General features: G+C 46.0%; 2 protein-coding genes and 1 long non-coding RNA gene across 7 annotated transcripts in view; 1 reads left to right on the top strand and 2 right to left on the bottom strand.

Annotated features, from left to right (window-relative positions):
* Positions 1-321, bottom strand: part of SLC15A5 (solute carrier family 15 member 5) — a 29098-nt gene extending 28777 nt beyond the window's left edge. The window contains exon 1 of the mRNA XM_064156006.1: positions 1-321. This exon is cut by the window's left edge and continues 155 nt beyond it. Within this exon, the coding sequence (XP_064012076.1) occupies positions 1-215 (215 nt within the window). The 5' untranslated portion in view covers positions 216-321.
* Positions 322-15468: 15147 nt separating this feature from the next.
* On the bottom strand, positions 15469-17008 carry LOC135181992 (uncharacterized). The gene is made up of 3 exons (XR_010305036.1): positions 16969-17008; positions 16721-16809; positions 15469-15827 (listed from the first exon to the last, which is right to left on the bottom strand). It is a non-coding gene; the product is annotated as an uncharacterized LOC135181992 (long non-coding RNA).
* A 15623-nt stretch (positions 17009-32631) lies between these two features.
* On the top strand, positions 32632-41541 carry MGST1 (microsomal glutathione S-transferase 1). 5 transcript variants are annotated; one of them, XM_064155599.1, is made up of 5 exons: positions 32643-32739; positions 34385-34442; positions 35278-35425; positions 37635-37729; positions 40690-41541. In XM_064155599.1, exons 3-5 carry the CDS (start codon positions 35300-35302, stop codon positions 40934-40936), a joined length of 468 nt encoding a protein of 155 aa, XP_064011669.1. In that variant the 5' UTR covers positions 32643-32739; positions 34385-34442; positions 35278-35299; the 3' UTR covers positions 40937-41541. The 5 variants fall into 5 exon arrangements, with proteins under 5 accessions (XP_064011665.1, XP_064011669.1, XP_064011667.1 ...); XM_064155597.1 differs by lacking the exon at positions 32643-32739 and adding an exon at positions 32858-33099; XM_064155595.1 differs by lacking the exon at positions 34385-34442 and having other exon boundaries at positions 32632-32739.
* Positions 41542-70587: the final 29046 nt, after the last annotated feature.

Below are 70587 nucleotides of genomic sequence, written 5' to 3'. Positions count from 1 at the left end.
GTGCAGAACAGGATCATGTTGCAGACGATGCCAAAAAACGTGAATCTCTCACACAGCTCCACCAGCAGCACACAAACAGCCTCCCGGAGCTTCTTCTCAGGTTGAGACACATGTTCAGCATGGTGGTTTCTCCCAGATATCAGCCCTTGCTCCTTGTCAGCCATGTGGTTCAGAAGCTGCTTCTCTTGCAGCTCTCTTCTGTCCACATCAGGCATGCTTGTCTTTTCCTGAGGACTACCCAGCAGAGAAGCTTAAGTTACAGGTACACCTCTGTTCTCCTCCACTGCAATTAGCACCCTGTTAAGACAGGTGCTTTGAATTCCACACCCCGCTACTACAATTTCTCAGGGCACCTGTCACTTCTGTGACCTTACATATAGGATCAAAGAGCATTAAAAAAAGCAAAGAAATAAACCAAAGGGCTACATCAACAGTTCAGCTTCTGAATATAGCAACACTCAGGAACTCCATCAGTTTACTTAATTAGTCCATTTGAGGCAAACAAGAGTTTTCCTTAGAAATGTATTACCTAATAAATGATGTGAATCCAATAGAGTCTGTGCAGCTCCAGCTGCATGTTAAAGATAAAGGTTTGAACACAGGTGAAAGAGAGCATTTTCAGCCAGATTCAAGTAATAGATCAAGAAAATGATTTGGTTAAAATGATCTGATACCTTAATTAGGCAACAAGTAAGAAACAGCAAGCAATGATAAAGACAGAAATCCCCTCCCCCCCAAAGGTTAACAATATCCAACCTTTATTACATTTCTTGCTATTTTTGGTTGGAACTCAGATAAAGGTGACTATGACAATAAATAATGCTACATCTTTCAAGATAGATCAGTAAATTTTAAAAGAAAGTTAAGTTGAAGGTATTAGCCAAGAGGAAAAAGAAAAAAGGCAATCTAAAGCAGAAATTTCTCTAGCCAGACATCTAGATGTGACCATCATAAGGAGTAGGGGCATGGCTGATGCTGTCTTCTCTCATATCAACCAAAAGCAGTCACAAGCTGGAAAGGAAATCAGGAAGAGTCAAACTCACAGTACTTTATAATCATCCTGCTGCCTTACCCATAGAGAAGTCTGCTGATTTCCCAGCCCAGTTTCTCCCTTTTGTGGAGTTCATTAAGGTCACTAACACCTGCCTGAAGTCCTCCCAACTAAGAAGGAGAAGCATCCTGCATTTCATTTTGTGTCAATAGAAATGCACACATGCTGAGGGCTGCTTCTGCCATGTATTTAGACATAGGCATTCATGCATCCTAATGCTGAGCCTTCTTTCTGCTTCTCTGGCACAGTGAGACTGTGAAAAGGACTAGTGGCCACCCTCATCATCTGGCTGTTCGAGGAACATTAGTCTGCAAACACAGCTGTACACTAGTTTGGTTTTCAATCAGCTCTTCAGAGCTCCACATTCCAGTGACAACTCTGAGCACTTCCACGCACAACTTCTGAAAGCAGAAGCATGCCAGACAAACTGCTTTGTTTAGTTTCCAAGGGAGTCAGCTGCCAATGACTGGTCCCTCTCCTCCCTCCCTCCCTCCCTCCTTCCTTCCTTCCTTCCTTCCTTCCTTCCTTCCTTCCTTCCTTCCTTCCTTCCTTCCTTCCTTCCTTCCTTCCTTCCTTCCTTCCTTCCTTCCTTCCTTCCTTCCTTCCCTCTCTCCTTTCCTTCTCTTTCTTCCTTCCTTCCCTTCCTTCCTTCTCTTCCTTCCTTCCTTCCTTCCTCCTCCTTCCTTCCTTCCTTCCTTCCTTCCTTCCTTCCTTCCTTCCTTCCTTCCTTCCTTCCTTCCTTCCCTCTCTCCTTTCCTTCTCTTTCTTCCTTCCCTTCCTTCGTTCCTTCTTCCTTCCGCCGCTCTTCCTTCGTTCCTTCTTCCTTCGGCTTCTTCCTTCGTTCCTTCTTCCTTCGGCTTCTTCCTTCGTTCCTTCTTCCTTCCTTGCCTTCTTTGCCTTCCTTCCTTCCTTCCTTCCTTCCTTCCTTCCTTCCTTCCTTCCTTCCTTCCTTCCTTCCTTCCTTCCTTCCTTCCCCTTCCTCTCTCCTTTCTTCCTTCTCTTCTTCCTTCCCTCCTTCATTCTTCCTTCCTTCCCTCCCTCCCTTCCTTCCTTCCTTCCTTCCTTCCTTCCTTCCTTCCTTCCTTCCTTCCTTCCTTCCTTCCTTCCTTCCTTCCTTCCTTCCTTCCTTCCTTCCTTCTTTGCATTCTTTGCCTTCCTTCCTTCTCTTTCTTCTGTCCCTCCCTCCCCTTCCTTCCTTCCTTCCTTCCTTCCTTCCTTCCTTCCTTCCTTCCTTCCTTCCTTCCTTCCTTCCTTCCTTCCTTCCTTCCTTCCTTCCTTCCTTCCCTTTCTTCCTTGCCTTCTTTGCCTGCCTTCCTTCCTTCTCTTTCTTCCCTCCCTTCCTTCCCTCCCTCCCCCTCCCTTCCTTCCTTCCTTCCTTCCTTCCTTCCTTCCTTCCTTCCTTCCTTCCTTCCTTCCTTCCTTCCTTCCTTCCTTCCTTCCTTCCTTCCTTCCTTCCTTCCTTCCTTCCTTCCTTCCTTCCCTCTTTCTTTCCTCTCTCTCTCCCCCTCTCTCTTTCCTCTCTCTCTCCCCCTCTCTCTTTCCTCTCTCTCTCCCCCTCTCTCTTTCCTCTCTCTCTCTTTCCCCCAGAGTTCCAGCAGCTTGCTGGAGTAAGACGCAGTATCCAAGCACGGTGCAGACTATAATCTAGTGGCTGAGTTGTGTTTAAGCATCACAGGCACCATATGTGCTACCGATTTATTAGTGGACACAAGGCAGACTAGTGTCTGCTACACCTCTTAAGTGATTTGGGTATCATTTCCAACAAAGCATGGCAGTTCAGGTCCTTGTTTTAAAACCACAAATAGGTAGGGAAAGGAGAGGGACACAGATACCAGCTGAGCAGAGAGTGAGTTCAGTACGGTGCGGTAAAGGCTTCTGAGAAGGCAGCTGAGGCAACGTCAGTGAAAGGCATGATTTTAAAGACCCACTGACACTCTCAGGAGAGGATGCTTAGCTCTGCCAGGAAGGTGCTTTTGAAAATCAGTAGCCATTATGAGACTCAGAGGGTGTTCAGTGGTTTGCACTGATGACATATGAAAGTAAGGAAGTCTGTTTTGTTAATGTGTAAGTGTGGACAGCATCTGTAGCTAATTCCTCTGCATGCCTTGCAGCTGAACGTGGCAAGTGACCAAAAAATGGCCATGGTCACTAACTTCAACTTAAACACAGTGAATTAACCTTTCTTTAACCTTTAGTTACTGTTTAACCTGGCTGATTTTGGCTTAAACAGGTTAAAGCAGACCTGTGCAATCCTTTCTGCCGATGGAACTGATGGGTGCTGAGATGTCTGTCCCAGGGTAATGATCTTTTCAGCTGCAAAGCTTTGTGAAAGGAATGTCTGCCCACACCTCAAATGCTGGGGTCAATACCATGTAACTTTATGGCCAGCTGTACTTCTGGGCCTTTGCTGTTTGATGTCTTGGACACACTGTTCCCTGACTACGTATGGCCACTTAAAAGACATCACTGAATTTCCAAAAGTTACTCCCACCTAAATTCCACTCTATGAGTTCTGAACTTGTATTGGGGAGCATTGCTTTGAAAACATTCTACAGCCATCCCTGGCTGACACAGCTGCTCTGCAGTCCTCATGCAGAATGCCCCCCTACATGCAACACAAGAACCAGGGAATCACAGGATCATAGAATCAGCCAAACTGGAAGAGACTTCCAAGATCATCCAATCCAGCCTATCACCCAGCCCTATCCAATCAACCAGACCAGGGCACAAGTGCCTCATCTATAGAATCAGAGAATCAGCCAGCTTGGAAGAGACTTCCAAGCTTAGCCAGTCCAACCTAGCACCCAGCCCTGTCCAGTCAACCAGACCATGGCACTAAGTGCCTCACACAGTCTTTTCTTGAACACCTTAAGAGGTGGTGACTCCACAACTGTGTCCAGTTCTGGGCTCCTCGTTTCAAGAGAGATTTGAGGTGCTGGAAGGTGTTGAGAGAAGGGCAGCAAGGCTGGGGAGGGGCCTGGAGCACAGCCCTGTGAGGAAAGGCTGAGGGAGCTGGGGGTGTGCAGCCTGCAGAAGAGCAGACAAAAGATTAATATTGTCTTTGTTTATATCTGGTACATCTTTGAGATTAGGGGTTGTTGATTTCTAAATACTGGGCTTTAAGGTTCACTCTTAATCATAGAAACATAGAATTATGGTATCATAGAATCATAAAATCACAGAATCATGGAATGGTCTGGGTTGGAAGGGACCTCCAAAGCCCATCCAGTCCAATCCCCCCTGCAGTCAGCAGGGACATCCTCAACTCGATCAGGTTGCTCAGAGCTCTGCCAAGCCTCACCTTGAATATCTCTGTGATGGTTTGGGAGTTACCCACACTTAGGAAAATCCCCCAGACTAGGCTCAGTCTATCTGGAAATTGAATAAAGCTTTATATTTACAGCTTAGCACAAGATACAAGCAGAGAGTTACAATATAGACAGAAACATACAAGCTAAAAAGTAATACAGAAGCACAACAGCCCTCCCAGCAACCAGAGTTCCCAGAAGGAGCTCCCAACCACCCTTCCACCTTCTTCTCACCCCTCTACCTTACCCCAGACCTTGGCTTATGTTCAAGGTGAGTTTGGAGGGTTGGCCAGGGGGGGTTAGGAAGCAGACAGATTAGTCAGGCTGCAAGTTAGGTTAGAGAGGGAAGTTCATGCAGCCCCAGAGACAGAGAGCAACTCCCTTATCTATGTTCATGTTCTTGTTCTTATACACCTCAGCAAGCCTCTGAGTGCAGCAGCTATCACCATTGTTTCCTTTTCACAGCCTAGCATCTAATTCTCCTCACCAAAATATCCCAGCTAGGCTCAAACTAGTACAGTCTCCAAGCATGGGGCCCCAGCCACCTCTCTGGGCAACCTGTTCCAGTACTCCACCAGACTCGTGGTAAAGAATCTGCTCCTTAGGTGTGGATTTCAGGATAGACACACAACTGCTTGCATGAACTGCAGAGGATTAAAACCCAATCCTCTCCCATTTTGAGAGGTGCCACATCCTGCCTTTTGCAAAATTCATTCTTTCAAGGAGCTGTGCTTGAATGTGTGATTCCAAAACAATATAATCAGACCAAATAGCTTTATCAAAGATAGCAATTCAAAGCTTTTAGTACAAATGCATCACAAATGCTTACACTCAGAAATTCTCTTTGTAAGACTGTGTTTACAGACTCTGCCACAATAGGTAAAAGAACAAAAATATCTTTGATGATTTAGCAGAGAAAAGGGTAGTGCTGGAAAAAAAAGGAGATGAGAAAGAGTGGGATTCAAGACACTATTAAAAATAATTGATAGTGTTACAGGAAGAAAGGCTAAACTCAGAAAGGAGGGCAGAGAGGGAATAATAATGAAAGAGATTTGGCATTAGGTGTTCCCATTTTACAGTTAGACACACGAGTGTCTGAACAACAGCAGAGTTTTGTCCCATTCATGCTGCACATTGACCTAAAACCACATCTGAGTTTCTCAACTTGCCTCCCTATTGTTTTCTCCTTGACAGACACTTTGAAGATCTTAGATATGAAATCTCCCAGCAAGATGTACATCACATAATTATATTTGTGGCAGAGAAATGAAGGTGGAGGATTGCAAAGACAGGAAAAGGAAAGCAAAAGAATAACCTCTGAGATGGTCTGGGAGTTACCTGCCACCCACACACAATCAATTCACCCAGACTAGACCCAGCTGGCTGGAGGTTAAGGAATGAAGCTTTATATTCACACCTTAGCACCATTTACAAGCAGATGGTTACAGTACATGACAAATATTGTAATGACAGGGCAAGGGGTAATGGGTTTAAATTGGCAGAGATTCAAACTAGATGTTAGAAAAGGTTCTTTGCAGTGAGGGTAGTGAGACACTGATACAGGTTGCCCAGGGAGGTTGTGGAGCACAGAATGACCAAACTTGGAGCAGTCCAACAGACTACTTGCAGCTCCTGTTTGTTCACACCCTTCAGAGGAATGTCTTCTGACCACCCAAGAAGGTTTACAGCATTGTGTTGAGTTGACACCAGTTGAAGCTGGGTCAGCAAGCAAGAGATTCATCACCAAAGCAGCTGTACAGTGCTTGTGAGTGCTGAGCAAATGCTGCTGCCTTCAGTGCTGTGATGAAATCATGAAAGATACCTGTCACAGTGAAATATGTTGGCAGCTCAACAAGTGTGCTTTCATGGGGATGTAAAACGCTGCACAGATCTCAACTTGAATCTTTAAAAAACTTTCTTCTCATAGTTTCAAAACTTGCTTCTCATAGCCTGCATCAGGAGCAGTGTGGGCAGCAGGACAAGGGAGGTTCTTCTGCCCCTGTGCTCAGCACTGCTCAGGCCACACCTTGAGTGCTGAGTCCAGTTCTGGGCTCCTCCGTTCAAGAGAGTATGTTGTGGTGCTGGAAGGTGTCCAGAGAAGGGCAGCAAGGCTGGGGAGGGGCCTGGAGCACAGCCCTGTGAGGAGAGGCTGAGGGAGCTGGGGGTGTGCAGCCTGCAGAAGAGGAGGCTCAGGGCACAGCTCATTGCTGTCTACAACTACCTTAAGGGAGGCTGTAGCCAGGTGGGGGTTGGGCTCTGCTGCCAGGCAAGCAGCAACAGAAGAAGGGAACACAGTGTCAAGCTGTGCCAGGGCAGGTCTAGCTGGATGTTAGGAGGAAGTTGTTGTCAGAGAGAGTGATTGGCATTGGAATGGGCTGCCCAGGGAGGTGGTGGAGTGGCCGTGGCTGGAGTGTTGAAGCCAAGCTGGCTCGGGGCACCTCAGTGCCATGGTCCTGGTTGATTGGCCAGGGCTGGGTGCTAGGTTGGGCTGGCTGAGCTTAAGAAGTCTCCTTCCAACCTGGCTGATTCTATGACTCTACAGAGTGTTTCACTTTTGGTATTTTGCAGATAAACCTCAAGAGGTCTGCAGACTTCACCCTTCTTTGTGAGGAGAAACAGAACAATCAGCTAAGCACAATTAGAGCAGCATTGAATAGAGAAAGTCTTTGCCACTGCATAAGGGAAGGAGTTAGGTTTACAGCATATGTGCATGAAAGTAGCCTTTAATCTATTTGCTGTGGTACACAGGAGCATGTTTAAAATGCAGCTTCTCAGAGCATCAACCTGTTTCTCAACAACCTATTTGTGAATTGTAGGTGTGAATGCATATCCAGAGGCTCAGTCTGATAGTCCTTGAGAGCCTCGATTTTCACAGGATGTCTCTTACTAGTCACTTTCGAAAACATTAGCTGCTGCTAATTAAGTCTGGCACGTTTCTGTCAGATAGGCAGGGAATGTTGTTTGCCACACAAGGCATGGGTCAATTATGATACTGAGCACATCCAAAATCGACAGGGAGGCCAAATACAGAAATGAAGACTCTTAAATATGATCAGAGGAGAAACTAAGATCCTAAATGATAGAATCATAGAACCAGACTATAATAATGTAATAATAAAATAATGACTCTGCTTACATCAGGATTAAATCAAAGCCACTCCAAATCTAATGTGGCAAGGAAAAACAAGGAGCCTTTTCAAAACAGCTAACAGTGAGACACTTGGCTGTGGGGCACACCTCTAAAGCCCTTCTGTCACTGGTACTGAGCATTATTATAGACTCACAGAATCAAGCAGGTAGTAGGAAACCTCCAAGCTCAGTCAGCCCAACCTAGCACCCAGCCCTAGACAATCCAACCAGACCATGGCACTAAGATGCCCCAGCCAGGCATTGCTTGCACCGCCCCAGGGAGAGTGACTTTCCAATTGGCCTATTCCAATACCCAATCACTCTGTGTTAGGAGGGAGTTGTTGGCAGAGTGAGTGATTGGCATTGGAATGGCTGCCCAGGAGGTGGTGGAGTTGTCCATCTCTGGAGGTGTTGAAGCCAAGCCTAGCTGGGGCACCTCAGTGCCACGTCTGGTTGGTTGGCCAGGCTGGGTGCTAGATTGGGCTGGCTGAGCTTGGAGGGTCTCTTCCAACCCTGTCTTGATTCTGTGACTCTATGAATCAGTGAAATGTTATTGCTGCACTCTTGTTATCATCAGCGACACTTAATACAGCTCATACTTTGATACCACTATCCTTGGCCACAGGTAAAAGTGCTTTGTACCTGAGCTGCTCAGACTTTTGATTTGGCCTTATCTGTGCTGAAGACTTCTCCAGCATAACATTTTGTTTGCCTTTTTTCATCTTAGCTATTACTGCAACGCTAATAAAAGCTTCAGAGTGCAATGCAGTAGAAAATCACCACAGATAGCTCCCCTTGCTATACAGGGACCATTACATGACTGAATGATGTTTTACAGGGCTGTAACAACAACCAATGTGGTGTATTACTTTAACTGCAGTGGTATATTTAAAGTGGCACAATTCAGGAGCGCAGACATAGCCTTATTTACCGCTTGAGGTGTAACAGCTGCATAAAAAATTATATTCCATAGATAAATCATCCCATGGTGGTGGCAAAATACTGCACTTAGCATCAGTCTGTGCCAGTAAGAGACCCAATAAGGCTTCAGACATGTGGTGTTGGAGAAGAGAGAGGCTTGCTTGCTTTTATTATCTTCAAAGTTGTTTTAATAGTAAGCTTGGTATTTATCGGGAATTAGTGACTTGATTTCTCTTGTGGAAATTCAAACTTGGCTAACAAAAAGCAAAGCGAAAGAATTCTCAGTGCTCTCCTGCTTTTTCAGCTAGCTGTGATACTGAGCTTTTGTATTCAGACAGGCTGGAGGGAAGGGATGCCACCCAGAGGGATCTGGACAGGCTGGAAAGGTGGGCACAAGCCAATCTCACGAGGTTCAACAAGACCAAGCACAGTGCCCTGGGTCGGGACAAGTCCAAGCACAATCCAGGCTGGGCAGTGAGTGGCTGGAGAGAAGCCCTGAGGAGAGGGACTTGGGGGTGCTGCTGGACAAGAAGCTCAACATGAGCCAGCAGTGTCCACTTGCAGACTAGAGGGCCAACATGATCCTGGGCTGCAGCAGGAGAAATGTGGCTAGCAGGGACAGAGAGATGATTCACCCCCTCTACTCTAAGACCCTCCCAGGAGCACTGTATCCAGTTCTGGACCCCATTACAAGAAGGATGTAGATGTTGCTGGAGAGTGTCTAGAGCAGGGCCAGGAGGATGCTCAGAGGCTGCAGCAGCTCTGCTGTGAGCACAGACTGGAAGAGTTGGGGCTGTGCAGGCTGGAGAAGAGGAGGCTCCCAGGTGACCTTCTTGTGGCCTTCCAGCATCTGAAGGGGGCTACAAAAGAGCTGGGGAGGGACTTCTCAGGGAGTGCCAGGACAGGAGGGGGGATGGAGCAAAGCTGGAGATGGTGTAGTTCAGGCTGGACATGAGGAAGTTCCGCACATGAGAGTGGTGAGAGGCTGGAATGGGTTGCCCAGGGAGGTGGTTGAGGCCCAATGGGCTGGAGGTTGTATCAGGCCAGGCTGGCAGAGCTGTGTGCAGCCTGCCTCTAGGGTAGGGTGTCCCTGGGCATGCAGGGGTTTGGAACTGGCTGCTCTTGTGGTCCCTTCCAACCCTGACTGATTCCCATGATTCTATTCCCTAGTCCTGACGTGTGCTGACCATGCACAGGAGACTTACTGTGGCAAGAAATTACAGAGCAACACACCAACCCCACTCAGCAGGCACTTTGTGCCCACTGAGGGACAGAGTACCTGTCACCTGGAGGCTGCTGCCACCTGATGTGATGAATGAGGGCAAAACAAATGATCTGTATTAATTTGATACCCAGGCAAAGATGGTTAATAACTATGACAAACTGTTTATTAACATTAAATCACTCCAAAAAAACTTATTTATACAAGGTTCAAAAGGTACCTTTTGGGAACTTATACACAGAGAGAACAGGCAAAACCAGAGCACTTATTTCTTAAAGTGGCAAATGCAAACATGACAGTGGAAGAGAAGATTCTTGCAGTTAATTATACAGCTTATCCACTAGATGGACATAGGAAGCTCCCTTCTGCTTATGGCAGAAAGCAACTGGTTGAAATACAAGATGCTTTAAGTATTAACTCACAAAACAGCATCAGACAGTACTCAAAGCACTGGAGGGGTTACTGTTGATGGTCTCAAAGCTGCTAGAGGCTTTGTAGTTTTCCCAGCCTCCTCTTCTCAGGAAGATGTGAAGTCTGTAGCATAGTCTCTGACCTGGTTCCTCTTCACTCCTGATTCAGCAGGCAGGCTTGCAGCAGGGGCAGGCAGGATGCAATTGTGATGTGCAGTCTGGACCCACAACGTCAGGCTGTTTTGAGCAGGCATTTAGAGCCTGCTCCTGGTAAGCTCGAGGCAGTGGAGTCTCCTGGCAGTTCAGGATGCCAAGAGGCAGCAGCAGCAGCACACCATGCTACCTACTCATCTCTTTATATCAATACAGCCCGAGACCATGGGCCTTTGGACACAGATTAGCACTCAGAATGGCACTTGCCAGGCCCTGACCTTCTTAGGTGAAGCCAGGGTTTCATTTTTCTTTCCTGCAGCTGCTTCTCCCAGCACAGAAGGAGGGGAAGCAGGGGGAACATGTCTGGACAAGCCAGAGGCCTCAGGAATCCGTGGCTCCAGGTTCTTTGTCCTCTTGCCCACCATTGCTTCTCCCCTACTGCAGAGGGATGGAGAGCAGAAACCACACCTGGCAAGCCAGGACAGTGTAAGCCTATTTTTTTGGCCTACCAAGACACTAATGTCCATGGAGGTTCCCATATTCAGCCAAGTTCCCAGAGTAAATTGCAAACCTCCCAATGCTGCTACATGGGCCACCATCTGGGAACAGCCAGACTGTGACAGGATCTGTTGGCTCTCCATTTCCAAAGAGGATGGTGGGGGTTTTCTGGAGACCAAACTGGTTTTTCAGATCTACCCTCTGACCCACCAGTTAGTTACTTCCAGCAGGTAAGTGCTGAGAAAGTACTGCCCAAGAATGGGTTTGGTTTTCTGAAAGCAGGTCCTGGGTTGTGTTCTCTTTGCACAACACAGTGAAGTGACTTGCAAGCATATGCCACACTGGAGCACACAGTTCAGCTCTACACTGCCTCCTCCCCAACTCTTTATGTCATTAAGCTATCCAGTACCTTTTTGTAAGGACATAGCTCTTGTGTGAGGAGGAGAAATAAGTGGGATCAAATGAATATTGCTGCTCTTTCTAGAGCTTTACCATGGCAGGACTCTGCAGCAAACAGGTGAATGGCAGTGGCACTGCTGGCTGTGATCAGCCTCTGCACAACCCCTACCAAACCAGCAGAAGGATTTCTGACACATTTGATATGCACCAGAACATTCCAGGTCATAAGCATTCACTGAGGTCCCATGGAAAAGCTCTGTGCTACCGTCAGGCACATGCAGCTTGTCCCCTTCTGTATCTGGCTGAGCCACTGAGAAAGAGAGCAACACAGAATTCTTGAACCCCACTGCCACACCACTCCCAAACCAAGCAGTGCACCCAGAAGCCAGTGCAACATCTGATGGGAGCTTCCTACTAACACAAGTCCTCAGAGTGAGAATTACAGGCAGTGTTTTGACAGCTTTGTTACAGTTTCAGCTCACCATCCTTTCCTATTCAACTGACTTTCTCCTTCAGCTGATACCAAGGAATCAGTGCAACTCCAGCCTTGAGATAGAAAATTTTTGACCAAACAGAGAAAAGCTACCAGCCTCAGCAATCCTGAGGTAATATGGTTCACTGAGTATCTAAATTGCACTCATAAAACTATCCCAGTAAGAAAGATGCTGAGTAAGTTCAGGAGGAGGTGGAACTTGCCATTGATCCAAAAGTGTTGAATTGGGTTTGGTTTGCTTTTAACAGTTCCTAGAAAGAAAGGTTCTGCTTTCATTTTTAAAGCATAGAATCACAGAATCAAGCAGGTTGGGAGAGACCTCCAAGCTCAGCCAGTCCAACCTAGCACCCAGCCCTGGCCAACCAACCAGACCATGGCACTAAGTGCCCCAGGCCAGGCTTGGCTTCAACAGTCTCCAGGGAAGGCAACTCACCACCTCCCTGGGCAGCCCATTCCAATGCCAAATACCCTCTGGCAACAGCTTTCCTCCTAACACCCAGCCTAGACCTGCCCTGGCACAGCTTCATGCTGTGTCCCCTTCTCCAGCCCCCGGCTGTCTGGCAGCAGAGCACACCCCACCTGGCTACAGCCTCCCTGCAGGCAGCTGCAGACAGCAATGAGCTGTGCCCTGAGCCTCCTCTTTTGCATGCTGCACACCCCCAGCTCCCTCAGCCTCTCCTCACAGGGCTGTGCTCCAGGCCCCTCCCCAGCCTTGCTGCCATTTCTCTGGACACCTTCCAGAACCATCTCTTGAATTGAGGAGTCCAGAACTGAGACACAAGCAGTTCTGAAGGTAGATATCACAAAAGCTATCAGATACCCAGTCATGGATTGCTCTCTCTTCTTTTCCTTATCTTTTTTAGGGAGAATGGTAGGAAGTCAATTCCCCAGCAGATCCTCATCTATCTTTTTGGAGTCATTTCCCCAGGTAGATCCTCATCTACCTTTTTCTAAATGCTGGTGAGGATAAGCCTCCTCCAGGAGTTTAAATTCCTTAGTCCATTCAGCCTTCATGCCTCTTGGCTGCAGCTCCCAGCAAAGGCTGCTTTACTGAGTGCCAGTGGTGACAGTGCATTTTTGCACTGCTGAAGGGGCAAGGGCTGCACAACTTGTATCTGTGCCTTGTCTCAGTCGGGCAGAGCGCGAAGCAAGCAAAACACATCAACCACACATTAAATAGCCAAACAAAACAATCCCACCACAAAAATCCAACCAGTACTGAGGAACTGCTGCCTGAGAAGTACTGGGGAAAAAAAGACCTAGATATATTCTAAAGCTGATTAGAAAAAGGAAGTTTGCCTGTTTCTCTTGCAGGAGACTCTTGCCAAGCACCGATCACAGATGCTGTCACATTTGTACTTTATGGCTTCTTTTTCTAACTCCCCTCCCCCCCCCCCCCCCCCCCCCCCCCCCCCCCCCCCCCCCCCCACCTTCCAAGACCTTGGTAGCTCAGATTTTGAAACTTTAAACTTGTGACAGTGTTATGTTCATTAGAATAAGAATCCCTTGCTATTTCCATTGCAAAGCTTCCCCCCCCCCAGAGGTTATCTTAGCTGTTCTATAAATCCTATCAGGAGAAGAGCTGGCATAAAGGTTGACAGCTCACTCTGGATAATCATTTCCCCTTTTCTTAAGTGACTTTAAGGAGAAAAGAGCATGTAGCTTGCCAGTTCAGTTTTCAGTGGTCAGGAAGCCACATTTAACCACCACCAACACACTGACTAAATTGGCTTCTAAGTATTTTACTGAAATGCAGGAAAATCACAGCCCTGCTTAGGAGGAGAAAGGATCTCCAACATTCATCAGCTATCAAGCTGTATTCTCTCCGTCCTCCCCGGGCAGAGCTCATTACACAAATGAACTCCAAAGTCCTTTGACATCGGCTGGTGCTTGAAGGGAGGCTGGGGGTTAGATTACAGTCGATTCATCAGCTTGCTCAAGAGTTGGACTGATTAGACTAACTGCTTATCTGGGGTGTGATTTCAGCAGAGAAATCCTGTGTCATGGGGGAGGACAAAGGAAGAAAGTTGGTTCTTGTAGGAAACAAACTGTCACTCGGGGCAACAGCCTGGCAAGATGAAACTGAAAGGGAACAAACAGGCACCAAAAGAAGCCCAGATTTAGGAGGAAAAGGTCACTTCCTGTACTGTACTTTTTCTACATACACTGAGAAAATTAAACCCTGGGCAGAGAGTGTGAAGCAGCCTGGAAACGGTGCCAAGACTGCCCAGGCTGAGTTTAGAAAGGGGAACAAAAGAGGACTGTCCCTTTAGCGCTGCACTTCACCATGACCCCACTGCAGGCTTTTTGCAATCGACAGGAATCTGCCACTCTTTCCGTGGGACTTTGGAGCCAAGGCGGTTAGGAAAGGAGGTAAAGTGGCAGGGAAGGCTGGGGAGTCACAGACAGCAAACAGAAAAGTTTCTCGTGGAAGTCAGTTATGGGAGAAGTAAATATGAAGGAAGAAAAAACCTCTGAGAATGTTAACTGGCAATGCAAATGTGCTTTATCTGCTAATCACTGCTTCTGTCCCAGAAGCTGTGCTTTCTTCTTCTAATGAAGGTAATAAACTCTCCTGTCTAAAATTGAGAATCCTGAAAGTGTGCATCAGTACATGGGGAACTTATTTTCTCCCTGTCTCAGAGTCAGAAGACAAATCCAATTCGATGCTATCATAGGAAGAACAAAATCCAACCCTGAAAAAAAACCTGCAACATTTTTACCCAGCATATAACTGAGCTTTGAAATGAATTTCTCTTGGAAGCCAAACACTTGACAAGATGCAAAGAAGGACTAGAGAGTTACACAAAGAATTACACAGACAATTAGCAATTCTGATGAGCAGATGATTGGAAAATATTGTTAAATTTTATATTTCAGACACTTAGCAACTGGAACTGACCAGGCCAAAGTGGCAAAGGCTGGAGAGCAGCCCTGAGGAGAGGGACTTTGGGATGCTGCTGGATGAGAAGCTCAGCATGAGCCAGCAGTGTGCACTTGCAGCCCAAAAACCCAACCAGAGCCTGGGCTGCAGCAGGGGAAGTGTGGCCAGCAGGGCCAGGGAGGTGATTCTCCCCCTCTACTCTGCTGAGACTCCACTTGGAGTACTGCAGCCAGTTCTGGAGCCCCTGGGACAAGAGGGATGTGGAGATGCTGGAGTGTGTCCAGAGCAAGGCCAGGAGGATGCTGCAGCAGCTCTGCTGTGAGCACAGCCTGAAAGAGTTGGGGCTGTGCAGGCTGGAGCAGAGGAGGCTCCCAGGTGACCTTCTTGTGGCCTTCCAGAATCTGAAGGGGGCTACAAAAAAGCTGGGGAGGGACTTTTGAGGCTGTGAGGGAGTGACAGGACGGGGGGAATGGAGCAAAGCTGGAGGTGGGGAGAATGAGGCTGGAGGTAAGGAGGAAGTTGTTGAGCATGAGCGTGGTGAGAGGCTGGCATGGGGTGCCCAGGGAGGTGGTTGAGGCCCCATGACTGGAGGTGTTTGAGGCCAGGCTGGCTGAGGCTGTGGGCAGCCTGCTCTAGGGTAGGGTGTCCCTGGGCATGGCAGGGGGGTTGGAACTGGCTGCTCCTTGTGGTCCCTTCCAACCCTGCCTGATTCTATGAGTAGTTCAATTTGATTAGCTGCAAATAAATAGTTAACTCCAGTGATGTGGAAATAAAGGAACTTCTGAAAGTAGACTCTTAGGCAATAACTTGAACAACTGCCAGTTAAAAAGATATTATACTAAGCACTACACATTGCAGCTGCAGCCAATTCTCAGCCTTCCTGTGCTTTTATTCACCTGATCTTAGCTTATAGGGCATCTTCAGGAACCAGATGAATCTTGTATCTAGTACACCTGGGTAGTTTCAGACCCTGGCAGCCTATTTACATCAACAGAAAAGATTGTATGTAAGTTTTACACAGTCATTTACACACAGAAACCTCCAAAAGACAAAGAACTACCTGAGGTACCACCCAGTAAAGTAGGTCAGAATTGAAGGCACATTTATAGATAGGCAAGAGGACACAAAAGCTTTCACAACCAACTCCTTGCTACATGGTGCTGGGTCTTTATTTCCCAGGACTGTCAGGCTCTCAGAAGAAAAATGCAGATTCTTAATCTAGTGCAAAGACACTGAGTAATGTTGACTTGACTTTTTAGCTTGCTTTTTCATTAGCAGTAGCAGAGTTGGGTGTTGTACTTCCTCTTAAGCAGGTTCAGTGCTGAGAATTAGATCCGGGAGGCAAATATAAAACCAAGACTGTGTTTAAGGAAGCAAGAAGGCAGAAAAATTCTGAACCAAAGTCACTGCATTGTGTCTTTGACCTAAATTGTTTTCAGTGTTGCTACATGGAGAGGCTGAGGGAGTTGGGGTTGTTTAGGCTGGAAAAGACAAGGTTCAGGACAGACCGCATTGCTGTCTACAACTGCCTGAAGGGAGGCTGTAGCCAGGTGGGGATGTGCTCTTCTCCCAGGCAACCACCAATAGAACAAGAGGACAGCCTCAAGTTGCAGCAGGGCAGGTCTAGGCTGGATGTTGTTAGGAGGAAGTTGTTGGCAGAGAGTGATTGGCATTGGAATGGGCTGCCCACGGAGGTGGTGGAGTGGCCATGCCTGGAGGTGTTGAAGCCAAGCTTGGCTGAGGCACTTAGTGCCATGGTCTGGTTGATTGGCCAGGACTGGGTGCTAGGTTGGGCTGGCTGAGCTTGGAGGTCTCTTCCAGCCTGGTTGATTCGATGATTCTATTTATTACACTAACTGGCAAACTACACAAAACCTGCATTTACTGAATGGAAAGAAAACAAGAGGACTACTATGAAAACATGAAGTGATTTGGGAGAAGACAACTATAGCTAATATCTGGTGAAGCCACTTTAAGATAAAGAGAAGTGGTTTAGTTTTTCTGTGTAGCCATTAACTTTTTAAATGAGAATCTGCTGGAACAAAGATGGAGCTAATTCAGAGCTTGGTTAAAATATCACCTAGAGAAGCTCAGCTCCAATAAAGACACACATCCAGCATCCATGCATGCTATTTCAATGGTCATCAATGCTAACTCTAAATCATCTCTCAAGGTCCCTTCCAGTCCCTAACAGTCTGATTCTCCACCACATCTCACCTTCCTAAAGCTCCCCCCTGCCCTTACCTGCTTACCTCTCACTCTGCCTGAAGAGCTCATCTTCACCACCATTTCTGCAGTCATCTTGGAGCCTGAGGCAAGAGCCTTAAACAGCTAAAACACCCTACAAAAGAAATCAGCTCCAGCAAAGACACACACCCAGCACCAGTGGATGATGTTGGAATGGTCATTGAGCCTAACCCTAACAGCCGGGGGGCCCACCAGGCCCCCCGGCCTTTGAAATCCTCCACCAATGCACCCGGTGAACACCCTGGGGACTCACCAGCGATGCCAGGCAGAGGATCCCTTGGCCCACAATGGGCCGAACTTGGGGCTTCCAGCCCTCCTGGGGCAGAATATAAAGGGGAGTGGGCAGGGAGGGCAAAGTGGCCACACCTGGGGTGGGAGGAGACTCCAATAGCCAGCTAATAGAAAACAGCATCACAAGGTGGCAACACAGCTGATGTGCTACAATGGGAAATGAATTAAATGGTGATTAATTAATTACAAGCAGAACAGATGATAGCAATATCTGTAATCAAACCTGATTACATTAGAATCAAATAGCACAACAAAGATAGGTATTTGAACAAATAATGCTGGCTAAAGCCCATCCTTTAATTTATCTGCTGAAGGGGGCAATGCAGTGACTGACAAAATATCCTCTGTGCTAAAAGAAGTGTTCAAAGGTCTAGGCTGGATGTTAGGAGAAAGTTGTTGCCAGAGAAAGTGATTGGCATTGGAATGGGCTGCCCAGGGAGGTGGTGGAGTCGCCATCCCTGGAGGTGTTGAAGCCAAGCCTGTCTGGGGCACTTAATGCCATGGTCTGGTTGATTGGACAGGGCTGGGTGCTAGGTTGGACTGGATGAGCTTGGAGGTCTCTTCCAACCTGGTTGATTCTATGATTCTATGTTGCTGGTTGCCTGGGAGAAGAGACCAACCCCATCTGGCTACAACCTCCCTTCAAGTAGTTGTAGGCAATGCCTGATACTTCAAAGCTTTCTGAGAGCATCCAGAGTGTGCTCTGGGAAGAAAACACCACCCTGTTTTCTCTAGGTTCACCCTAACTTTCCCTCCTCCTTGCCCACCCCATTTCACACAGCCTTCTTTCCATGTTGCTGTTATAGATGCCAAGCCACTAGTAGCTACCTACCTTCTTGTGCTAACCTGACATGGTTAAGTTAAATGTTTCAGATGCTGGTTGTATTTCAGTGCTTCTTGAACGTGGACAGTTCCACCCCCTGCTTCCCGCCTGGGGGGCTGTGAGCCATGTTTGTTTTAAAGGAAGCAGCACTCACAGACTGTCACTCACCTGGGTTATTAGACACTGAGCACTTTAAGAATTACTCTGCCACCTCCTCGCCTCTAAATATAGCTACTGTGCGTGGGTCTGAAACGATTTAGCTACTCTGAGAAAAGGTCTCATTCCAAATAATCAATTAAAAATCCATCATTTTCAGAACTAGGTGGGCCTCAGGCCAAATGCATCTTGGATGGAATGCCTTTGACTGCTTAATGCTGATATTAATTAGTTGCATTACAGCTCCAGATCCTAAATCAGAATGAGGATTCTTTGCTCGAGCAAGTAACAAGACCTGTTCCAAAGAGCAAACTATTTAAGTGGGTATGATGGACACGGAGCAGCAGCAGGAAATCATCCTTATTCCCTGCTTCACGGATGGGAAACCAAAGACAGATTCAATGACCTGCCAAGGGTCACACAGGAAAAAAAGGGAATTCATAAATCCCAGCACAAGGTCTTAAGCCATGAGATTTCTTCTCATTCCTTAATCAATAATAAGACACTGCAGATGTCGGAGAATCTAATGTCTGCGAAACCGCTCCAAGGTCTGCAGACATGACACAAGCAAATCCTTTCAGAGCAATGCAGTGTGAGGGCACTCTGCACTGACCACAAAAAAAGGCCTTGCACAAGTTGCAGCTTTTTGATGTGTAAAAAATCAGGCATAGAGTAAGTAAAGCTGGGGAGAGGCCTGGAGCACAGCCCTGTGAGGAGAGGCTGAGGGAGCTGGGGATGTGCAGCCTGCAGAAGAGGAGGCTCAGGGCAGAGCTCATTGCTGTCTACAACTACCTGAAGGGAGGCTGTAGCCAGGTGGGGTTGGGCTCTTCTGCCAGGCAAGCAGCAACAGAACAAGGGAACACAGTGCCAAGCTGTGCCAGAAGAGGTCTAGGCTGGGTGTGAGGAGGAAGTTTTTGTCAGAGAGAGTGATTGGCATTGGAATGGGCTGCCCAGGGAGGTGGTGGAGTGGCCGTGGCTGGAGGTGTTGAAGCCAAGCCTGGCTGGGGCACTTAGTGCCATGGTCTGGTTGGTTGGGCAGGGCTGGGTGCTAGGTTGGACTGGATGAGCTTGGAGGTCTCTTCCCACCTTGTTGACAGGCCTGACTTTTACCCTTTCAAAGCACAGAACTAAAGCTGAACACAGAGCTACTGCTGCTGTTAAGGTATCAAATACCAGCAATCACTTTTCCTAAAGCCTGCTACATTTAGAGCACTGATGCCACAACACAAGTGGAGAAAATAAGCCACATCTTATTACAACCTGCCCTAATCCTCCACCATTGTTGATGCATAAATCAAACCAATGAAAGACTCCAAAAAAAGCCCTTGCTGGTACATTTTAATCACTGCTCAGTATTGTTCTTTCAGAAAGCCATGACACGATGCAATACTATTTTGCTTCCTCCCAATGTAATACAATGAACTTTGATTCTCTAAGAAGTTTATGCAGGGAGCTGACCTTCCTTGTTAAACTACTGCACAAAAGTGCAGAAGTGAATAATTAAATTCACTGCTTTCTAAGTGATGTTGTCATCAACTAAGCCAGTCCAGGCTGGCATGGGCTTACTAGAAGGAAACTTTGTTCCATCAGTGTTTATTCTGATAAGCTATCTCTAGGCATTGTAGGGTATTAGGAAATATATAACTTTGCTACTACTCTCTGCACCTGTGAGAGTTAAACTGCAGAAGGGCCTCAGTCATTCAACATCCACTTTAAGGTAATCTTCTTTATCATCAGTAAAATTCTTATTTAAAGGAGGTGCTGCTACTTGTGACTGAGCTTATTTTTCAAAAGCATCACAATTCTTGAACTCCTTAGGAGCCACTGAAGCTGAGTGTGAGTCACAGCCCACCAGCTAGAAAAGAAAATCTCCTGTCTTCAGTAGGATCCCAGGCTCACAGGGTGTCAGGGGGTGGAAGGGACACAAAAAGATCATCGAGTCCAACCCCACTGCCAGAGCAGGACCATACAATCTAGCTCAGGGCACACAGGAACACATCCAGACAGGCCTGGAAAGGCTCCAGAGAAGTGACTCCACAGCCTCTGTGGGCAGCCTGTGCCAGTACACTGGGACCCTTACAGTCAAGAAGTTCCCCCTTGTGTTGAGCTGGAATCTCCTGTGCTCCAGCTTCCATCCATTGCTCCTTGTCCTATCCCAGGGAGCAGTGAGCTGACCCCTCCTGACCCCCAGCCCTCAGATATTTATAGGCATTGATTAAATCCCCTCTCAGTCTTCTCTTTTACTAAACAGCCCCAGCTCCCTCAGCCTCTCCACATCAGGCAGTTCTCCAGTCCCCTCATCATCCTCCTAGCCCTCCATTGGACCTTCTCCAGCAGATCCCTGTCCCTTTTAAACTGGAGAGCCCAAAACTGAAGGCAGTACTCAAGGTGAGGTCTCACCACAGGGCAGAGTGGAGGGGGAGTAGAACCTCCCTTGATCTGCTGGACACACTCTTCTTAATACACCTCAGGATTTGGATTAGGTCAATTACAGTGGAAGAAACAAGTAACCTTGGTTTTGCAAGAAGGCTTGCAAGGGCTTGACTCCAAGAAAGTATCAGCCCATTAAGCAACAGAAGTGTTTTATGTGTTTCTGAACATGTTGTAAAAGGTGGCAAAACTTTCTAAGTAACTTCTTCATTCACTAAACTTTAGCAAAGGAAGGAAACTTGCACTGATGCTCATGAAATCAACGGAATATCCACAAAGGTTAACAAAAAGTCTGCATTCAGGCAAATTAGGTGCCCTTGAGCTCCCTTATATAGGACTAGTATCAATTTATCTGCCCTGTCACAGGAAGAGGAGAGGGACTACTGAATGGTAAGAAGGAGTGATGAGAGTGACTGAATTGGCATCAAAAGCAGAGTGGGCACAACTTCAGGGAGGCTTTTCAGAGCCTAAAAATGAAACTGCGTCTGAAAAATTGACAATTAAATGACTGAAGTAACTTCAAGAAAGCTTTAAAGAGAGCATGAACTAAGAGCAATGGGAAACAAACACGTTTTCAGTATCTGGGGCTAGAATATACCCTCAGGTTACAAGGTCATGCAGGGCAGATAAAGGGGTTCATTTGTGCTGCTGAATAGCCGTCAGCTAGGGATGGTCACTTAACTGTTACAAGCTAATTAACAGTTAGGAAGTTAGGATGCACATCCTGCAGCCTTCCCTAGGAAGAACAGTCGGTGCCACTGCAAAGGAGGGCAGAGCTTGGCTCTCATCCTAGAGTAAGCACAGTACCTGAAGCTTCCTCTTCAAAATGCTGCCTATTGATAAGGATGGATTAAGTGTTTTAACAAATGCTTGTGATAAAAAGCACTCTGTGAACGCCTGGGTGTGGACACTGTACTTAGCCAAAGGTTACAACAGAGCTCCCAAGGTGTGACAGTTTTGGTTTCTAGGTCGGTAAAGGCCAGAAAGTGTAGAGCTAGAAGGACCAGGTGTGATACCTGGACTTGAACTTCATTGTAGATACAGAGTTTCTGGAATATCTCCTTTCTGGAGTTCAAGCCCCACCTGGATGCATTCCTGTGTGATCTGCTATAGCTGCTCCTGCTCTGGCAAGGGGGTTGGACTGGATGAGTTTCTGAGGTCCCTTCCAGCCCCTGGCATTCTGTGATTCTGTGAAAAGTGTATTTAACATCTACTTATCACAAGGGTCTAAAGGTAGCTTGGTCTTTTTCATTGACCTTGAGTGGACTTTCAGATCACAATCTGAGACCAAAAGCGTCTGCACAGAGGAGACTTTTATGCAGGCCATAAGGTAGTAGAAGTGGAGCAATCATGTCTTCAGCCCTTGCTCTCATAATGTCCAGGACGGCTAGTGGCCAAGGAGTCATGATGATGAAAATTAAATTGTTCAGCTGGCTGCTGAAACAAGGCTCAGGACCTTAGTTCACTTCCCAGTAAAATGACACTGTGACTGTCACAGCAACTTTTTGTTCCAGCATACAGGAGAGCCACGAGCTGAGTGTCATCATAGACTAGGTTAGTCCTCTAACCTTTTTCTTGTATTTCATATCAGGACGGCTGTTGAGGCTTCTCTATGGCTGTCCTTGGAAATAAGGAAGGGGCTAGCACATACTAAGTATATCTGCCCTCTTAAGGAAGATTAGCCATTTGCCTGCTCCACCTCAGAATCAGTTGTCTGATTAATCAGGTAAGTCTCTACTCAGTACAAAGCATTACAGGCTGAACTAGCCAATACAGACATATTGTTATTAATATTGTTATTGTTGTTATTGTTCTTGTTGCTATTAATGAACCAACTTTTATTTGTTTGCATGTTGAGAACTCTTGCATAGCTAACCTCAGGGTGACTGCTTGTACACTGCTCCTACTGTGCACAGCTGAGCAAGAACATTATTCTTCACGATTCCTTGCTGAGTCTCAATAGTACAGCACAAAGCACTAATATATATACACATAAAGCCTCATAAAAGAGTTAAAGAAGGCTTTGGAAAAGTACTCGCTTCCTACATGACTTCTCTGAGCTGAAATGGGCTATAAAGTTTCATCTGAAAAGCCTGGATGAGGCACTTAGTGCCATGGTCTAGTTGACTGGATGGGACTGAGTGCTAGGTTGGAATGGATGAGCTTGGAGGTCTCTTCCAAGCTGGTTGATTCTATGATTTTAGTAGGCATGACTATGGTTGCTGTTCAGTAACTGTTGACAAGTCTTGTAAGATTATCTGATGAAACACAAATAAATACATTTCTAAGACAAGGCAGCAAATTATTGATGGCTATTTTTGTTAGTGGTGCTGGTTTAAGGCTAGCTGGAATATTTTAATGAGAGGAATTAGATCATTGGTGTAAAAAAAAAATGTGGGAATGGAAAGTGAAGAAGGATAATAATAGGAGGATGATGGACCTTGGCTCCACCAGCTGCTGGCAACCTTATCTCAGAAAGGATAGATATGGACACCCTCGTTAATGAGGAAAACAAGGTGTGGTTATGCAGATGGAGTGGGCTGTCCTTGCCTAATTATGCTAATGTGTAGGTGTGTGCTCTATGCAATGAGGCTATATAATAGAGAGCCAAAAATGATCAATAAAGGTTTCTGGCATAATTCACGTTGATCGTCTGGAGTCCATGTGGCATTGGCCTTGATCACCCTCATCTGTGGGGACCCTGATCTGTGGGGGCCCTGACCACATCCCATGGCAAGATAGCCAGGTTTGCTGCAACAACTAATAATGATAAAGGCTAGACTCATAGAATGTCCAGACTCATAGCATGTTGAGGGCTGAAGGGACCTCAAAAGCTTATCTGGTCCAGCCACCTGCCAGAGCAGGATCACCCAGAGCAGATCACACAGAAATCTGTCCAGACAGTTCTGAATATCTCCAGTCAGGGAGACTGCACAACCCCCCCTGAGCAGCTGGTTCCAGTGCTCTGTCACCCTTGCAGTCTAGTTCATTAGTTTGCTAAAAGGGGAAAAAAGCCAAAATGTAAACAATTCTGTTGTTTTTTGCCTCAATAATCTCTGCTCCTTTCACTTCTCCTTCACTCCACTTTAGTAGCTTCCACTAACAGGTAACAAGTAAATTTTGCTGATTGTCTGTCTGGGAGGGAGGGAGAGAGAGGCTTTGAACACCTTCTGGGCAGTTTCTTTGTCTGGGAGGGAGTTTGGATTTCTGTATTATTTCTTATTTGTATATAATTACAAATACTTGTAAATATAATGTATATAGTGCCTGTAAATTTAGCTTAGCTGTAAAGAGAGCTTTATCTTACTTTCAGTGCATCTGAGCTCGTCTGGTAAATTCAGTAGTGGGGGAGGGAGGAGTTCCTGAACCCATCACAGTTACATTACACAGTAGTAAAAGCATAGCCTCAGTAACACTAACACACAGTGAATATGCACTAACACACATGCAGAATAATGAGGCATTCAAATTAAGGGCATCAGAAAACAAGCACTCCTCTTAAAAGAAGTAGTGAGTTTGGTAGTAGTCATCTTGTTTGCTTACACTGCAAAGGAACTGATTTGCAGTACGACCACTAAGATGTGATGTTCCCAGAGCACTGATTTCACACCAGGGCTCCAGGCTTGCAGTCAAGGAACAGGTAGAAACACATGGAGGAGCAATCCAGTATGAGGTTACAACACACTGCTACCACAGCAGTCACTTCAATATACACTACTGACATGGGTTGGGAACCTTCCCCCCACCACTAACTGAAATTTACCAGGCTAGCTCAGGCGGTTTGGAATTAAGATGATGCTACATTTACAGCATGGCAACATTTACAAGCATCTATACACAATATGTTTACAAGTATGCACAAGTATTTACAATTCCATACAAATGAGGAATAATACAGAAATCCAAACTCCCTCCCAGACAAAGAAACTGCCCAGAAGGCTTCAAAGCTACCCCCCTTCTTTCTCCCTCCCTGTCTCAAACAAAACAAGAAGCCAGCAAAGCTTAGATGTTAGCTCTTAGCTGAGATTAGGTCAGATCAAAGGGCAACATCACAGGACAAAGTGAGGGAGAATTGTTTATATTTTGGCTTTTCATCCCTCTCAGCAAACTAGTGAATGATGAAGATTTCATCATTACTTTCTTTTCACAACCAATGACCAAATTTCTCTCATTAAAAGATGCAATATGGCATGGCCTAGGAGGAGGACATATGTCAGGCACCTTTGCTTTGTTACCTTCTTAGGACACAATCACTCACGTTTCTCCATCTCTCTTCAACATGTAAGTCCATTAAAATACTCTGCTCAGCTTCCCCCAAAAAAGTATTTTTTCTTATGCCAAGGCAGTTCATGCTTCCATTACAGGCCAATGTTGCCCACTGCAAATATGCACGGTGTGAATTGCATGGAGAGCTCAGTTTTCAATACTTTTGATAGAACTATCAGGCTGGGAAGCCAGTCGCCCATGGAAGGAGGCAAAACTCTGCTGTCCTCACAGTGGGAAGCTGATTACATTTTGCTTTTGGAAACACTTTCTCATCCTCTCTTGCTGCAGAGCTCCCACACTCACTTCACACATCTACAACCATCGATGATTCACTCTAGTTGCTGTCAAGGATGTATTTTTTTCTTCATGTTAACATACCCAAATATATAGTAAAATGCCTTAGCCAATAGGAGAGTGGCTCATTCCTGCTGAAAGAAGGCAATGTTATTGCTTTGCAATCCTTTGCTTATAAGGAGACACATTTTCACAGCTTAGAAAAGCAGTAGGAAGAAACTTGGTTTTGTTCCACAAGGGAATGACCTGCCCTAGGTCTGTACCACCTCACAATAAGACGCCTTCTCTTCTGCTCTGAGTTCAGAACTCTGTTCAGAGTGCTGGAGATGGGAGAAGGAAAGAGGTGAATTCAAGGTCTTTCCCTGATGCATGGCAGAAAGAGGCTCTGCTCCTCCTGCTTACTTCCACCCCAGGCAAGGCTTATGGATACCTTCTCTGCAGGAGGGCACAAGGGAGTATTTCAGCGCTCCTGCGTGCAGCACACACAGGTAATAAAAATCTGCCCTAGATGTGAGAAGCTGGATTACAGCAGGAAAAAAACCAAACCAAAACCTCACACAGCTACCAGAACCACATTACTGAGGATGCTATTCATCATTTGCTGTATAACAGAGCATACACTTTGAAACAGGCTGGCAATTCCATTCTCTTCACTTCTCTTTCCTACTCCACAAGTGTCATTGAAAGTAAGCTAAAAAGTCACCCTCTTCATGAATTCCTCAAACTGAAATGCTCTCCTGAGAATTGCTATTCTGCTGCTCTGTGATCTGGTCTGGAAGTCTGCACATACAAATTAAAGGGAAGTCTATGAATCAAAGCTTTGAGACTTGATACTGAGGTTATATAATGAGCAAAAGAGCACATAAAGCCCAGTCCTACTCTCACAGAAATGAGCAACAAGGGTCTGGTTCTGATTTTGCTTATCCAGCTTATAAATCAGGAGTAACTTCACTGAAGCACACATCAGTAAAAAGGGAACAAGCAGTCTCTTAGCCACTACATTTCCAACATATCATGCACTGTATTTAGTACAAAATGTTGTTCCATCCTGACTTTGCCTGCAGGGTCATCCTGGGACAAAATGCTGAGGAAATGTTCAAAGTGTGTCTAAAAAGAAAGGTGCTTACTACAGAGTGGAGGAGCAGTGAGTTAGCAGAGCCTGCTGAGCTCCCACCAAAAGAAGCAGGGATCCTTTTCAGAGACCAAATTAAACAAGACTGCTTCTCTCCTTCTGTTATACTGCCAGATCCTCCTGAATCCAGAGCTGGAGGCAGGATTTGATGACCACATAGCTATGAAGAGATGTGTTTATGAGCACTCTTTATCCAAGCTAAACAGACAGTGCTGCTGAATAGCCACTCATATGATGTGACTTAAAACAACACAGAGCATCAAGCTAAACCACAGTTTGTCATATCAGCCAAAAGATTTTTACCAGGATTAGTTAGAACTGCACTGGCAGGGGCATTAATTAGTTGCAACAGAGGGTATGAGAGAAACACTGGTTTATAGTGGCTTGAGGGGAAAAAAAGAAATGGTGTTTTTGTTAAGGCATAGTACTCATCAGAATGGCAAGGTTGCAGCTATGAGAAAGAAAATTGCCCATTTCTACCAGAGGAATGTATGATTTTGTGATGTTCTTTGTAAATGGGATTGCACCAAAGAACATCATCATCGCTACTGGAGAGAATAATTGCATCCCTGCCTTATCACCTCTTTATCTTTTCAATGAGAATTGCTTGGCAAAGCACCATACACTGGGTCACAACTCTTCCAAAAGAGGGCTTGTGTTAGGGTTGTGATTGAATATGAATTTGTAGCCTATTATTATTAGGTATTATATGGACCACTACATGAAAAACGGTCCCTGGCCCAATTAACCTTTAAATCTCTTGCACAACTGTTTTTTCTTCTTTCCTTCCCCTCACGCCCCCAAGCTATAAGACAGAGTAAGACATAGAATCTTGCCTTGCTGCTGTGGTTGGCTTTTCTTTTCTATACCAGGGCTTTAGGGAGTGCATCTCTGCTAAGTATTTCTGCAGCTGCTCAAAAGCAATCTCACTGCACAATACAGTATCTGAATAATTGTCTCAGGTGACTATTAAAGTATACTGCTGCACCATAAAACCACAAGGAGTAATCTTACACCACAGCAGAAAATACCCAACAGCCAACCCTGCAGAGTGTTGTTCCTGTTAACAGAGAGCTATCACAACCAAGTGAAGATTCAGGAAGACAGAAAGAGCACAGGGAAAGACACGAACCTTAAATTGTTTCTTTTCTTGCTGACTAAGCAAAAGTTGCTGATTGTTAAATATTGAATTGTCTGTATTCATCCCTAGCCAACTGAAGTCAATGGACTTACACTGGATGACTTTAACCCATCACATGTGAAATGTTTGCCTCCTCCTTCCCCTCTCTGTTGCTCCTTACAGCCTTTTATATACTGCAGTACAGGAATCCCTTTAAAGCCTAATGTATGGTAATATAGTTTAATTGTGGTTGGTTGGTCTGCTGGGGATAAAATGTGCTGGTTCCAGGTAATTCTGCTGACTCTAAATTTGGCTCTGTACAGAGAGCTGGGGGAGGGGGATTGCTAATAAAAATAGCAGTGCTACCTGGGAAGGCTCTGCACACTGCAACGGTCCTGTTAAAGCAGGCCCAGTAGTTGCATGTAATTGATGTTTAAAAAGAGTGGTGTTTGTCTCACACTGCTTACACTGTTTGTCTCTTAACCCTTACCTAGGAACAACTCATTTGCAAACTCTCAGACAAGCACACTTCGGACACTCACTGAGCAGAATGTACTCACTCTGCAGTCACTACACAACTTCTTTCAATCTGTGAGCTGCAGACAGAATGGCTGAAGGCAGGATTTTCCAGTGTTCACTTCCTGCAGATGCTCAAAACTCAAAATCTAGGGGGGCTGTTTCCCTCCTCGCATCCTCTGATCTGGTATTTTTACAGTCCTACCACCAAATCAGTGATAAATGCCTGTTGTCAGGACAGGTGATTACTAATCAATATCTTGCTTCCATGGAACATTCAAGTTCTTTCTTTCAGGTGGTTGCTCCTCAGAAATAACCACCTGTGCAGGAGTACACATCTCCTTGCCTGACTTCAGCTCTTAGAAGCATCTCCAAACTGCCAGGCAGAAGCTGCTCTACCAGCTAAACATGGTTCACATCCTAATAGTGATAGATATACCAATGAAACATTAAGAAACTTTAGTTTTAGATGATTAATAATGAATGACAGGACCATTTAGCCTATTAATATTCAACTATGATATGCATCCAGTTAAGATTAACAGCAACAAAGGTTCAGGTTAGCACAGAGCTATTCAGTACCCTCATGGAAAAAATGAGTTTGCTGCAATCCATAGGGCTTAGCTTTTTCACTGCTTTACATGAACACTTACATCTACACAAGTATGTAATGCACAGTGCATTTGGGAGCACTTTACAAGTTAACTTTGTAACTTTGATTGTCTATAGAGATACCAGGCCTGTGTATCTACAGCCATTGCAAATACCTGTAAAGCTTTTGCTTGCTTACTTCCAGGATTCTTGTCTGTAGAGAGACAGATTTCTGTCAGACAACCCTGGCAACCTCTTTCTAGATACTTCTTACCATTTCTGTCTTCTAAGCAGCTCACTGTAAGTCTTCTCTGTGCATTTGGAGTGGCACTGTGGCAAGAAATCTACCTGTTTGGTCTCCAGTCATAGAATTTTCTTGTAACTCAATAGCAGAGCAGTAAAAAACCTACTGGAGTCTTCTACTAACAATAAAAATCTCAATGTCTTAAAAATCATTTTGCTCTCTGTACTCTGTTCAATTTGTGAAGTGAGACTTGATAATCTTTCTGCTTTTGCAATGAATATTTTTCACTTTCTGCTACTTCAGTGTTATTTTAAAGGATCAGATTTGGTTCTGTAATCTGTACATAATAATGTTTAACAAATACCTTTTCTCTCTGGATTAGCGTAAAAGTAACTTACCATAATGTCTGCAAAGCCTGTTCTGTTGGCACATCTGAGCATCACAATAATATTCACTGTCTCATGGCCTCTAATGACATATTTCTTGTTGACCTAATATAAAAATTGTGCAGATTAGGTGGCATCACAAAAGCTGAGGTTAATACCCTTTTCCCTTCAGTACAGCATGAGATTTTAAATACCTTGCTACATATCATTCCTGTCAGCTGCAAAGGTGGTTCTGTGCTGGCTGCAGACTTATTTTCACAAGGGAGACCATGGCTGTGGTATTCCTGTGCAGTGAAAGAAGAATCAAGGCAAACAATGGTTCATGGTCATAGAATCATAGAATCAACCAGATTGGAAGAGACCTCCAAGCTCAGCCAGCCCAACCTAGCACCCAGCCCTGGCCAATCAACCAGATCATGGCACTAAGTGCCCCAGCCAGGCTTGGCTTCAACACCTCCAGCTACAGTGACTCCACCACCTCCCTGGGCAGCCCATTCCAATGCCAACCACTCTCTCTGACAAAAACTTCCTCCTAACATCCAGCCTAGACTTCCCCTGGCACAACTTCACACTGTGTCCCTTTCTTCTGTTGCTGCTTGCCTGGCAGAAGAGCCCAACCCCACCTGGCTACAGCCTCCCTTCAGGTAGTTGTAGATAGCAATGAGCTGTGCCCTGAGCCTCCTCTTCTGCAGGCTGCACATCCCCAGCTCCCTCAGCCTCTCCTCACAGGGCTGTGCTCCAGGCCCCTCACCAGCTTCGTTGCCCTTCTCTGGACACATTCCAGCATCTCAACATCTCTCTCAAATGTGCTTACACACAGATCTGCTGAAAAAGTTTTGCCTGTATGCCCACCAATCCATTTTTTATTTGTTCCTCAACTCTGTAGGGGAACAATCTACAGCCAATTTTCATGTGCTGGAGTATTTCTTACAATATGTCCACACAGGGACTTTTAATCCTTGTCTGGCACAGTCCTTGTAGCAATGGTGCTACTGGATGGAAGACAACAAGCAGCTTTAGAGGATAACCTTATTCATTGCCTCTTTAAATGACCAGTAAATGAGGTTAGCAGGGGAGTTGAATGATATATTAATGATGTATAACTGAGCAGACCATCAGCAGATGTGACCACTCCTGTGCTTTGTGAAGACTCTATCTTTTCACTCTGACTGCCTGGTCACCACCCATTGTGACTGATCACTTAAGCCACATGCTGTCACTTTCCTCTCTTAAGAAGGCACATGGAACTCTGAACAGAAAATTCCACTATTGAGAACTGATGTCCTCCAAACAGTGCCACGAGTAAAAGAGATGGACACAGCTGTTTAGGAACCAGGAGCTCAACAAAAAGGAAGCTTGTTCCAGAGAAGCCTTCGCTGAGCTATGCTCAGCAGGAAGCATTCCCAACCAAAGAGAGATCCTCTCTTGCTGTTTTTGAAGCAGTTCCCCAGGGAAACTAGACAGCAGTTTGAGATCTTCTGAAGCAGAAGCATGTGAATCACAGTGAAATTACATAGGTGTCAACGTTTGATATAGCAAAAAGTGCTTTCTAACCAGAGGGTGTAGGTTTTAATGGAGTAGCACAAAAACTGCCTGGACTGCTACACTAAACATTTTTCTAGCACTTTTCTTTTGGCATTTAAACAGCATTTCAGATCTTAAGTTAAAAAGCAGACTGAATCTTAGTCCTCATTATTTGTTCTATTCTGTGAACTGTTAGTTTACTTAATGCAGGAGGCAAAATCTGCTGAGAGCTATTCGAGGAAACAACTAATTTATATGAGCAAGGAGGTGCTGAAAGAAAAGCTTCAGGTGTGGTGAAAGGGTACTGTTGGAACCTTCTCTAGCCTTTTATGATAGTGCATAAGGGGAGCCAGAGGAGACAGGATGGAACCAGGCTGATCAATACATGCCTCTCCATTGCCTTCCCTGCTGTCAAAAGGGAGTGATTGCACATATCTGGCCTTCTTGGGGAGTATCTATTCCTTAATGAAAGTCAAGTGAAAAACTCTTGTCTTCCTACTTTTACGCTGACCCCAAATTCGTGTCCTGACTCTACTCTCTGTGGCTGTATGCATAGTTCTTCAAGCCAATGGGAAAATGGTCATGAAAAAGTGCTGCTCTCGTGAATGAGGTTTGCAAGATCAAGCCCTTCATGATCAGTGTAACCCTGGGCTCCAGGCAGGTATAGCATCCCTGATTTAGAAGAGTAATCCTATTAGCATCAAAGGGACAATTCACATGAGTAAGGACTGTCAGAATGGGCCCCTCAGGAGCAACTATCACCACAGTTATGTATCTAACCTCACTTAGATCACAGCGGTTTTCAAGTGTTCTACAGGCACTTTATGCTGCTACTAAACTTCCAGGAGAAAACAGACCTTGAGCACAAGTTAATTTCTGCTATACAGATTGTGGTTCTAGTTTTGATCTCTGCTTGGGCTCCTCTTTTCACATTTAAGTGGCTCAAAGCTTCTTATTTTTCTTTTTCCTCTTTCTCTTTCTCTAATTTATTTCTATATTTTATTTTTTTTCCTGTTATTTTTTTCTATTTTTTTAACATTTATTAATGGCTGAGAGCAGCCCTCGGGAAAAGGACCTGGGGGTCTAGAGTGATGAAAAGCTCAACATGAACCTGCAGTGTGAGTGCAGCCCAGACAGCAACCCTGTGCTGGGCTGGAGCAAGAGCAGTGTGGGCAGCAGGGCAAGGGAGGGGATTCTGCCCCTTGGCTCTGCTCTCCTCAGACCCCACCTGCAGTCCTGTGTGCAGCTCTGGAGCCCCCAGCACAAGAAGGACATGGAACTGTTGGAGTCAGTCCAGAGGAGGCCACCAAGATGCTCCAAGGGCTGCAGCAGCTCTGCTCTAGGGACAGGCTGAGAGAGTTGGGGGTCTGCAGCCTGGAGAAGGCTTGAAGGAGACCTTGGAGTGGCCTTCCAGTGTCTGAAGGGGACCTACAGGAAGGCTGTGGAGGGACTATTGACAAGGTCTTGTAATGACAGGCTGAGGAGGAATGGGTTTGAAGTGGCAGAGGGGAGATTGAAACTGGATGTTAGGAAAGGGTTGTTTGCAGTGAGGGTGGTGAGACACTGGCACAGGTTGCCCAGGGACTTGTGGAGCACAAAATCACCCAATGTGATCTTTGATCACATTGGGTGATTTTGTGCTCCACAACCTCCCTGGAGGTGTTCAAGGCCAGGTCGGACGAGGCCTTGAGCGACCTGTTCTAGTGGGAGGTGTCCCTGCCTATGGCAGAGGGTCGGACCTGGATGATCTCTGAGGTCCCTTCCAACCTAACCCATTCTATGACTCTACGAAAACAGCACCAGGGCCCAAAGCACCGAGGCTCCATGTGCTGTACATGGGTTTTCAGACGCACTCAGCACCCAGCTTGTGCAGTTGCTGGACACAAAGCCTGGCCGAGGCAGGGTCTATCGGTTCCCCCCCGGTCTCAAAGCTCAAGGGTGTTCAGAGAGGAAGACTCTTCCTTTCTCATTTGTTTTTACCAGTTTTCCTGCGTTTCCTCCCAGGTAACGTCTGCTGGGCCGCGGGCCTGAGCGCAGTCTTCCCTGAGCAAGCCAGCCCGGCCGCACCCGCCCTGCGTGCGCGGGCATCAGCGGCTGCAGCCCAGCCGCGGCGGTGCCCGGGACCGCGACCGCCTCCGCGCCGAGGGGGCGAGGCGAGGCAGAGCGAGGCGGGGCCGGGCCAAGGCAGTGGCCGCCCGGGAGCAGCAGGGTTAGCCGTGGTCTGGGCGCTCGCCGGGAGGACGCCAGTGAGGTGGGTGGGCGCTGCGTGATGGCCTTTCCCGTCGCCGAGCTGGACAGGAAGGTCCTCTGCTACCTTTCCCACCATCCTCCCCTTCCCGCCCCGCGCTTCCTGGGCGCAAAGCTCTCCGCGGGTGCGGGAGGGGGCCGCGGGCGGCCCGCTGGACCGCAGGCGTTTATAATTCGGGGCGCTGTTGCCCCTCGCAGTTCAGGGCCGAGTGTGGTGGTGGGGAGGAGGCGCAGGGGGTGGCCCGGTGCCCGCGTCGGTCGGCGGGGGTCAGCTTCCCGAACTTCCCCGCGGGGCCGGGGCTTTCTCGTCCCCGATCCGCTTGCGGAAGCTGAAGTGAAATCGTGGCCCCCCAAGGCTGCGTTGGTGAGCAGCGCCGGGGGCAGCGCGGGCGAGCGGCGCGGGCGGCAGCGGGCGCTGCGCGTTCCGGAGCGGGGCTCGCCCCCTGCGCATGGCGTCGCCGGGCGCTTCACGGCGCTTTGAACGTGCTTGGAAGGCACTCGGAAAAGCCGCGTTCCGTGAAACGAGCCGCAGAAGGCCGCCCGGGGGCCAGTGTCGCTGGTCGCGGCCGCACTGTCAGCCGGCGTTGGGGCAGCGTGCGTGCGGCTGGGGCCGCAGCAGCCGTGCGCCTTGCCGAGGGCACAGGAGCAGACCTTGTCCCTACCATTGCTCTTTAAGACCCTTTACGTGGAGTCTGCACTTGTGCGCTTAACCAGGCCCGGGCCTCGCATTCACTGCACCGGACAGCCGTGCTGCGCCCCAGGCTGTTTCACTGAGCGCAGCGCTTTAAGCCTTGCGTTGTTTATCGTGTGTGGGGGAGTTATTTTTACGTTTCTGCTGGTGTTGAAACTGAATTCTTCAGTAAACTTCGCTTTTGCCGTGAGGGCAGGGCCTGGGCCTTGTGAGACTTTGGGGAGGCCACCCATGGCAGTAGGGAAAAGGGCTAACTGAGGTGGGTTTGCAGGGGAAGGGACACAGAGATGCGGATGAACAGTTTCCCATGGCTTTGTATAGTCCTTGGATGTCTTTTCAGCGTAGCTTGAAAAATGCAGGAGGGCAAAGCGCTCTCGATGCCGCTGTGGTTTTGTTAGGTGACACTTGAGGCTTTCTGCTGTGCTGCAAAGTTTAAAAAGCTGCAGTTTCTGTTAACTGCTGAGAAAAAGTCTTTACTGAATTGCAGACTGAGAGCTGCTGTACTGTAACGTGAGAGGTGGGAGAGTTGCACTGAATCTGTTACAGTTCCTGCACCCAGTGCTTGGCCTGGTGACCCAAGCGCTGTCTTGGGAAGAACAAAAGAGGAAGCAAAATGCTGTTACCACAGCCAGATGTGCCCAGGCAAGGCTAGGTTTGTTCCACTGAGCAAAAAGCTGCTGGCTTGCATCCTGCCCCACTCTTCACCAAGGATGTGCCTTCAGAGCAAGAGTCTGCTGCTGCTTGCAGCTCACCCAGTTTGCCTTATTTGGCCATAACTGGCAGTGATTCGACGCTGAAAGCAAGAGGAGAGATTATTAGAGCTGTAATAAAGGTGATAATGACTTTTTTATTACCATTAGTGTTAAAATTATAGGAAATAAGGAAGTTAACTGTGTCCAAAAGTACATTTGCTTTTGTCTTGAGTGAAGCTAAGGCATACTACTTTTATTGATTCCAGCTCCACATGGACCAAGTGCACGACTGAAGCACTTGGTGAGGTAAACGCCTTGCTCTGGGTAAGGGAATGTGCAGGGGGACATAACTTTCATTTTATATGCCTTCAGTCCTCATGACATTCTTCACTTTGGGATGCTGATAAAAGGTACCACCTCCATAGCGTTGTGGGTTTGGTATTGTTTCACTGGAAAGACAGTTCATTAGCTTAAACCTCCCATGATAAAAGCATAAATAGTTCTCTGCTCTTTGTCATTACAACTTAATCTTTGCCCGTGAATCGTGTTAAAAGCAGTTTTAAAGAAGAAAGGTCTCAGAGGAGAGAAGTGCCTGTTTGATCACCAGTTATTGCTGGGTGGGAAGACGGTGGTTAGTTTGAAAGCTGAAGTGCAGTTCTAATCTTGACATTTTGCCAAGGGAAAGAAAAAAGCAGAGCAGGCAATACTTAGTTTTTCCTCTTTACACACTACAGTATGTATGGTATGTCATCACACTCCTTCTATCCTGCCAACTGCACAGGGAAATTCACTGTAGTGCTCAGATGAATTGGTCTCAGACTAAGTCTTTCTGTTATTTCAAAAGTGTACTAAAGTTATACGACTGAATTTTGCTTCTGCAATTAGATGAAATATTTTTGGTAGTTTACCTGTTGACAGTTTAATAAGGGCTATAAAAGTGAAGTGAAATATTAAATGATAATATAATATCTCATCTTAAGGTATTATGCCATTGTGAAAATGAACTGAGGAAAACCAAATTTGTTTGAAAATAGACTTTTCCACGGCGGCAAAATTGTGCTTTCACTGCAGTGATGCCTTAAAAAAAGGCTGTTCTGACAATCTTCTTGTCAGAACTTTGGTTTGCTATGATGTTAGCCTATCTTTCATGTTTTTAAAGGTCGTCAGTGGGAAGTGGAGAAATGGCTAAATTGACCCAATTACTTGACAATGAAGCCTTTCGGGCTTACGCTACTTATGCAACTATTGTTCTGCTAAAGATGATGCTAATGAGTCTTATAACAGCGTACTTCAGAGTCACAAGAAAGGTAAGAAATCTTGAACACTGTCTGCTAGAACAGATTGAAATTTGTATTGAAATACAGAGATATCACAGCTTTTCTTTTCAGCCTTCAAATACTAATGCTGTTCTTTTTCTTCTGCCTCCCCCCCCCTCTAATGATATTCTGAGTATGGTGTGCTGGTGCTCTGTTGGTCCCAAATAGATGATGTCTTCAACCTCATTATGAGATAATTAGATTATCTTACAGTTTTATATGACTTACTTTATCTTTCTAAAACATGTTTTTTTCAGAACTGTAATTTCCAGTATCTTCTGCAAAAAAGCTGGTGTCCAGGGTACCAAATTTGTAAAGCAACTACAGTGTGATATGGAGCCACATTCTGTGAATAACCAGCTAGTAGTGTCAGAAGAGAGGGCTTGAAGTGGGGTTTTGTGTATCTATAACTCTTTCATCCAGCAGTTCTAAAGCTCTTTATGTTCCCTAATTGTTTTAGCCTTTCCATTGCAAGTAGGTCATGACTAAAAAAAAAAAGAAAGGATGTTTTTTTTTTTCTAGAATGAGAGATGGGCTGAAAATTTATGTGAGTCGACAATGAAAGATCCAGTGAGATTTATCAATAGTGCAGAAGCTGCATCTAGCTTAGGAGAGAGTGCTCTTGGGAAGTATTGTGTTGTGTGTGCCCTATTCTTGGTCTACTCTAGGCATCTGCTGATGGAAACATGGAGCTGGGCTGAAAGAGCCCTCTGTTTGCTCCAGATGGCTAACTACTTGTGAGATCAGCCTCTGCAAGAGGCTGCAGGGGGTTTTTAGAGCAGCCTTTTTGTTTAAATGCAGCTGTTTGTCCTTGTTTGGTGTAAGAGAACCCAAGCTGAAGTGTTCCTGAGGTTGTACTGCCACAGCATTTGAGCTGCTGCTGGTTTCTCTCTAGGTCTTTGGCACAGATGAAGATTGTGTATAGCAGAACACAGAGAGTCTCCTCTGTTGCCAGAATAGGACCTAGCTGTCTGTGTGTCGTGGCCTTACTTCCTTTTGCTCTTGTAGAGGCACATCAGCTGTACTGCTGTGGAGTACTAAATGAATGTTTTTGCCATCAGGGTCCATATGTGTGCAGGTGACAGCTGGACCTTCATTAATATGGAGTATTTGATTTTCTTATCATGCAGCAGTATTACAAAGAGGCAAATTAACAGTGTCACTTTTATTTCCTTTTTAATATATCAAAGTCTTTAAAGTGTTATAAAAAATGGAGGAAAGCAGTTAGTGGAGGGAGAGAAGGTAAAATGTTGCTGATTCTGGTGCTGCTAATTTTAAGGCCAAGAATGTTTCACAGAGGTGAAGGCTACATCAGAAAGCAATCATGTAGCTCTCCTAAAATTGGGAGGTTTTCTTTCATCACTTAGTCCTTCATAGCCTGAATGCTCTGCAGAATGCATGGAGTCAGTGAATGTTAGTGGTTGGAATAGACCTCTAGATATCATCCTGTCCAGTCCCTCTGCCAAAGCAGGACTACCTAGGGCAGGCCATGCAGCAATGCATGCTGTGCATGGTATTTGAGAGTCTCCACAACTTCTGGGACAGCCTGTTCCAGTCCCCTCTCACCCTCACAGTAAAGAAATTTCTCCTCATGTTGAGTTGGAACTTAATGTGTCAGCAAGGAGAAATCAGCTGCTGTCTGCACTAACTAAATTAAATGTTATTTTCAAGAAGAGTCTTACAGTATTTGGAGGATCATAGAAGTGGCAAATTTTGTATCTAAGTAGAAAAGGAGAAACATTTGGTTCTAAGTGAGGACAGGAGTAAATCTCTTGGATTCTGTTGCTTGCATCCCAAGAAGTAAATGCTCCAAAGGGGCTTTCAGATAATCTGTCATGAACAGTATGAAAGAGACTTGTGCAGGCAGCAGGTCTACCTTTCAGGTCCCTATGTTCCTTCAGCCCACTGGCATTACTTTAGGCTGAGTATAAGCCATCTGCCATGCTTGTGTGTCTTACAGGAAGGGTTTGTCTACATGCATAAATTATATTGCATTGGCTTGTCAGCACACAAGCAGCATACAGGCTAGGGTCAAGAAAATAGTCAAGCTGCAAACATTAGTCCCCATGCATTTAGCTTCAGATAAGTTACAGGAGGTGATAGAGGCATTTGTAGAAAGAGTGACCTTTAGATCAAAGTTCCTAGACTAGGGGAAGCATTCTGGCTTCTAATGTCTGTTGTGTGTTTATGTTTGAAATAGGCATTTGCCAACCCAGAAGATGCAGTATCACATGGAAAAGGCGAGAGTGCTAAAAAATACCTGCGGACTGATCCGGATGTCGAACGTGTACGCAGGTAATGCATAGGAGACTTTCAACATTACTGTCCTGCTAGTTCAAATCAATCCATTGATTTTACCCCATTCTCTTTGGCAAACCCCTGTGTGTTTGGTGTTGTTTTCTGGTAGTAATCTAATACCTTTGTTTGCTCAAATGAACAAACCATTCCACATTCAAGCGGTCAGCATGCATACTAAAAAGTCATTGCCTCATTATTATAGTTAGCTCTTGGACAGTGCCCTCTGTGCATGGGGGAGGTGGTGAGAAGATGGTAAAATATAACTGGAGGTATGAAGCAGTGTCCATTAAGTGTAAATCAGTTTTCTATATAACTTAAACAATAGTTGCATCTTTTCCTAAAGTGTATGAGAAATAAACAGAGTTTTACTCCTCCTTCCTTGGTTAATTCATGGAACTCCAGAGCTGTAGTGAGAGCTTTAGTTTAGCAAATTGCACAGACCAGCATTGGATTGGACTGAGGTTCCTCACTGGTGTATGAAGTGTCCAGGAAAGCTAACCATTCCTTTGAAAGAATGCTGCTAATAGAATCATAGAATCAGCCAGGTTGGAAGAGACCAGCATGGCTGTGTGCAACCCGTGGTGTCTGTATTTTGTTTTGCAAGACATGAAGCAGAATTTAAGCTCTATTTCAGTAGGCTAAATATTACAGCTTATGCAGCTAGCTGATGGCAGGGTTTTTTTCGTTACCAAAATCATAACTTCCAAGATTCTGTTTGATACACCTGTGCTAACAAAGAAAACTTTACTGGAATGGTTTTCGTGGCATTGCTCTTTAATGAAGCTAACAGATTGTTTGCCTTGATTTTTTATACCAAAAACTTAACTGGGTATGAAGTGTTCTCATTTAAACCACTGTTAGGGAAGATCTTGAAAACAAGTAGCAGCTCAGATTTCAGAACAGTGCATCTTTGCAAGTGTGTATTTCACAGAATTTCTTAGATTGGAAAAGACCTTCAGGATCATTGAGTCCAGTCCTTAGTTTCACACTGACAAGGCCGTGACCAAACCAAATCCCTCAGCACAACATCACTATGAATCACTATGTGTTGGACTGTGATTTCATGAAGGCTAATATATTTATGTATGTCTTCTCTGGCTTAAGATCTCGAAGAGGAAGAGTCTAATCTCAGTGGGCTGTAAAGTTGCTCTGAACTTTCCTTTTCTCCCCCTTCATAGAATCATAGAAGAGACCTCCAAGCTCATCCAGTCCAACCTAGCACCCAGCCCTATGCAGTCAACCAGACCATGGCACTAAGTGCCTCATCCAGTCTTTTCTTGAACACCTTCAGGGATGGCAACTCCACCACCTCCCTGGGCAGCCCATTCCAATGCCAATCACTCTCTCTGCCAACAACTTCCTCCTAACATCCAGCCTATACTTACCCTGGCACAACTTGAGGCTCTGTCCCCTTCTTCTGTTGCTGATTGTATGGGAGAAGAGCCCAACCCCACCTGACTACAGCCTCCCTTCAGGCAGTTGTAGACAGCAGTGAGGTTCAGGGTTTTTAGTTCCATTTGCTGTTACACAAAAATGGGCAGTTTTTGGTGAGGAGTAATTGCTTTCTAAATGGTAAGAGGACAACTAAGTCAGTATTAATTTCACTACCAGATACCCTTTTAACTTGAATTGTTAATATTAAAGAAATGACAACCAGCTTACGTAGTCAAATCTTGTGCTGCTGTTTTGCAAAAGTTGTTCAGACACCCCCAGGCCTAGGAGGTCATCTTGGTTCTAGTTAGTCCATTGGTGTCATGACACCCACCTATTTTTCCAACAATAGATCTTCATGGAAGTGTGCTTTATTTTCTTGGGCAAGATTCCTGGCAACAGGTAATGTCACATAGATTTAGCACAGCTTCTCTTAGGTATAAGTGACTGAATTTTGTTCTCTTTATGAGTTTAGAAAAGATGTTATTACAGTGTACTGTTTTTTGGGTTTTTTTGGAAGGGGGGTGGAAAGCTAAAGGGTAATGATAAATGAGTCCAGAAAGCCTTTGCAAAACAGCATCATGTTCTAATTGTAGTTGGCTGTGTAATTTGACATAATTAGTAAGGCTTGGAAGTTGTTTCAGTCAGTAAATTTGGCTGGATTTACAGTTTTTCTGAAGAGGTAAGAGGAGCAGGGAAGATTTAGGAAGATGTGTGAAAGAATACTTCATGATCTGGAGTTCAGTCCCAACACATTTTTAGTAACTCATAGTTTGAAAATCTCAAATCAATTTTTGGCTATTTTATTGCTTTGTAGTGAAGAAAATGAACCAAAAGCGTAACTGTCACACCTGCTGGGGGTGCTCAAAAATAACTTTAAGGTGATTGAACTTCAGGAGGATTTGATAGAATGTTTCCTGTCAGGGGTATTTAATATTTTCTTTGTAGAGAGTGCAGAGTTTATGGGATCAGAATATACCACCTGGGCCATGAAGTCTAGTGGTTTTGGTCACAGTCATCCAGTCAATTGATGGTCATTTGAGAGAGGCTACAAGATAATTCTATCTATCTATTTTCTTCCCTGCCTTTTCTTGCATTCTTGCACTCCCAGGTGTTCCCATATACCTCATGTAAGTCCCTAATATTACCAAGGTCTAGGGGAAAAACTAAGGCCTTTCATACAGAAGATCAGAAGTCTGAAAGTGTGAAGTGGAGCAGGAGAGATCAGAGACATGTCAGGTGAACATCCCAAAATCATTTCAAAGGCTGTATCAACTTCTTGCTGCAGAGGAAAGCAACAGCTGTGTTAGGGCCTTAACAGTAGAATGTCCTGAAGATGATGAATAGTAACAAGGCTTGAAGTGGTCTACCTGATCTAGGGTAGGGTGTCCCTGCCCATGGCAGGGGGTTTGGAACTAGACGATCCTTATGGTCCCTTCCAGCCCTGACTGATCCTATGATTCTGTGATTCTGTAGTTTATTCAACAAAATATAACACTGTAAACCAATTTTCCTTCTTTCCCCAGAGGCCACCTGAATGACCTTGAAAATATTGTCCCATTTCTTGGCATTGGACTGCTGTATGCTCTTAGTGGTCCTGAGCTGTCCACAGCCTTGATGCACTTCAGGATCTTCGCTGGGGCTAGGATTTTCCACACTTTGGCATACTTGATTCCTCTTCCTCAGCCCAGCAGAGGGTTGTCTTGGGCAGTTGGGTACGCAGTGACCATCTCAATGGCGTACAAAGTGCTGAAGACAGCGCTGCACCTGTAGCAGAGTTGTACTTTCTGTGTACCATTCAACATTCCATGCAGAGTTTCCAGAAGTGTGTATTGATGTCTTGAACAAACCATTGTGAGTTTTCCATGGTGACTGGAATTAATTTTGTAACAGAGCCTTTTTATTCCTGTTTAGAAACACTTCTTTTTGGAGTAGAAAGAAGAATAAAAATCCTTCTCTCTCTGTATTCCCTGTCCTTGGGTTGCATTGCCAAAATATCAGACTGAGTGTTGCCTTTGCAATTTGTCAAGTGCTTACAATTCTAAACATGTGATGATGCTGTATTGATAGCATGTGTGGTAATTTTCTACAGATGCTCTATTTTTGGCTGTAGCTCTGAAGTCTAAATCAATAAAGACAAGAGGGGGGGAAAAAAATAGGTGTGTTTGTATTTTTGTTTTCATTTTGACTCTTCTGACTGCAGCCAGCAAATAGCATGTCACTGTGAATCAGGAAGAGATTCCAATCATAGAGCTCTTTGAAGAATGCTTACCTTAATAATAAGATATAACCAGGAATGCTAGGCTTGTTGTAAAGAAGTCTTTGATGAAATTGTTGTTTGGATAATGTACTTTGGGATTAAAAAACCCCAAACCATTGCAGCTCCATTTCTGTCAGTTGAATAGATTAAAAGAAGAGGTAGTTGGGCTAAGCTCTGTTTAGTGATACTGGTGAACATTTGAAGTAATTCTTTTTGTTGAGCCTGCTCCAAACATAGGTTCTATGACTGGATAAAGTATTATCACCTTTGTAGAGGATGTTGTTATTTTTCTATTAATTATTTCTTAATAAGTCCATCATAAAATGAGTCACTTAAAATGTGTATATTGAAATGCATACATCACATAATTCAAATGTGAATATGTGATTAGTTGGAATGGTATAAATATGTTGCTGCCACAGTCTCTTTGCTTATAGCTTTCTATGGTGTATTAGTTTGAAATGGCTTCTTTAAAGACTCTTGCTGGTCTTTCTTCTTTTGTTTGTCTGGTTTTGTTGCTACAACTTAAAAAGTAGCAAAAGATTTCAAGAGGGAAAAAATAATTACCTCCAAGAGTCTTTCTATTCAGTATGCTGGTCATTGGCATGTTTTAAATGGCAAAAGTCAGAGCACAGTGTTCAGTTTACTTTCCTATCCCAGAAGCTGTGCTGCTAAGGGACAGAGTAGAGGGGAGCTGGGGAGTTCTTTCTGCTGCCTCCATAGGCCAAGGGGTTTGCCTTTCAGTAGTTGTAGTATCACAAGACATATCTCAGGAAGGCCTGCTGTAGTTGTGAGTTCAGAGTTCATGCAGTGTTATGTCAGATTGTAACTGAGCAAGGTAGTAAGGGGAGTCAAGAAGAGCGCAGACAGACTGGTTTAAACTGAAGAAGGGAGATGAACTAAAGGAAGAGAGGGATCCACTATGAGGAAGATGCTGAGCAGGGGAGGATTAAAAGTAGAACATTGTGGAACTTCACTTCCTGACATAGCAGAGTAAGCACAAGTCAACAGCCCCAGGCTACCAGGGCCTGCAGTGGGAAACATGGGCTTTTGTGTTTCTTCTCTGTCCCCAACACTCCCTACCTCTGCTGTTTTCCTTGTATTCCTTCTTTCCCTGCTAGACAATGGGGTCTCCAGACCAGCCTCCTTGGATGGTGTCACTGTAACAAGGTCAGGCTGGCCTTCAGTCCTTCCTAGCTTGAGAAGCACTAGTGATGGAGGGAGAAGGCATGAGGCTGAGGGCCAGACCAACCATTGTCAGAGTCCACCTGCCAACTCCAACTTGGCATTCTGTGGCTTTTTGCCTCTATATCATGATTGCAGCATCTGAAGCTGTGCTTCTTTCACTTTGTAGCTTGCCTCTTCTTCCCAGCTCTGTGTCTTTATCCATTCAAAACAAGGGAAAGTAGCCACTGCACGAAGGGACCCATCTGAAATTCAGCTGTAGAGTTCTCTAGCATCAAAAAAGGCTCTTTTAGCAAGCATAGTTGTTGCTGGGCATAAATAGGAACAATATTTTTAACTCCTTTTGCATCAAGCTTCTCTACAGAGATCTCAATCTGAAGAAAAATACCTAGACCCCCCCAGTGTTTATTTCTGTGATCTTGCATTTGAAACAAAACTAGTTTTAAATCCCTTCCACTTGCTTAGTGGTTTCAAACCCCTAACCATGCACTTGCTGTGTGCTGAGAGGAAGAAAAGGTGAATGGATACCCTTAGAAATGCCTGTAGTGATCCTGTGATGTTATTGTGTGTTTCTCTTGCATTTATTTTAGACATGTGTTTTATTTTACTTTGCTCCCACAAATGCCATCTGTGTAGCTGGGTGGGTTACATGCTCACTCTGGGAAGTCTGCCTCACCAGCTTCAGTCAAACTTTGATTGCCAGTTCCATGGAACTGTGTTGGAGTGGTCCTTGTGAAGTAACTCTTGAATTTCTCCAGGCAAGTCCTTAAGAGAGTTATTTTATATCTGCTCTGCAGCTGTAAATTGTAAAAGGTTAGCTTATTTTGAGAGCTAGCAAAGAAAAAGAGTGTGCAAGTTGAATGTATTGCTGAGAAAACTGAATTTTCACCTTTTGAAACATGCATGTGGATTTTGAACTGCTGCTATCAGGTTCTGTTGCAAAATCATTAAACAAAATGCTGGGTAGCTCTGATGAAACAACTGGCAGTTACCACCAGGTATGCTCCCTTTGACCTGGAGAAGGTACAGGAAAAACTAGTCCATGGGAAACATAGAAGGAGTCCAACCAACATCTTCAGGGCTTCCTTTCTGTTCCTTATGCCTTTTATTTCTACCACTAAAGTGACTGGGCAAATCACACATTCTCTTCCCTTTGCTAGCTATTCCTGGCATTTTATGTTCTTACTTCTCCAAGTCCTTTGTTTATCTTTGAAGTGGCTCTAATAATTGACCATGAGGTAGTTTAAAATGCTAGCTGACCTAGTTAGCTGATCTCATCTCTGAGTGAATTTCATGGGCTGCTTTGATTTCAGATGTGCAAACATGTAAGCAATTCCTCTCTTTAGTTTTTGACTCTATTTAAATGCTTATGTGGCTTTGGCCAAAGTTACTTTGTCCTGGCTTTCCTGTGACTGCAGACAAAGGCACCGAAGGTAGTGAGTTGCTGAGAGGACCAGTGACTGGCAAAGACCTTTGAGCCAGGACTTGCTATTTCAGCATGACTTCTTATCACAATAAAGCTGGTGTTAAAAACTATATATGATACATTGGAATCATAGAATCAACCAGGCTGGAAGAGACCTCCAAGCTCAGCCAGTCCAACCTAGCGCCCAGCCCTAGCCAGTCAACCAGACCATGGCACTAAGTGCCTCATCCAGGCTTTACTTCAACACCTCCAGGGATGGGGACTTCACCACCTCTCTGGGCAGCCCATTCCAATGCCAATCACTCTCTCTGCCAACAACTTCCTCCTAACACCGAGCCTATACCTCCCCTGGCACAACTGGAGACTCTGTCCCCTCATTCTGTTGCTGCTTGCCTGGAAGAAGAGCCCAACTGCACCTGGCCACAGCCTCCCTTCAGGTAGTTGTAGACAGCAGTGAGGTCTATCCTGAGCCTCCTTTTCTCCAGGCTGCACACCCTCGGCTCCCTCAGCCTCTCCTCACAGGGCTTGTGTCAAACATTTTCAGGAGCAAGTCTATCTCAAAGCAAAAAAGCTAAATGCCCTCTTAAAAGTAGCTGGAATGATACTTGCTACTATCCAGAATAACATGGTTTTCATTTCAAGACTGTAGCTGAGAAAGAACTTTCCTAAACCTCATCCTGCCAGCTGATCTAGGTGGCACATCAAGTGCTCTGGGAAAGGTTTTACTGGCATGTGTTAGAATAGTTTAATGATTAAATGAGTCCAGTTGTTGGGTTCTTAGAAAAATACCTCTTTGTGATTCACTTTAAGTGAAGGAAAGCAGGATTCGTTAAATACTCATTTTCAAACTTCCAAATATTGATTAGTGGCTCCCATGCTCAGATTATGAAGGCTAAACCAGATGATCACCTCCTTCAGCCTGACCTCTAGTGGAAAATGCACCACGGGATGGCTGCCCTTCTGCTGAGGTTAATCACAGCATGGCTTGCAGAAAGTTGTGTGATCTTACTCAGAGCCTTCGGGAGACAGGCTTTGGTTTACTCTTTTCTGTGACACTTCCTCACTGAAATGCATGCACACTAAACTTAGTGCTTAAAGCCAGCATAGGTTCTGAGATCCATGGAGTGGCCTGGGTTGGAAGGGACCTTAAAGATCATCTAGTTCCAACTCTGTTGCCAGGGGAGGGCCCAATTCTTTTTGTTGGCTTTGCTTTTCTTTTAATGGAAGTTACTTGAGTGGTTGTTAAATTATTGGTGTGCATGGAGGTATGTGGAATATTTTTCACAGGTGATTTCCTCCTACAAAGCACTCTTTGCTCCTGTACACTCTTGGAAAACCAAACATTTAGAGACCCTGTCCACATGTCAAAAAAAATGCTACATGTCTGTTTACAGAGTTGGAGTGAGAAATGTGAGAGATGATGCCTGAAGTGTTGTTTTGGTTTGCTTTCTTTCTGTCTGCTAGTGCCAATGAGGCATTCTTAGCAGCACATGTTAACGGGGAGTGTGCACCTGGGGGCTGTATGCTGCACTAATTCTTGCAGTGTATGAAACTGACCACGGTCTCATGTGATAAATTCTGTAAGTAGTGCTCCTACAGTGATGTGAGGTATTTCTCACTGCCCTGGGATGAAGCATCTTCAAGTGGATGTTTATCATCACAAGAATGGAAAATGACATCTCCAGCTTGCTTTACTTAAAGGCTCCTGGGTTGTAATAGGATGTGATGGGTTGGGAATTACCCAATCCTCCCTCTTTTGGAATCACCCAGACTAGACTGAGCCAGCTGGAAGTGAAGGAATGAAGCTGTACTTGCAGCTTAGCATCATTTACAATCATACATATACACAATATACACAAATATTTACAGTTATATATACAAGTTAATGTATTAATAGTATGTGTTTTATATATACAATACCCCTCCCAGATGTCAGAGTCCCCAGGAGGGGCTGCCAACCACCTTTCCACCTTCCCCCACCCCTCTCAACCTTATCCCAGTCCCAAGGAAGAATGGAGGTTCAGCCAGGGGGTTAGGAGGCAAAGTGGATTAATCAGAGAGACGGCAGAGAGGGTAGAGAGCAGTGCAGCTCAGGCAGTGCCCCAAGAAGAGGAAGCAACTCCCTTATCTATGTTTGGATTCTTGTTCTTATACCTCTCAGCAAGCCTATGAATGAAGTAGACATCAGCACTGTTTCTCTTTTATGGCCTGTGGTCTAATCCTTCTCACCAAAACGTTCTAGCTACTTCAGACTAGCACAATGGGTTACACAGATCCAGGCAGAGCAGCAAAAGCCCAGGGAGAAGAGCACAGCCACCGACTCTGACAGATAGAGACACTGTCTTACCTATGTGTCACTGCATGTACACATCTCAGTGAGCCTTTGAGTGAAGCAGACATCACCTCTGTTTCCTCTTCACAGCCTATCATCTTACTTTTCTTATTCAAATATTCCAATTAGCCTCAAACCAGCACATGTGGGCAGGAGAGTGGTGGCTGACTTCTAGTTAGCCTGCATTCCTTGGCACAGCATTCCCAAGTACTGACCTGCATTCCAGGTGGCTGCTCTTGCCATGCAAACACATTTTAGAAGAATGTAGGCATTAACAGACATTGTTTTAGCAGTGGTCACATAATCTCCACAATGAAATCCTTTTCTGTCTAGTTCTGTGCTGGTTGGTCTCAGTGTGCATCGCCACTGACAGTATCTTTCTTTTACTCTACATCTCATATGTGCTGGTGGACTTTTGAGGGAGCTTTAGAAGGGGGAGTTCCAAGATAACCTGGGTTGGTTGGTTTGTTTAAAGAAAAATAGGAGAGTATTTGTCCCGTGGGTACTGCTCATCCAGTGAGGGGGAATAAAATCAGAAGGTAATGTCAGCCCTTCAGAAACAAGGAGGAGTAGAAAAAAGAAAGGGAAGACTGGAAGGAGAGAAGTAATATAATGATAGCACAGCATCAAGCAGCAAACTGCATGCAGACTACTGGATGAAGTGTTGTGAGAGTGGCAGGTAGCTTTATTAGAGTCATAAAATGAATCACAGAATCATGGAAGGGTTTAGGTTGGAAGGGACTCAAAGCTCATCCAGTTCCAACCCCCTGCCACAGGCAAAGTCACCTCCCACTAGAACAGGTTGCTCAAGGCCTTGAACACCTCCAGGGAAGGAGCATCCACAACTTCACACTGTGTCCCCTTGTTCTGTTGCTGGTTACCTGGCAGCAGAGCCCAACCCCACCTGGCTACAGCCTCCCTTCAGGTAGCTGTAGAGGCAATGAGGTCTGCCCTGAGCCTCCTCTGCTGCAGGATGCACACCCCCAGCTCCCTCAGCCTCTCCTCCCAGGGCTGTGCTCCAGGCCCCTCCCCAGCCTTGATGCCCTTCTCTGGACACCATCAACATCTCTCTTGAGTTGAGGAGCCCAGAACTGGACACAGCACTCAAGGTGTGGCCTGAGCAGTGCTGAGCGCAGGGGCAGAAGAACCTCCCTTGTCCTGCTGCCCACACTGCTCCTGAGCCAGCCCAGGATGCCATTGGCTCTGCTGCCCACCTGGGCACACTGCTGCCTCAGATCCAGCTCCTCTCTCCCAGCACCCCCAGCTCCCTCTCTGCCTGGCTTCTCTCAGCCACTCTGTCCCCAGCCTGTAGTGCTGCTTGGGGTTGTTGTGGCCAAAGCGTAGAACCCTGCACTTGGCCTTGTTCATTCTCATCCCCCTGGCCTCTGCCCACCCATCCAGCCTGGCCAGGTCCCTCTGCAGGGCTTTCCTACCCTCCAGCAGCTCCACAGCTGCTCCTAGCTTGGTGTTACTGATGGAGGACCCCATCCCCTGGTCCAGCCCATCAATAAAGAGTGTAGGTGCCTGTGTGCTGGAGAAGAATAAACCTGGCAGGCTTTTCCCTTGCTTTAAGTTTGGTCTTCTGTTCAATTCTGTTCACTCTCGATGAGAAAGAAGTGATTCTCTCAAATCAGGAGGTTGTTCCTCCCTCTTAATTTCGTGTGTGGCACCACTAGATGTCCCTCTTTGGCTTTTTTTTATGAGGTTTTAGGACTGGTCCTCTGAAGAAGAAAGTAGTTGTGCTCTGCAGCTCTAGCAGGCTGACTTGTAGGCGGAAAATATGTTGCTAGCTTCGAAGAAGACATTTACAATGGATATTAAGGCAAAGTAGTGTCTCTGTGCTGTAAACCTGCACTAAAAAATAACACCAAAACCAAACCTTTGTGGAAAAAAAAGGTGAGCTTTGTGAAAGAAAGAACATTTAGCCTTTTGGCAGAAGCATTTGGATGCTGTTGTTTGTGCCTCTTTGCTTTCTTCAAATGAATAAGGCACTGAGTCATTGCAGCATCTGAATTCTTCCACTGGGGTGTCCAGAGAAGGGTGCAGTTTGCATTTTAATTGTCTGCTGTTGGGTTTGATAAATAAAAGCACTAATATGGTTTGGATCTAACCTTGGGGTACTCTGAGTGGGGCCCAGGCTGTCCAAACACTTGAAGCAGAAATGAACCTCAGAAGCTGTGTCTGTCAGTCACAATATCCAGAGGAGGGACTCAGTGTGAACGGTTTGCTTGAAAGCATCTCAATAGTTGCAGAATTCAACTTGGGGATTTACTTGAAAGCATCTCAATAGTTGCAGAATTCAACTTGGGGATTTAAAGGTGCTGTGGAAAAATATTGCTTGTGTTTATACCAAACTGAGATGCCCTATAAAGCAATGTGTGCACAGCAGATTTACTTGTCAGACTAAATGCCAGGAAAGTAGTGGGGGGCACCTTTGAGTGATCCACTTGGCACAGAGGTGGAGTACAATGTCAGCATAATGAATAGGACCTTGCTTGGTGGATGGAAAAAATATTTTAAATTGGGTTTTTAGTTAATGGATTTGAACTTTTCATGCCCAATTACCTTTTTTTTTTCTGAAAGAGAACAATAATAATAATAATAATAATAATAATAATAATAATAATAAAAGTGCAAAGGTTCAGTTTCATTCTAGAAACTGGGAAATGTGCTTGGAGACCTGTCAAGTGGCACAGTCAGATCTCAAGGTAGCTAATGCTGTGGAGTGGATGTCTGTTGGCTTCTTTGTGGCTTTATGTGTCCTTGTCAGTGGTAATGTGACAGAATGGCATGAGTCATGCACAGGGGCAAATGGCAACAGAGAGTTGGTTAAGGTCAGGGAAAATATGTCCTTGCAAGCAGGGTTGTGTGGTTGTCTTCATTGGTCTGCTTCAGTCCTACAGGTGCATGCATTATGGAGAAACACACCCTGCAAAATGGAGCTTACAGGTTTCAGGGAAACTCTTCCAGGATATACAGAAATAAATCCTTCTCACAGAAAGCTTAATCCTTCCTGTAGCAGGAATGCAAGAAGGATGGGAGAAAAAAAGCAGCAATCTCTATTAAATTCTGTGGGGCTTTTTTCCCTTCTGAAATAATAATAACCTCCTCTCAGGAAGAACCTCCACTCTAGGAAGTCTGCAACTACCTGAAGGGAGGCTGTAGCCAGGTGGGGTTGGGCTCTGCTGCCAGGCAAGCAGCAATAGAGCAAGGGGACACAGTCTCAAATTGTTCCAGGGCAGGTCTAGGCTGGAAGTTGTTGGCAGAGAGAGTGATTGGCATTAGAATGGGTTGCCCAGGAAGGTAGTGGAGTCTCTGTCCCTGGAGGTGTGGAAGCAAAGCCTGGCTGGGGCACTTAGTGCCATGGTCTGGTTGACTGGTCAGGGCTGAGTGCTAGGTTGGCCTGGCTGAGCTTGGAGGTCTCTTCCAACCTGCTTGATCCTATGATAGACCCTGTGAAAAAAAACTGTTAACTCCAGGCACATGAGGCTCTGCAAAGAAAAACTTAGCTCAGACACATTGAACTGTACTAAGTGAAAGTACTTTTAAGGGTGCATGTAATGAAAAAGGACACATCTGCATGTAATCTGTTTAGTTCTCTTTGCTATGATATCTGGGTTACAATATGTTGGCTCCTCTAGTTCAGAGCCCAGGGGAGAAGTTTTCCACTGACTTCCACAGGTTATGTGTTTGAAGGAGGAGACTCTGTCATATTACATTAATTAAATTATGTGCAGAATGCAGCCTGCACTAAAGCATTTACTGCAGGCAACAATGCCCAAATAAGATATGATGGTCTCTATCATTTCAGAGAAGGAAAGTGTCAAGTAGGTGCCACGCTACTTCAGCTTTAACTCTGCTAGAGCTACCACTAGAAGTGCCTGGTCCATTGTTTAAATCTTCTTGATCACAGCAAGAGTTTTATTGATGTTTGGCCTTTGGCTTGAGGTTACTGAGGGCTCATATGGTGCTGCCCTCAGCAGGGGACGTAGGAGAGCACCACTTTGAAATGGATCCAGCTGGCCATGTGGTGCTGTTTGGTTCTCTACCCTGCTGCAAGGGGCCACAGTCAACTTGAAATCTAGTCAATTGAAAACAAGCAGGCTAAGAGGAACTTCATGTCCCCAACTCCTTTTGCTACTTTCTGTGGGACTGCAAGCAAGAGTATCCTATTTTCCACCGTGCTTTGCTGAGAGCCAGTGGCATCCTGGGCTGGCTCAGGAGCAGTGTGGGCAGCAGGACAAGGGAGCTTCTTCTGCCCCTGTGCTCAGCACTGCTCAGGCCACAGCTTGAGTGCTGTGTCCAGTTCTGGGCTCCTCAATTCAAGAGAGAAGTTGCAGTGCTGGAAGGTGTCCACAGGAGGGCGACAAGGCTGTGAGGGACTTGGAGCACAGCCCTGTGAGGAGAGGCTGAGGGAGCTGGGGGTGTGCAGCCTGCAGAAGAGGAGGCTCAGGGCAGAGCTCATTGCTGCCTGCAGCTACCTGAAGGGAGGCTGTAGCCAGGTGGGGTTGGGCTCTGCTGCCAGGCAAGCAGCAACAGAAGAAGGGGACACAGTGTGAAGTTGTGCCAGGGGAGGTCTAGGCTGGATGTTCTGAGGAAGTTGTTGTCAGAGAGAGTGATTGGCATTGGAATGGGCTGCCCAGGGAGGTGGTGGAGTGGCTGTGGCTGGAGGTGTTGAAGCCAAGCCTGGCTGGGGCACTTAGTGCCATGGTCTGGTTGCTTGTCTAGGGCTGGGTGCTAGGTTGGACTGGCTGAGCTTGGAGGTCTCTTCCATCGTGATTGATTCTATGATTCTACTGATTTGGGATACTGAAAGATTCCTGGGAAGCTTTCTTTTCAAAGCACTAGATGCCTTCTAGAGAACTACCTCCAGCACCAGAGGCATTGCAGCTTGTGGGGAACAGAATCCTTGCAGTGGAGATAAGGGCCTGGCTGACCATTTAGATACCAATACAGAAGCTATTGATCACAAGCAGATATTGGGAGGTCTATCACACACATGAAATTGTCTTTCAGCTGCTAAGAGAACTGCTGTTTCTCTCAAACTTGGGCTACGAATTTTATGCCTCCTCTCTTCTGAGGTATTAAAGCAAGCCTAGCAAACAGACCAGAGAGTAGAGATCCTCACATTCTCCAAAGCCTCTGTGCTGTCAGTGGCCTTGGTGAGGGCAGCAGAAAGTCCACTGCAGCCCTGGCAGAGCCACTTGATGGAGTGGTTAATGATGCAACACTTCTTTTAGTACTGTGTCTCATTTGGACAACACAGCACATCCTGTTTGTATTCCATCTCTCCCCAGGTGCTTTATCTGTGTCCACTACTCTTGCTTTTTGACCCCAGGGACGTTGATTTTAATCGGTTGCTCTTCCTACCTGAACTTTCTTGTCCATACTTAATATTACTTGACTTGGGACTTGAACATATGGAACAGATATTTTTACTTCTCCTGGTTGCATGGAAGGTCTGGCTTTGTACTTTCAGAGAAAGCATTCAAAATCTCCTCTGTTCTCACATGCTGCTCAGAAGGATGTTCAGTGCTGAGCAGCAGTGCATACAAAGTGAAAATGTTTTGGTTTGTTTCTTATTTCCCCCCCACACACACTGACTTTAGTGCAGGAGGAAGGCTTATCCAGTGGGGATGTGACATTTCCCTGCAGACATTTGGGCTCACTCATGGATCTGTTCTATGTAGTCAGGGAGGCACCAAATGCTGACATCTAGGTTCTACCAGCAGGGCCTCCATAGCATGAGAATGTGCTTACAGATAGCTCTGACCAAAACTAGCAGTTGCTCTCACTGGAGCACTGTGATGGTTTGGGAATTACCTGCCCCCCCACTCTTATGAAATCACCCAGACTAGAGTCAACCAAGCTGGAAGTTAAGGAATGAAGCTTTAGATTCACAGCTTAGCATGGAATAGGCTGCCCAGGGAGGTGGTGGAGTCGCCGTCCCTGGAGGTGCTCAAGCAAAGCCTGGCTGGGGCACTTAGTGCCATGGTCTGGTTGACTGGCCAGGGCTGGGTGCTAGGTTGGGCTGGGTGAGCTTGGAGGTCTCTTCCAGCCTGCTTGATTCAATGATTCTATGAGTCTTTGATTCTCTGGTTCTATGATTCTATGAATGAAGCTTTGTATTCACAGCTTAGCACAAAATACAAGCAGATACCTACAACATTAGCAGCTATAGACAGAAATATACAAGTTAAAGGTAATACAGAAACACAACAGCCCTGCCACAAACCAGAATCCCCAGCAGAGGCTCCCAACCACTCTTCCACCTTCTTTCCACCCCCCTACTTTATCCCAGAGTTTGCCTTATGTGCAAGGTGAGCTTGGAGGCTTGGCAAGGGGCTTAGAAAGCAGAAGGATTAGTTACACAGAAGCAGCCCAGGGAGACAGACAGACACACACAGACTGACTCTCACACTCTGTCTTGTATAGGTACACCTCAGCAAGCCTCTGGGTGCAGCAGCCATCACCACTGTTTCCTTTTCACAGCCTAGCATCTAATCTTTCTCACTAAAATGCTCCAATCTGCCTCAAGCTAGCACAAGCACGAGGAGCTCTGTGCTCTATCTCGATCTTGGACCAAGTCAGGAAATGTCTCTGTACTTCCATTTCCAGCCTGCAAACTTCTGTTAATGAAAATAATTTTCTATTCTACTTGAAGAGCTTTAACTAACTGCTGAGACTGCCTCTCTACAGCTGCCCAATCACACACACATGCTCTCAGGCATACATATTCAGCTGTAAGGTAAGAGAAGAGTCACAGAGCCAAAAGGCAAAGTGGCAAGTAAGGAGGGAGAAGGTAAAGCAGTGTACTGTTTTGGATGTGGGGTTAGGAAACCTCTTCTGCTGGTGACATGTGGCATGAGCTGGGCCACCTCCTTCTGCTTTGATTTTTAGTTCTGTCATCTTTATTTTTGCCACAGTGAGAAGGGGACTGTATCTTTTTACTAGGGAGGTAGAGGAGTTGGTGTAACTGGATCACGTTTCTGATGGAGGTTGCAGTTTTAATTTGTTGCTATAGGTGGTACTGTAATATTAATGCAGAAGCTTAAGGAAAGGAGAGGAAATAGTGCCCAAAAGAGTGGCAGCAAACAAATGCCTGAAGTTTCTTGCTAGCTAAGTAGAGTTCCAGTGGAAGTGATTTTTTTAAGGTTGAAGGGTATGTGGTGACATTAACGTAGTGGCTTTTGAACTGAGCAGTGCAAGTCTGTTAGCTGCTTGCTCTGTTCTCAGATCTCTCACACCAAACCTGACAGAGCCGTGGCTGGCCTGTTCCTCTCTTCTTACCTGATAGCTCTGTGTGATAAAAAACCTGAGTGCTTTGCAAAAACCTTGCTCCAAGGTGACCAGGAAGTCTTGAAATCATAGAATCATAGAATCAGTCAGGGTTGGAAGGAACCACAAGGATCAGCCAGATCAACCCCCCTGCCATGGGCAGGGACACCCTACCCTAGAGCAGGCTGCCCACAGCCTCAGCCAGCCTGGCCTTAAACACCTCCAGCCATGGGGCCTCAACCACCTCCCTGGGCAACCCATTCCAGCCTCTTACCACTCTCCTGCTCAACAACTTTCTCCTCACCTCCAGCCTCACTCTCCCCACCTCCAGCTTTGCTCCATTCCCCCCACTCCTGACACTCCTTGACAGCCTAAAAAGTCCCTCCCCAGCTTTTTTGTAGTCCCCTTCAGATCCTGGAAGGCCACAAGAAGGTCACCTGGGAGCCTCCTCTGCTCCAGCCTGCACAGCCCCAACTCTTTCAGACTGTGCTCACAGCAGAGCTGCTGCAGCCCTCTGAGCATCCTCCTGGCCCTGCTCTGGACACTCTCCAGCATCTCCACATCCCTCTTGTCCCAGGGGCTCCAGAACTGGATGCAGTACTCCAGGTGGGGTCTCAGCAGAGCACAGCAGAGGGGGAGAATCACCTCCCTGGCCCTGCTGGCCACACTTCTGGTGCTGCAGCCCAGGCTCTGATTGGCTTTCTGGGCTGCAAGTGCACACTGCTGGCTCCTGTTGAGCTTCTCATCGAGCAGCACCAGATAAGACATGAAATTTAGAAGATACTTTTCAAAAGGAAGGCTCTTGCTTATATGCAGCCAGGAAAAAGTTGAATGGTGTTTCATATGTCTCTACAATCTTCTGCAGCTGTGTCTTGAACAGATTTCCCTATCAACTAGTATTTCAAGACCATCTTTGGGTTGTTTTTTTTTGCCTTAGAGAGAAGTTAGATTTCTATCATTTTGTAGTATTGCTGTTTTAAAGTCCATTTAGTGGTTAAATAGTCCAGAGAGGACCTGCAGATAGCAAGAGTCATGCAGAAGTCCCTTCAGAGAGAGTTCTGTAGTTCTCCCACTTCAAATTTTTTTTCTTGGCTAGAAGTGTGAATTTCAGCATCTTCACCTTTTTCCTTGGTTACTAAATTTGGGAATGCAGTAACATCAATCAGTATTCAAGGCAGCTGGGTTTCCTCAAAGCTGCTATTCTGACAGGATAATGCTTACTGATCTTCTATAGTGGCATCTGTAATAACACATTCTCCAAGAGCAGTTCCCCTACAATGAAGGTGATTCTTTAGGCTGTTGCGGTCAGCATGGGTCTCCTGGCTTGTCCTACGACCTTAGTGCTTAGAGTTCTCATGTGCTGTGTGAGATTTCAGTTGGAAGAGAACAAAGGATAAATCCATGTCTTTCTCTTTAGGACTTGAGAAAGACTTAGAAGGGGTACAGGACCTAGATGTCATCAGCTGACATGCTTTAGTCCATTGGCACAGTACTCCTCTGTCAAGTGTTAGGGCTGAGCCACTAAGCAAGTGCTGGACACCTTCTGTTAACCCCTCTCCCTTCTCAAAAGGAAGAGAAAGGGGAAAGGGAGAGAGATCTATGGGCTGGAAATGGAAACTAACACTACTATAACAATAACATGAAATACATACACAAATATACACAAGGCCAGTATCACATCCAACCCACTTGATGGCACTTGTGTCACCATCACCACGGATGCTGTGGCAGAAGTCCCAGACTGGATTTAGCCTGAAGAAGTGGAGGCTCAGGGCAGACCTCATTGCTGTCTGCAACTACCTGAAGGGAGGCTGTAGCCACGTGGGGTTGGGCTCTTCTGCCAGGCAAGCAGCAACAGAACAAGGGCACAAGTCCTTCCCCAGCGTTTTTGTAGCCCACTTCAGATGCTGGAAGGCCACAAGAAGGTCACCTGGGAGCCTCCTCTGCTCCAGCCTTCACAGTCCCAACTCTTTCAGTTTGTGTTCACAGCAGAGCTGCTGCAGCCCTCTGAGCATCCTCCTGGCCTTGCTCTGGACACGCTCCAGCATCTCCACATCCCTGTTGTAATAGGGGCTGCAGAACTGGATGCAGTACTCCAGGTGGGGTCTCACCAGAGTGCAGCAGAGGGGTAGAATCACCTCCCTGGCCCTGCTGGCCACACTTCTCCTGCTGCAGCCCAGGATAACACCACCATTGCTAATGAACCCATAGTTCCCCCTGCATGCTACCATAACATTATTAATACCGGTAAGCATCTTTCAATCCATGATTATGCATTTCAGGGTAGACAGAAAATGCTACAGAGAAAGTATTCCACAATGTAAAATGTTTATTGTGCAATCTAAAAAGGTCTCTGTGTAGCCTGTGTGGTGTTTCAGATATAGTTGTGTTTACTCAGTACTGCCTCTGAGATCTATTTTATCCTTCTTCCTCAAAACATATTCCACTGCATCACTCTAATATCCTGGTGAAACAAACCTTTGGATTCATTTAGGTGTTTTTTTTTCCCTTCCCAACCACCAAAGCTATCATTTCACAAGGCTCTATCCAAATGCAAAGAAGTAGTTTAACATTTATTTATTATGTAAAATGTCAGGGATTATTATGGTTATTACTTTTAAATTGCACAATGCTTTTTTACGTTAGGATCAATTTTCCAACGTGGGATTAGCTCCTGGAACTGCTGGCAGTTTGGGTGCCTTATTACCTCTTATTATATTCTGAAGTAATTTTCATTTATTTAACTTAAACTTCTGTCATTCTGCTGTTTCAATCCACAACAGGCTCACAGGATGGCAGGGGTTGGAAGGGACCCAAGGAGATCATCCAGTCCTACCCCCCTGCCAGAGCAGGAGCACACAATCTAGCACAGATCACAGAGGAACACATCCAGACAGGCCTTGAAAGGCTATCTTCTGTCCCATTTGTTCTGGCTCTTTCCTTCTGCCCACTTTAATTCCTATCACATACAAAAGTTTTCATCCTTGGTGGGGGGAAGAACTACCCATTTCACCTTTGGAAAGGCAAAAACCCCCAATTCATACTACCTGAAGTTTTTTGTCCAAAATAAATGTTGGCCAAGTTATGTGAGAGAAGTTTTCAAGAGGCTTTCATATTTTATAGCTAACTGATCACAGGCTCACAGGATGGCAGGGGTTGGAAGGGACCCAAGGAGATCATCCAGTCCAACCCTCCTGCCAGAGCAGGACCATACAATCTAGCTCAGGGCACACAGGAACACATCCAGGCAGGCCTGGAAAGGCTCCAGAGAAGGAGACTCCACAACCTCTCTGGGCAGCCTGTGCCAGTGCTCTGGGACCCTTACAGTCAAGAAGCTCCCCCTTGTGTTGAGGCAGAACCTCCTGTGCTGCAGCTTCCATCCATTGCTCCTTGTCCTATCCTAGGGAGCAGTGAGCAGAGCCTGTTCCCCCCTCCTGGCAGCCCTCAGATACTTATAAACATTTATGAAATCCCCTCTAAGTCTTCTCTTCTCCAGCCTAAGTGGGCCCAGGTCCCTCAGCCTCTCCTCATCAGGCAGTGCTCCAGTCCCCTCATCATCCTCAGCAGATCCCTGTCCCCCTGCAACTGGGGAGCCCCAAACTGAACACAGTACTCGAGGTCCCAGCAGGGTAGAGTAGAGGAGGAGGAGAACCTCCCTTGATCTGCTGGACACACTCTTGCTAATACACCCCAGGATCCCATTGGCCTTCTTGGCCAGCAGGGCACATTGCTGTGCCATGGGTAACTTGTTAGCCACCAGCACCTCCAGCTCCCTCTCCACAGGGCTGGTCCCCAGCAGTCACCTCCCAGCCTGTACCGATGGAGTTGATTTTTCCTCCCCAGATGCAGGACTCTATACTTGTCCTTGTTGAACTTCATCTGGTTCCTCTGTGCCCAGCTCTCCAGTCTCCTTCTGAAACTCCAGTTGGTGTTTTCTGTCTCAGCTGCTAAAGAAGTGCAGTTATTAAGTGACTGGGTGGCTTGTTTAGTCCCTTGCCTGTTCCAAGCCTCACTTTGCTTAATTTAACTGCTGTACTGCCTGCTCCCTCTCTCCTCCCTGCCCCCCGCCCCTTTTTTGTTCCTAATTGTTTTCAGAGTGCTCAACTTCCTGTGGGGATCAGTCAGCATGCAGACTTCAAAGCACTTCTTACAGCAAACCAATTTGGCAATATGCTAATTTAAGCCTATTTTTATATTTTTCTCCATTGTTGCTACGCAAACAAAGACCATTTTGGACATTAGCCAAAGAGTGAGGTCTTTGGAGGCTTTTTTCCGCCTCAGACCTTACTGGGGGAACAAAAGTGAGTGACACTTAGCTGTTGGAGATGGGAAATACCTGCAGGGTGTCATCTGCTGCATCCTCCTCTTCATTTCTTGCTCCATTTTATTGGCTTTGCCCGATCTGTGCCGTGGTAGTTTGAGGGATCTCAAGTCCCCCTTAACAAAACTGCAGGGACAGAAGCCTGTCCCAGGGGGATGGACCTGCTTGTCCCAGGATATTGGAAAATTGTTTATTCCATGTTCATAGAATCATAGAATCCATCAGCTTGGAAGAGACCTCCAAGCTCATCTAGTCCAACCTAGCACCCAGCCCTGGCCAATTAACTGGACCATGGCACTAAGTGCCCCAGCCAGGCTTGGCTTCAACACCTCCAGGAACAGCAACTCCACCACCTCCCTGGGCAGCCCGTTCCAATGCCAATCACTCTCTCTGCTAGCACCTTCCTCCTCACATCCAGCCTAGACCTCACCTGGCACAACTTCACACTGTGCCCCCTTGTTCTGTTGCTGCTTGCCTGGCAGTAGACACCAACCCCACCTGGCTCCAGCCTCCCTTCAGGGAGCTGCAGACAGCAATGAGCTCTGCCCTGAGCCTCCTCTGCTGCAGGCTGCACACCCCCAGCTCCCTCAGCCTCTCCTCACAGGGCTGTGCTCCAGGCCCCTCCCCAGCTTTGTCGCCCTTCTCTGGACACGTTCCAGCACCTCAACATCTCTCTTGAGTTGAGGAGCCCAGAACTGGACACAGCACTCAAGGTGTGGCCTGAGCAGTGCCGAGTACAGGATATTCTGGTATCACAGCCTCAGAGAGAGTGCCTGACTGATCTCTCCCACATCTCTTCCCTGCCTTTCTTCCCTTCCCTTCTCTGAGCAGCACAGGCTCTTATCTCATGGCTCGTGTGGAGAATGGCAGGCAGGGAGTTGAACCACTGAGGCCTTGTTGGTCTCAGCTGGGGAGGGCAGTTTTAGCCTACCCTCAGGCTGACTGAGGGTGGAAGGAGTGGAGGATTCTAGGAAGGCAGTTTGGGCTTAGTAGTTTTTTGTCCTTATTCTGCCTGATTGCCTTTTGTACCTGTGCTCTTGTAAATAGGATTTCTCCTTACACTTCCAATCAGTGAGCAGCATCCTCATGCTTGTTCCTGGAAGGGGGTAAGAGTCATTTGTGCCCTGCAGTCCTCGGTGTGCTCATGGCCCCAGACTGGGACAGGAATAGAATATCCACATCCACTGGACTTTAAATGGTGGTCAGGGGGGGTACAGCTCTTACTGTGTGCTTGCAAGATGTGGAAAGGCATTTGCAAGAAGAGTGAAAAGAAGCTGAATCTGTGAAGTTTTTAAATGTCCTGGGCAAAATCATTGCATCTATAATTACAGGCACATTTACTGACACTGTACAATTGAAGCTGTCAGGCACCTGACAGGTGAATCTGGGAGATGCATGTGAAAATAAAGTACAAATTTATCCACACAGGCAATTGCATGACTGAACTGCTTAGAAGGATCATTGATTCATGTTCCTTCATGGGTGAAGTTACAGAGTGGTTTGGGCATAACCCAAGTGAGATTTGCTGTGTTTTATTTCACGTCACACATCATCTCCGTGGAGTCAATGAGGTCATCGTCCCCAGCTCCGTCCGCGCTGCCCGTGCGCATCTTTGAGTCATCGATCTTGGGGGATTTGGTTTGGATCCATCACAAAGCCATGATTAGTGCTATTCCTGTTAAAATAATGAGAGCTGCCAGGTCTGTGCTTCGTGCTGGGTGTAAGGTAGAGGATAGATGGTCTGGCATGAACTGTACTTGGCTGATGTTTTGTAATGAATCTGAACCGGCGAGATGAGTTCATCTGGGGGCTGGAGAGCAGAGCGCTTTGGTTACGTTATTAGGGGCCAGTGTCTTGTAGAACCATGACCTTGGATTTATCACCTCCTCCTAGTTAGTGTTACTTAGCTTTTCAGTGGGATTATTTGATGATAGAGAAGGAAATCCTGGACAGGCGCTGTAAGTCTTCAGTGGCATCAGAAATCTCGTTCCAGGCTGTTATTAGCTTTGTGTTTAGTAATCGATGCCTTTGCAGTTCTTGATTATGGTAATTTCATTAGTGATACTGTTCCAAAATGGCACGGATTGATTTTTGCAGGGAGAGTCATGTCTACAAGGAAATGACAGGAATTCTTTTATTCTGAGGTTCATTTCTCACCATCAGACCCAGGAATGCGTTTTCCACATGCTCTCTCTCTCCGTTTAAGAAGGCACTTCTGTGCTGGAGGACTCCAGACGTGAATGAAGAGGCTATTGTGTCAGCAGAGACTAACAGCAGAGGCTGCGTGCTTCTGGGGGGCACAGACAGGTCACATTATGAGGAGCTGTCAGGAATCTCTCACATGTAACATGTAATTTTTATTCAACAAGATGGTGAGCATGAACTCGGTGTAGAGTGCTGGCACAAGGGCCCTTACGGGAAGGCTACAAAGAGGGGCCCTGTGTCACCTTCTTTGTGCAGAGGGGCACTGTGCAGACCTTGAAAAGGCCAAGTGAAGCCCAAAGACTGTCCAGCTACTAGAGGAGTAATTATCTTGATCCTGTGGCCTGAGATCATATTAAGTTCTTAGAGACTTCCATCAACTAAGCCTGAGCCTTGTAGAGAGCCTGATCTATTGCTCCTAATCCTAATGCATCTTTTTTTGGGGGGTTGAGTGTGATCTAAAGGTGGTCTTATGGCTCACAGCCTCTGTTGAGCATGGAAAGGAGTGTTGCTTAATGACCAAAGGCAGTTTTATTTGAGATCTCCCACTCCAAATGAACAACTAAAGAGAGGTATGTGCAACCTGCAATACTACTCTTTGTATGGAATTAATCTCCTTCACTTATTTGAAGAAATAATTCATATTGGTGGCTTTTAAAGTGAAAAGTTTTAAACAATTGGTTGAAAAATTTAGAAAGAAAATCATTTTGAACCTTTCCAGACTAACTTTTAAGTTATTCTCCTGTAGCCAAAGCTGCTGTCTGGGTTCTGCCTGTCTGGTGAAGTGTTTCAGACTCTCTAAAATGGTATTTCTTATGCCACTTGATCATAGGCTCACAGAATGTCAGGGGTTGGAAGGGACCCAATGAGATCACCAAGTCCAACTCCCCTGCCACAGGAGGACCACACAATCTAGCTCAAGTCACACAGGAACACATCCAGACAGGCCTGGAAAGGCTCCACAGAAGGAGACTCTACAACCTCTCTGGGCAGCCTGTGCCAGGGCTCTGTGATCCTTACAGTCAAGAAGTTTCCCCTTGTGCTGAGCTGGAACCTCCTGTGCTGCAGCTTCCATCCACTGCTCCTTGTCCTATCCCAGGGAGCAGTGAGCAGAGCCTTTCCCCCCCTCCTGACCCCCAGCCCTCAGATAGTTACAGACATTGATTAGATCTCCTCTAAGTCTTCTCTTCTCCAGACTTAACAGCCCTAGGTCGCTCAGCTTCTCTTCATCAGGCTGTGCTCGAATCCTCTCATCATCCTCATAGCCTTCCACTGGACCCTCTCCAGCAGACCTCTGGCCCTCTTAAACTGGGGAGTACAAAACTGAAGGCAGTACTCAAGGTGAGATCTCAGCAGGGCAGAGTAGAGGGGGAGGAGAATCTCCCTTGATCTGCTGGACACACTCTGCTTAACACACCCCAGGATCCCATTGACCTTCCTGGCCAGAAGGACACACTGCTGCCCCGTGGCTAACTTGGTATTTCCATACATTGCTCCAGTACAGTGTTTCTTTAAGAAATCATCTCTTACCCATTTAAGCACATCTCTAAGGTGGAGTGATGCCTGCATATGCAAAAGATCAAGCTATAATAATGTCTTTGGAAATGGAAGATAGCAGACTCTCCAGCAGCCCTCATTAGTGAAATTACATAGTTATAGCTAAGAAAATTATTATCTGAATACTACAGATGGTTCAATGGCTTCTTAGTGCAGGGACAGAGTTGGGGAGGGGGATTGTAAGCAAAACATGCTGGGAATGACTAAATGGAAAATGAGAAGGAAATTTCTGACTCCTCGTAGAAACGGCTCCAAGTCAAAATGTCAGATTCAGATAGCTGCAGACCTTGAGGCTAATGAGATCTGGATCTGTATTTGGTAGCTTGCATCCAGAGTTTAAAGTGAATTTGAGATCTAAATTTGTACATAGGATGGAATTTAATATCCTTGGAGTTTCTGTTTCTGGTTCCAAAGGGCTCTCAGACAGTGATGGAAGGAGCTTTGGAGGGAGGCAGTGGAATGTACGCCTCACATTTTGCTTCGGTTCTTAGACTCAGGAATGTGTTCTTTACCAATGGGAACCTACAGAAGTGTCCAGAGCAGGGCCAGGAGGATGCTCAGAGGCTGCAGCAGCTCTGCTGTGAGCACAGACTGCAAGAGTTGGGGCTGTGCAGGCTGGAGCAGAGGAGGCTCCCAGGTGACCTTCTTGTGGCCTTCCAGGATCTGAAGGGGGCTACAAAAAAGCTGGGGAGGGACTTTTTAGGCTCTCAGGGTGTGACAGGACTGGAAGGAATGGAGCAAAGCTGGAAGTGGAGAGAGTCAGCCTGGCGTTGAGGAGGAAGTTGTTGAGCATGAGAGTGGTGAGAGGCTGGAATGGGTTGCCCAGGGAGGTGGTTGAGGCCCCATGGCTGGAGGTGTTTGAGGCCAGGCTGGCTGAGGCTGTGGGCAGCCTGCTCTAGGGTAGGGTGTCCCTGGGCATGGCAGGGGGGTTGGAACTGGCTGCTCCTTGTGGTCCCTTCTGACCCTGCCTGATTCTAGGATTCTGTGTTGTACAAGTGCAGCAAACTAAACCAACTTCTTTCACAGTTAAAAGTTTAGTCCTTGTCCAGTAGATGGTTGTTGTTATTTATTGAATTTTGCTGTATTGATTTCTCTAACTGACTATTTATCTTTCTACTGCAACACACATTTCAGTAAAAACTCTTTTGAGGGCAAAAGGCCAGAGTGAAGTCTTTGCATGGCTTATCTCTAAAGTAGGAAGTGAGAGACTCAGAAGTTGCACCTACAAAAACCAGTGGGGACTCTTTGATGTCTCTCTTAATGTGCTGTGCTTAGATTACTTTGTGAGTACAAAAAGGGTGAAAGGTTTGAGGTTACTTTTAACTAAGTCTTAGGATCATGGTTTGTCCATAGGGTAGTTTTTAATGGAGAAGATACAAGGGGGGTGGGCTATCAGATGCAGTGTCTCGAGGCTGAAATCCAGCCTCTGCCCACAAGAAAACCCTCCTCTGACCTGAAGATTGATGAGATTTTCAATCTCATACTTCTTTAAAGGTGAAAGAAGCAGCACAGGATATTTTTTTTCCCTCCATGTTTTTTTTCAGCCCTCTTGAGTTATCTTCTGTAACTAAGAGCAGGAGATCCTCTTAAATTAGTGTTAATTATGACGATGACCCCACGATGTCTTTATGTGGAACACTAAGGAGCATAAACTGTCATGGGATTAGGCTGCATTAGTGCAGAGGATTTAGCAGGTACAGCTTAGTCCTGGGGTGCTGAAGTATGTTTAGAAGCCTTCTCATTCTGTGGTAATCATAGAATCATAAAATCAAGCAGGTTGGAAGAGACCTCCAAGCTCACCCACTCCAACCTAGCACCCAGCCCTGGCCAAGCAACCAGACCATGGCACTAAGTGCCCCAGCCAGGCTTGGCTTCAACACCTCCAGGGATGGCAACTCCACCACCTCCCTGGGCAGCCCGTTCCAATGCCAATCACTCTCTCTGTGAGGGAGTACATTATGGGATGTAGGGGAGAGAGGACTTTCTCCTGTCAACATTTCCAGGACTGCGATGTGCTAGACTTGGAGAACAACTTCTTTACTGTAAGGGTCCCAGAGCACTGAAACAGGCTCCTCAGAGAGGTTGTGGAGTCTCCTCTGGAGCCTTTTCAGCCCTGTCTCAGTGTGTTCCTGCATGACCTGTGTTAGATTCTCTGGTCCTGCTCTGGCAGGGTGCTTGGACCCGAAGATCTCCAGAGGTCCCTTCCAACCGCTAACATCCTCTGATCCTGTGACTGCACACCATGTCCTCAGCTAGACAACATCATATAAGGAAAGGCTGTAAAGCAGATTATTTGGGCTGTGATTATCTTGGACCTGAAGATCTCCAGAGGTCTCTTCCAACTGCTAACATCCTCTGATCCCATGATCATAGAATCATAGAATCAGCCAGGTTAGAAGAGACCTCCAAGCTCATCCAGTCCAACCTAGCTCCCAGCCCTGAGCAGTCAGATCATGGCACTAAGTACCCCATCCAGGCTCATCTTGAACACCTGCAGGGACGGCGACTCCACCACCTCCCTGGGCAGCCCATCGTTTGCTGGAACAAAGAGGACAGTGCTGGCCCAGAGTGGATACACCTTCCTTTCCCAGCAGAGGAACTGGAGAGGATCTGGACATCTTCCTGACCCAAATTATGTATGTGAGGGACGCAGGATGGGCTTCAGCCATTGGCAATGTCATTGCACTGCACTTTCTCCCTGCCTGCAATGCTGTCATTATCTTTGCATTTCCATAATTCTCATGCAGTGGTCACCACATTCAGCAGACTATTTGAATATGGATTGTTCCATAATTGAAGCTAAGCTAGAACACTAATTAATCCCTTTTCTGCAGTTCTGTAATGAGTTGGCTAGCTTACAAGTACCACTGACCTCCAATGGATGGGATCAGAACTGTTCAGTCATTTGTCATGTCTCATAGGGCACAACTCCTGGCGAATCTGCTTTAAGTTGAATAGTAAGGATTTGTGCTTTTGGGCCAGCAGAATCTAATTTCCAGCTCAGTTACTGCCAGGAATTTCTGAGTGGTTGCACTCTCTGGCTCAAGAGTAGGGTGACATTAGCTCAGAGGAGCGAGCAGCTGCTTACAGGAATGAGTTAATGCCTTGCTCACCGCTGTAAGAAAGTTTGCAGCCTGTCCACAGTAACAAATGTGAAGCTGTAGGTGGTGAGAAATTTGTTATACTATAGAAACAGAACATTTCAGAGCTATTACAGAATTGAAGATTTGGGGTGAACAGAGCTCTTTATTATGTCTTTGTTCTTTGTGGGCTAGCTAGCAGTGATTCATGGGGTATTACTGTACATCTGATTTTAGTAGTTGCCCATTACATCATGTTAACATATTTCAGCAAGTAATCCATTCAGGTTTTGGTATGCCGCTTTAATTCAGGGTTCATTCCTTGCCTTTGTATTTGTTTTTGGAGGTATGTTGTCTGTCTTTGTCTGGGACCACAGTTTGCTCTTTGAAGCAGCTGGTTTAGGATAAAATACTTAATAAGATTTGCATTTAAAAAATGAACTAAAAGGACTGGACCCCCTCCAGCGAGAAACGAGTAATTATGTCATTTGTATTGCAAACCAGGACTGGCCATAAAACATCAGCATACTTTTGAGAGTAGATTGATACTCTTAAGAAGCATTACATTACATACACAATGATAGGCCAGGCAGAGGGGAGAAGCCCTCTCCACTCTAAGTAACCCACAGACACATAGGCAGGGGCATGGTTTTTATTTGGGGGAGGTCTAGGCTGGATGATAGGAGGAAGTTGTTGGCAGAGAGAGTGATTGGCATTGGAATGGGCTGCCCAGGGAGGTGGTGGAGTCTCTGTGCCTGGAGGTGTTGAAGCCAAGCCTGGCTGGGGCACTTAGTCTGGTTGGTTGGCTAGGGCTGGGTGCTAGGTTTGACTGGCTGAACTTGGAGGTCTCTTCCAACCTGCCTGATTCTATGATTGCATGGATATTTAAACAAGGTAGCAGGAACTGATTTGGCAGTATTTTGATTAATAAAATGCCAAAGGCATGATTGTAGTTCAGGAAACCACATATTATAGCCTAGACCTCCCCTGGCACAACTTGAGGCTGTGTCCCCTTCTTCTGTTGCTGGTTGCCTGGCAGAAGAGACCAATCCCATCTGCCTACAACCTCCCTTCAGGTAGTTGCAGACAGCAATGAGATGTCTTCTGCCCTGAATAGAGACCATGTGTAACAAGCTGTTAGGTGACTATTAATAAATTAATATGCTAATTAAATCTGCATCCCTCTGCAGACTTTTATAGCTGCTTGCCTTGCAGCTCTGGAAAATAAAGCCTTTGGAGCTTTTGCTTTTGAGTGTGGTCAAACTTTACGTTCGAGTTGGTCAATCTATTCTCACATTGGCAGAAGGGGATTTTCATTGATCGTTTTCTCTCCTATTTGCTTTTTCCCCCCACCCCCTTCTTTCTCTAAACCATGCTGCTGTAATGCAGAAGATTTATTGTCAATGATTTATTAAAATGTAATTCTAAGGTGACTCCTTATCGTGAAAGTAATCTGCAGGCTATCTTTGTTTAAACTTACAACCCTCTTTGTCAAAGAAAACAGCCTATGAAATTTTCATTATAATAGACAGGGGGGTTTGTTTCATAATGAACTGGGGGGAAAAGCTGTTATGACCCAAAAAACAAATTGTAGGAAAAACAAATTGTTAGAAAAATTGTTAGAAATAACAAATTGTTAGAAATAACAAACTGTTAGAAGAGGCTGGGGCCAGAGTGGCTGAGAGCAGCCAGGAGGAAAGAGACCTGGGGGTATCGGTGGATAGTAGGCTGAAGATGAGGCAGCAGTGTGCCCAGGTGAGCAGCAGAGCCAATGGCATCCTGGGCTGGCTCAGGAGCAGTGTGGGCAGCAGGACAAGGGAGGTTCTTCTGCCCCTGTGCTCAGCACTGCTCAGGCCACACCTTGAGTGCTGTGTCCAGTTCTGGGCTCCTCAATTCAAGAGAGATGTTGAGGTGCTGGAAGGTGTCCAGAGAAGGGCATCAAGGCTGTTGAGGAGCCTGGAGCACAGCCCTGTGAGGAGAGGCTGAGGGAGCTGGGGGTGTGCAGCCTGCAGAAGAGGAGGCTCAGGGCAGAGCTCATTGCTGCCTGCAGCTACCTGAAGGGAGGCTGTAGCCAGGTGGGGTTGGGCTCTTCTGACAGGCAAGCAGCAACAGAAGGGGACACAGTGTGAAGTTGTGCCAGGGAAGGTCTAGGCTGGATGTTCTGAGGAAGTTGTTGTCAGAGAGAGTGATTGGCATTGGAATGGGCTGCCCAGAGAGGTGGTGGAGTCTCTGTGGCTGGAGGTGTTGAAGCCAAGCCTGAGTGGGACACTTTGTGCCATGGTCTGGTTGCTTGGCCAGGGCTGGGTGCTAGGTTGGACTGGCTGAGCTTGGAGGTCTCTTCCAGCCTGCTTGATTCTATGTTTCTATGCTTATGCATTGGACCAATATGCTCATTAATTGTAATACTTTTTTTCCTGGTGGGGAGGGTTGAACAATTCTGTTGCATGATTACATTTTTCAGTCTTGTAAATTAATTTGGATTGCCCAATATCACTTAATTTTTCCCCAGGAAAGCTTCTGCTTGCAGGAGCAATATTATAACTGCTAATTCAATTACACTGGAATTGTTTAATAGAAAATATAATTGCTTATTCATACAGAATACCCATTAAAGCAGTGCAAAGGCCTATACCCTAGGGTTACTACATATTAGTACTTTGGGAATTCAGATGGGAATGCTGGGTAGGGAAGGTGCTGACTGATCTTTAATTGTTCATCACCTGCCTCCAAAATAATATGAATGGACCCCAACTAAATGACCACTCATTACAAGTTTCAATTTAGGAGCTTGGCTGGGGTCAGCAGATTGCTTATGCTGATCGCAATGATTTGAAGTTGTGATTACCATAAGCAATTTAAATTTTATTGATCTACCCTTCTGAAAGTTGTAATTGAGCATAGATGTTGGGCCTGTAGCTCTCCAAACTAAATTGGGCTCTGAAGCCCTTGCTGGATTACTGCAGGAATCAATAAGCAGTCAGTCACATTAACAATGAAATAGCTCCATTAACATACAGTGCTCCTGGTGAAACTTTATTTAGGAGGGGTGTTAGTTCACTTCATTGTTTTATCAATGAATTTCGGTTGTACAGGGAAAAGTATAGCTTGTGTACACCTCAGGAGCTTGCATGCTGATCATCTGATATGTTTTGAGCCTTTTCTTTTCCTTCCCTGTGGTATTTGCTTCGTCATGAGCAGAAGAAGTGTGTAGCTGGAATTACAATTTGTTCACTCTGATGCACTCTAATAAGTTGGGCGCCAAAGAGTTCTCTGTGGTGACATATGGACACTATTAGGGGAGGTTTCAGGCAAAAGGTCGTGTCTCAAATGAGAACACACATGCATAGTGGCTTTGCAATTAATATCTGCTTGCAGCTTCCAAGTGGGATTTAGTGGTCAGCATCCCAGGCTTCCTCACCTCTTGTGGGTTTCTTGCACCTCTCTGGCACTGCTGAAGAAATTAGAAGAGAAGTCAGAGATTTGTTGCTCCTACATTATGTAGTCAGGAGAATCATAGCAGCAACCAGGTTGGAAGAGAGCTCCAAGCTCATCCAGTCCAACCTAGCACCCAGCCCTAGCAAATCAACCAGACCATGGCACTAAGTGCCCCATCCATAGAATCATAGAAGCAAGCAGGTTGGAAGAGACCTTCAAGCTCAGCCAGTCCAACCTAGCACCCAGCCCTGGCCAAGCAACCAGACCATGGCACTAAGTGCCCCACCCAGGCTTGGCTTCAACACCTCCAGGCACAGAGACTCCACCACCTCTCTGGGCAGCCCATTCCAATGCCAATCACTCTCTCTGCCGACAACTTCCTCCTCACATCCAGCCTAGACCTCCCCTGGCACACCTTGAGACTGTGTCCACTTGTTCCGTTGCTGTTTGCCTGGCAGAAGAGCCCAACCCCCCCTGGCTGCAGCCTCCTTTCAGGTAGTTGCAGACAGCAATGAGGAGTTTCTGATAACATTATGACCCTTTCTAACCTACCCTCTAAAGTGCTCATTCGTATGAAGAGGTTCCTCTCCTCAGCTGTCTTCTGTGATGCTTAAGTAGCTTTGTGCCTTGTAACGCAGAACAAATTTAGCTCCTCTCACTTGCAGCTGCATCCTTGAGGACCATGCCACCTATGGAGGGCCTGCTAAAGAACTTTCTTCTGAAATCAGATGGTGCCAATTGTTCCTGGAAGACAAAAGATTAAAAGCAAATGTCTGCCTGAGTTAGATTGCATTCCAGAGATCTGACCCGACTGCGTGCAGGCAATCTGCAAGAGAGACCTCAGGATTACTGTGACCCAAAGTCATGTTATGCTTCGGTAGCAAAGAGATACCTTTTGAATTGAAACACTGTGTTCAACCAGATGGTTGGCCTGGATTTGCACTGTCCATCTTGACTCTCCTGTCACGTGCAGATTTGATATACAGCTTTGTATTTTCTCACAGCTCTGCCTGGTGTTTGCATTCAGATAACTGATGAAGAAAATGAGAGAGGGAACCTACCAAACACACCCGAAACCCACCAAACACAGAGGACCTACCAAGCACACCTGAAACCCACCAAACACAGAGGACCTCCCAAGCACACTTGAAACCCACCAAACACATTTGAAACCTACCAAACACACTTGAAACCCACCAAACACAGAGGACCTCCCAAGCACACTTGAAACCCACCAAACACATTTGAAACCCACCAAACACACTTGAAACCCACCAAACACAGAGGACCTCTCAAACACACTTGAAACCCACCAAACACACTTGAAACCCACCAAGCACAGAGGACCTACCAAACACACTTGAAGCCTGTATGTGTGTGTGCATTAAAGGTGGTATTAGAGGTGTACTAAATAAGTATTAATCTTGTTTTCTTTTTCTTTTTCTTTTAAAAACATTTTACTTGAAAGCTGCCACAAATGGGATAAGAGTGAAATGAATGTAAGTATGATAAATGATAAAGTGCTCCTGGGAGTAAATATACCACTCAGAAAGAGCATTGCTAATCAAGCAGTGCAGCCAGCTAATGCACTCTGAGAGCAAACATCTCCAAAAGATACTAAATTTCAAACACTGAAGGCTGGCATTTAGCTCAAGTAGCTTCTGCTTTAAGATGAAACTGCTGCACCAGGTGGGGGTTGGTCTCTTCTGCCAGGCAAGCAGCAACAGAAGAAGGGGACAGAGTGTGAAGTTGTGGCAGGGGAGGTGTAAGCTGGATGTTAGGAGGAAGCTCTTGCCAGGGAATGGGCTGCCCAAGGAGGTTCTGGAGTCACTGTCCCTGGAGGTGTTGAAACAAAGCCTGGATGAGGCACTGAGTGCCATGGTCTGGTTGATTGACCAGGGCTGGGTGCTAGGTTGTGCTGGATGATCTTGGAGGTCTCTTCCAACCTGGTTGATTCTATGATCACAGTAGCTAGATGAAACCTTGGAAGAAGCAGAGGTTTGACACTATGGTCTAGTTAATTGGCCAGGGCTGGGTGCTAGGTTGGACTGGCTGAGCTTGGAGGTCTCTTCCAACCTGGCTGATTCTATGATTCTATGATCTTGTGTGAAATGACAAATAGGATTGAGGATGGGGGCAAAGAGAGCTAAACCCCACGTTTGCTGCTTGGTGTGTACTGATTCAAGAGTTTGAGCAGTGCATAGGACTAGGGAAAGGGAAGAATAAAATCTACCCCTCTTAGATTCACAGTAGATGTGGAAGGGTTGGTGTCCACAGGGCTGGCAGGTGCTGCCTTATTAGGGCTGTACCTGTGCTGTGCCCTTCTGAGCGCCTCTGTGAGGTTTGGT

The sequence above is a fragment of the Pogoniulus pusillus genome, chromosome 15 (assembly GCF_015220805.1).
Source record: "Pogoniulus pusillus isolate bPogPus1 chromosome 15, bPogPus1.pri, whole genome shotgun sequence".
NCBI lineage: Eukaryota > Metazoa > Chordata > Aves > Piciformes > Lybiidae > Pogoniulus > Pogoniulus pusillus.
Note: the sequence above shows the minus strand (reverse complement) of the source record. Positions and strands in the feature narration are given on the sequence as shown.

Coding starts and splice junctions, on each gene's coding strand:
- MGST1 (XM_064155595.1), top strand. CDS start 35,300: ATGGCTAAATTGACCCAATTACTTGACAATGAAGCCTTTCGGGCTTAC. Junction 35,426..37,634: donor ACTTCAGAGTCACAAGAAAG/GTAAGAAATCTT, acceptor TGTTTGAAATAG/GCATTTGCCAACCCAGAAGA. Junction 37,730..40,689: donor GATGTCGAACGTGTACGCAG/GTAATGCATAGG, acceptor TTCTTTCCCCAG/AGGCCACCTGAATGACCTTG.